At 42.1% G+C, this 72,089-nt stretch overlaps 1 long non-coding RNA gene across 1 annotated transcript; it reads right to left on the minus strand.

Annotated features, from left to right (window-relative positions):
• Window positions 1-22,294: 22,294 nt before the first annotated feature.
• On the minus strand, window positions 22,295-49,184 carry LOC115462971. The gene is made up of 3 exons (XR_003940979.1): window positions 49,105-49,184; window positions 45,897-46,025; window positions 22,295-22,405 (listed from the first exon to the last, which is right to left on the minus strand). It is a non-coding gene; the product is annotated as an uncharacterized LOC115462971 (long non-coding RNA).
• Between the last annotated feature and the right edge of the window lie 22,905 nt (window positions 49,185-72,089).

The raw sequence follows: 72,089 nt of genomic DNA on the forward strand, positions 1-72,089 counted from the left end.
TCCTGTTCCAGCCAAGCCTGTTTGAGAGTCCTGAATCCTGTTCTAGCCAAGCCTGTTCGAGAATCCTGAATCCTGTGCAAGAATCCTGAATCCTGTTCCAGCCAAGCTTGTTTGAGAACCCTGAATCCTGTTTGAGAAGCCTGAATCCTGTTCCTGCCTTGTGTATTGTCTTGCATCTGTTATTCTGTTGCCTAGCTCCTGCCCTGTCTTGCCTATCTAGTTGTGCTTTGTCTTGTCTTTCGGTCTAGTCCTGTCCAGATCCAGTTCTTGCCTTGTCCTTGTCTTGCTCTTTTCTGGACCCAGTTTTAATCTACTTCCGTGTGTTGCCTTGTCTTGCATTTCTGGGTCCCAGTTTTAATCCAGTTCCGAGTTTTGCCTTGTCCTCTCTGGGTTCCAGTTCTGGCCCCTTTGCCTTATTTTCCTTGCCTCGTCTGGATCCAGTCCTTGTTTAGTTCATTGTGTTTAGTTACTTTTGTCCTGCCTGTGTTGAGTCTGTTAGTTTATCTTAGTCCAGTCTGTTCTGATTCCTGCCTGTGCCAGCCCAGGTGATTTGTCTGCCAAAGCTCCGGCTTTGGTCCAAGGACTCACTAATCCTGATAGTTGTGACACAAATCTCCTGGACCGGATGGTATTCATCCCAGAGTGCTGATAGAATTGAAAAATGAACTTGCAGAATTATTGTTAGTAATATGTAATTTATCTTTAAAATCAAGCATGGTACCAGAAGATTGAGGGGTGGCCAATGTAATTCCGATTTTTACAAAAAAAGTTCCAGAGGAGATCCAGGAAATTATAGACCGGTAAGCCTGACAAGCAGATGGAAAGCAGTTGAACCCGGCCAAAATCGGCTTTCGATTGTACAGATTTGGCCGGGTTCAGGAGATCGCCGGCCATCTCCCGATTTGTGTCAGAAGATGGCTGGCGATCACTTTCGAAAATGAGCTGGCTAGTCTCTTTAATCTGAGAAACTGGCCCATAGGAATACCATCCTTCTGTGTCCTGGCATGAAAACTGCTATAGTGTAAAATGGTGTTGGTATCAGTAGGTTTACGGTGAATCTGGGTCTGAAATATCCCTTGATGTATTTCAATTCGAATGCCAAAGAAATTAATTTGGTCATATGCTATATTGGTGTCAAAGGAGATGTTCGGGTCACAAGAATTGAGATATTCAAAAAACTGCTGTAAAACTGCTATCTCACCCATCCAGATAAGAAGCACATCATCAATGAATCTCTTCCAAAGAAGTATGTGGGTGTTGAATACGGATGGATATACAAATAAACGTTCAAATTAGGTCATGAACAGGCCGGCCACGGTCGGAGCTACCGTGGCCCCCATGGCCACCCCAAATGTCTGAAGATAGTACCGGTCTTCAAATTGGAAGTAATTCATGAGGATCACCTTCTGTGCCATTTGATTCGGCAACAAGACCTTCTCACTTGAGTTATCCGTCAGTTGTAACTGCATGTCAATCAATTATAGCGCTTCCTGTTGGGGTATCATGGTGTACAGGGAACGCACATCCATAGTAGCCAGATTGATGGAACCCTCAATCGTTGGTAGATCCTGTAGAAGTGTGATTAAGTGCGTCAAATCCCTGATATATGAAGGAATGGCAAGTACCAATGGTTGTAAATGGAAATCCAGGTACTGTGATAGTGGTTCATTTAGAGCTCCGTTACTGGCCACTATCGGTCTACCAGGGGGGTCAAGCAATGTTTTATGAATCTTCGGTACAAAATGGATTTGGGGTATTTTGGGGTGTGCCATATACAGATATTGAAATTCCCTAGTAGAAATGATCCCCACTGTATTCGCTGATTGTAAAATATGTTTAATATCCCTTTGGTATTGTGTGTTGGGGTCCTGATCCAGAACAGTGTAGAAATTATAATCTCCCAATTGTTGGAATGCTTCCTCCATATATTTAGTTTTGTCCTGAATCACCATACCATCCTCTGTGTCTGCTTTGTGTATTATAATGGTGATATCTTGTAATTGCTTGAGCGCTCGTTTCAGATTGAAGTCCTTCAGCTTGGGCTATCATTTGTCCCATTTTTCAACTATGATTTAGTTATTTATTACATTTGTATCCCACATTTTCCCGCATAGCAGTGGGCTCAATGTGGCTTACAGGTTCCGGAGATGAGTTCTCTGTCAATTTTTGTATAGATTTTTCAGGAAGCTAAAATTAAGAGTGCATTTTGGAGATGACACACAGGAAATGCACTCCATAGATTACACTCCTTCATTCTCTAGCAAATATCATATACCGTCTACATGGATGCCACCGGGTCCTCCGGATGCAGTGGTGTAAACTTTTCAGAAATTGGTTTTACAAGATGTGAAAATGGAACGACGTCGAAAATACTCTTTCAACGACTTAACAAACCCCCCAAAATTAGCACTCAAGCAATTACAACAAGATACCACAATTATAATACACAAATTTGGAATGATATGCTACTTAGGAATTAGCCTCTCTGTGGAGATATGACATCAGCTGTCACTCCAAATGCGGCACAAAGTCATTCATTGTAAAGCACTGTGGCTTTTAGTTTCAGCATTCATTAGCTGAGGTTGTTTTGCTTGGAGGCAATATGTGGTCTTTCATTACTTAAATTATTATATATATTCTAGCTTGGATACATTTGGGCAAGTCTAAAGAATTTCCAGGATCTATTGGTTATGATGAAGATGCAGTGTTTTAATCAAATTTGTAGCATCCAGAAGCGATTCTATGAGAAACGAACCTACAGTGATTGTTTCCAAGAACAAGTACTGGTCAGCTTATAGTGCTAGTAGGGTAATACTATTACATTGTGTTTATATATTATTTATTTTATTTATTTATTTATTAGGATTTATTTACCACCTTTTTGAAGGAATTCACTCAAGGCGGTGATTAGAAAATCATTTAAGAAATGTATTGCTCTTGATTGAAATTTTTCAGAGCATATAGTCCTTGCATTCATTAATATCTGTGTGCTTTTTTTATTCTGGATAGTGCACCAGGCTGGTGTAATGTCAACAGTGTAGGCCAATGTCTGGACTCCTTTACCCTATTTTAGTAAGAATCTATGTCATACTTGTCCTTAATCAGTTTTATAACTAAATACAAAACAGGAAGCATCTCAGTGCTTGTGAACAGTTTAGGTAAGCATAAAAAGCTGGCAATCATGATTTTTTTTTACACGTTCTCACAAAGCTCCTGTCTCAGAGGATATTTAACTACATTTGCATTGACTTGGGAACTTAAATGTGCCAGTCTTGTTGAGAAGTCCTTGTTAAAATGGCTCTCCCAATTGTCAGATTGTGCTTGCAGTTCCTGGGACTAGAGGGTAATCTCCTGTGGGTTTAGCTCTGACAATCCCCAGTGGGCCTCATTGGTTCACATTCACACAACCAATCTTTAGTTTTTTGTTTCGGTTTTGGCTTCAACCAAAACCAGGCAAATCAGTTCTGGCTGCAGTTTTGGTTTTAGGTGAACATGTTTAGACAATTTCGGTAACAGTTTTGGTTTTGGCCGAAACGGAAAAACCCCTCATTTTGGGCAGCTTCTACCTCTATGGCCCTCTCAAGGAGCATCACTATCTGTACCCTCATCCAAAGAAATTGCAAGATGTGATACCCACCAGCAAGCATTCTCAGGAGTTGCCCTCACACTGTAGAACTTACTTCCAGAGGGGTTACATCTAACTCGAGACTACCTGTACTTTAGAAAGCAAGTGAAAGCCTGGCTCGTCTCCAATACATGTGGTGACTGACCATACACTCACTCCGCCTCTAGACTAGCTTGCTGCACACCCTGTAAGTTAGACTAGTTCCTCATATCTTGTTTAACTGTACTTAGAACTTGCCTTGAGTTTAGCCACCCATCTGTTTATCCCAATTGACTTTGTACTACTCATCTTGTTTCTCTCTATACATCTGCACTTAGTCCCTCAGCTACATAATAAGATGTCTCGTATTGTAGGAACAGCATTAGCATCATATCTATGTTATTCAAAATGTTCTAATGTGTGCTTATTAGGTGTTCCATTGCTAGTGTGCTGACATCATGTTGTATCTATGTTATTTGAATATTTTTCCATTATATTATCATATTGTTTGCATTGTATTGACATTTATTATATTTCTGTTATTTTATTGTTCTGCAGTGCTGTTAAATGTGTATATTACTGACACTGTTTCATCTTAGTCCTATTACGAGGTTTCAATTCAGCTATTTCCAAGTTTACCATATCGATTGTATTTATGCTTATATTTGGTCATTTTACAACTTTTAACAAAATTATAAGTTTTACGTTAAACTACCTGTTGTACTTTGCCTTAGGTGAATCTGGTAAATAAATCGCAATAAATAAATAAAATAAAATAAATATAGACTGCTGGGCTCTAGTCTGGCTACCCAGATTTACCAGTACAATTGTTAGCAGTTCAGTGAGGCCAGCCTGTGACCAGCCGGGTCAAAGGTACTTGCAAGGTTCCAAGTCAAACTTGGCCTACCCTACTGTGGTGGTTGCAGTTCATATATAGATGGTGGAGGCATATGCAGCGGAGTGTCACTGCTTCCTTCTGGGCCACTTTAACCTGGCTGTGCCCCAGGCTTTTATGCTTCCTGGATCATGCTCTCCTGGCTTCATCCCTCCCATGTCACTTCCTCTTGAGTGGGACTATGGGTATTAAGGTGGCTCTGACACTGTGAGGGAGTATCCTTTAGGGGAAGTGGCTTAACACAACCCATCTTTAGTAAAAGGCAATGAAACTAAGAGGGAGATATTCAGCCCAATGGCAAACGTGTAACTTTGTATGGATAAGTTATCTGTATAAACATAGCAGGGGCGTATCTGCGTGGGGCCACGGGGGCCTGGGCCCCCGCAGATTTCGCCCTGGACCCCCCCTGCCGCTGTCACCTACCTTTGCTGGCAGGGGACCCCAACCCCCGCCAGCCGAGGTCCGCTTCCTCCTGCCGCTGCCTTTAAAAATATTCCTTCGGCTGGCGGGGGATCCCAACCCCCTTAACCCCCGCCAGACGAGCCGAGGTCTTTTAAAGTTCTTTTTCATCCTCCGGAGTCCGTGCTGTTCAAAGCTGCTCCTTTCGGAGTCTGACATCGCTGCACATTGTACGTGCACTGCAACTCCGAAAGGAGCAGCTTTGAACAGCACGGACTCCGGAGGATGAAAAAGAACTTTAAAAGACCTCGGCTCGGCTGGCGGGGATCGGGGTCCCCCGCCAGCAAAGGTAGATGACGGCGGCGGCGGCGGGGGGGGAGGGGGCGACGTCAACGGCGGGGGGGGGCTATAATGTGCCCCCTCACTCTGGCCTTGGCCCCCCTACCGCCACATTTCAGATACGCCTCTGAATTATGTCATAGACATATACATTTATCAGTCCCATAAAGTCAGACAGCTAAATATATACAAATAACTTTATATGGTTACCTATCCATGTAAAGTTATACCTGCTATTTGTGCATTCAGACAAATGGATTATGGTTGAATTTTGCTACTCTCCATATAACTTGATGCCTGGCTCCTAGAATGCCCCTGACCCTTCCCCTCCCCCAAATACACTTACATTCTGCCCTCTTATGTTAACTTATGTGGCCAGAGATTATTTATTCCTCAGCCTTGCCATTTTTTTTAAACCCACTGATGTGAACACTTAAGTGTTTTTTTAATATCACCCTAACACTGCAGAGAATGACATGGAGATGGGGACCCGCAGTAACTGCGGGGATGGGGACAAGGACAGAGTCTACGGGAACAAAGCCTGTGGGGTTGGGGTGGGAACAGAGCCCCTCGGGACTGGGCAGGGATGGGGACAGAGCCCGTGGGGAAAGGGACAAACTCTGTTCCCATGTCGTTTTCAACTTTGAAGCCTGTTAATAAACTGGACTGTTGTTTATATCTGAGTGATGCAGATAATGATATTTTGATTTTTTTGAAAAACAAGCAAACATGCTGGCCACAGCTAGCAAAATTTGCATGAGGGATCCTGTTCATTCCTGCTACCAACACATCTTCTAAGAATACATTTTCTATTGCAGGAAGGATTGTGGAAGACGGGAGAGCTAGACTGAATCCTGAGATTGTGGATGACTTATTCATCCACAGATTTAAAAATCGTAACAGTGCTTCATAGGGCATATTTCTCCCCTGCTAGGACATATAGAACGGGTTGTATTTTGTACCCCTGGACATTTTAACAGGGTAGATTAGGATTCCTTGGAGTAGTAGAAGTCAGCTATTGTTGGGGTTGGAAGGGTAGAGGGTGGTGGTGGGAGGACTATTATAATTGCTTGTTGCTGTTATTATTGTTTTCTATTTGTGATTTATAAACAACAGTTGCACAGCATATTGTTCCTTTATATAATTTAATAAAAAAGTGTTTGAGGCTTCAGCAGATGAGGACAGAGCCCACGGGGATGGGGCTTGGACGGGACAGGGACGGAGACAGGGCCTACAGGTAGAAAAAGCGACGGTCAAAGCTAAAAGGATGCTTGGGTGCATAAAGAGAGGCATCACCAGCAGGAAAAAGGAGGTGATAGAGCTGTTGTATAAGTCTCTGGTGAGGCCCCATTTGGAGTACTGCGTGCAGTTCTGGAGACCGCACCTATGGAAAGATATAAACAGGATGGAGTCGGTCCAGAGGGCGGCTACGAAATTAGTAAGCGGTCTTGAATGCAAAAATTATAGGGACAGGCTTATGAACCTCAACATGTATACGCTGGAAGAGAGGAGGGAGAGAGGAGACATGATAGAAACATTTAAATATCTCAAGGGCATTTATGTATAGGAAGAGAGTCTTTTTCAAATGAAGGAGAGCTCTGGAATGAGGGGGCATATGACAAAGTTAAGAGGGAATAGACTTAGGAGTAACCTAAGGAAGTATTATTTCACAGAATGGGTGGTGGAGGCATGGAATGGCCTCCCGGTGGAGGTTGTGGAGTCCAGGACTGTTCCAGAATTTAAAAAGGCATGGGATAAACATGTTGGATCGCTTAGGAACAGGAAGAATTAGGGGTTACAGAGGATGGGCAGACTGGATGTGTCATATGGCCATTATCTGCCATCATGTTTCTATGACAGGGACAGAGACAGAACCTGCGGGGATGGGGTGAGGATGGAGACAGAACCCACGTGGACGGGGATAAAGTTTGTCCCTGTGTCATTCTCTACTGCAAATTCATCTGTAAGACCTTCCAAGCTGCAGGCTAGCACTGAGCAGGTTCAGCACAGAAGAAAGCCACTCTAGCACAATTACTGAAGGCTATATCCTCTCTTCAATAGAAACCGAGCTGAAGATCGATTATAATTCTTTTGAGCAATGACTGTGTATTGGTGCAGACTGGTAGGATTTGCAACAGTGCAAGCCAAAATGAGTCAATACAACAGGGGCGTAGCTACGGGTGGGCCTGGGTGGGCCCAGGCCCACCCAATCTCGGCCCAGGCCCGCCCAGTCTTTTGCGACCCTCACCAAGTTCCATGACGACGACGACTTATTTTGTTGTCCGCAGCGGCGAGCGGCCGTAAAAGCTTCCTGCCCTCTCAGCGTCCCGCCCACCCAAAAGGAAATGACATCAGAGGAAGGCGGGACGGCACAGAGAGAGGGCAGGAAGCGAAGGACGGAGTCGAGACTGGCTCGCTGCTTTTACGCTGGCACTTCGGGAGTGGAGTGGAAGAGAGCCAGCCAGCCCGCCCATGTAGTCCATTGTAAGGAAAGAAGCGATTTAGTTTCCACTCCTCCGCGCAGCCGTCGCCGTTCACTCAAAACACAGGGCAAGCAAACCTGTGAGCTGCTGCATTCACGTTCTCGTTCTTTTGAGGAGGGGGGGGGCGGGGGAGACGCCGGATAGAATGGGGAAGGGAATTGAAATAAACAGGATGGGCAGGGGAGAGAGGAGAATTGCCGGACAACAAGGATTGATGGAGGGGGCAGGGGAGAAAGGAAATTTGCTGGAGATGGATGGAGGAGAAGGCAGGGGAGAATGGAAAGTTGCTGGACATGTATGGATGGAGAGGAGGGCAGGGGAGAGAATAGAAATTGCTGGACATGGCGCGGAGGGCAGGGAAAGGAGGAAAATTGCTGGACATGGATGGATGGAGGAAAGGGGAGAGAGGAAATTTGCTGAGTATGGATGGATGGAGGAGAGGGCAGGGGAGAATGGAGAGTTGCTGGACATGTATGGATGGAGGGCAGGGGAGAGAATAGAAATTGCTGGACATGGAGCGGAGGGCAGGGGAAGGAGGAAAATTGCTGGACATGGATGGATGGAGGGAGGGGAGAGAGGAAATTTGCTGGGTATGGATGGATGGAGGAGAGGGCAGGGGAGAATGGAGAGTTGCTGGACATGTATGGATGGAGAGGAGGGCAGGGGAGAGAACAGAAATTGCTGGACATGGCGCGGAGGGCAGGGGAAGGAGGAAAATTGCTGGACATGGATGGATGGAGGGAGGGGAAAGGGGAGAGAGGAAATTTGCTGGGTATGGATGGATGAAGGAGAGGGCAGGGGAGAATGGAGAGTTGATGGATGGATGGAGGGAGGGGAGAGAAGTCAGGGAGGAGATGCGCATGGATGGAGGGGAGAGAAGAGAGGAGGAATGCTGGACATGGATGGAGTGGAGGGCAGGGAAGAGAAGGAAAAATGTTGGACAAGGATGGAGGGGAGGGAAGACAGAGGAAGTAGAAGCACATGGATGGAGGGAAGTAAGGAGAAATGCTGGATATGGATGGAGGGAAAACTGCTGAGTTTAAGGGCTGGTTTGGAACACGTTGAGGGCAGATACTGAAACTCGAGGAAGGATAGGGACAGGGCTACAGATGGTAGACAGGACACATAAGGACACAGGAGGATGGTGGACATGGTGAGAGAAAAAATATCAGATGGAAAGAAGACACTGCATAAAACAGAAGACACTGGGACCAAAGCGAATAGATCAGACAACAAAGGTAGAAAAAATATTTTATTCAGAATTTATTAATTGGAATATGTCAGCTTTTGGAAATGTGAATCTGTGATATTTTGCATGTAAGTTTCAATTTTTCTGGTATTGCTGCATGCTGAGTCTGACTTCTTGAGTTAACTTTCCAGTTCAGTATTTTGCCTTCATAATTTTTGTTTTCTAGTTCCTTGTGTCATGTCTGTTGTCATGTGTTTTTCATGTGTGATCAAGGTGCAGTATTCTGCTAGCGTGTAGTATTTGCAACACTTTTGGTTTTGCTTTTTTTTTTTCACGAGGTATTATATTAGTGTTTTAGAGCCTAGTGTAATTACAGTTCTGCCTTTTCAAGCATAAGGTTGTAGCTCGTCCTGTCCTTGGAATTAGTGCTGTTATGGTTTAGTAAGGATATGAGTGTGTTTTTGCACAAGTTTGTGTATAGCATTTTGCAGTGGAGAGATTGTGGGATAATGTAATTATATTTAAAAATATCAATTTTTCCATTAAGTATGTATGTGGTTATACTGATGCAGGGCAACTGTTGGGCATCAAGTGAATTCTAAGGCATTATTTTGTAGGATCCCAAGAGACACTGCTCAAACTTATATAGACAGTGCATGCCCACCCATATTAGCTCTGGGCCCACCCAAAATCTCAGGTCTGGCTACGCCACTGCAATACAAGTAATAAAAGATGTGTGTATGTGAAGGATATGTTTGGAATAGCTCAGGTGAATGAGTACCAAGAAGGTACAGGCAGTCTGAGCATCCAGCATTGTACAGAACCTGCTCTGTTGCCAGGGCTAGGTTAATCATTACGCAGACTAGGAGGTTTGCCTTCTCAGGGAGACAAAAAAGAGCAGCTGCAGTCAAAACAGAACAACAGGTCTGGAGACTCCAGACTAGACAGCCACACAAATTCAAAGAACTATCAGTGTGTGTCTTCCCCTACAGGGATCTCTCTGTCTGTCTAGATCTGGATAGATGTATCTGTCTATTTGTATATGAAACAGGGTTTAATATGTTAAAAGTATGGTGCCCAATTATATATATTTTGCAGGAATATTCTAGAAGGAGTGCTGTTCAGGTAGCTGTGACTGTTGAGCTTAATTATCAAAATCTCAGAGCGGAGGCCTAAAGTCCCAAAAACTAATTGTAGGAGAGAGTGCAGTGCTGAAGATTAAGATGTCTAATCCTTTCGCTGGTCCTGTTTGATGCAATGCCTGAAGCTGAACTGGCATAACAGTGAGACACTGGCTTGGAGCATACTACATAAAGGCAGTGCATTTTTTCTAGCAAAAAAGGTGTTGGTACTCAAATGCTAGGCCACCCTTCAGGGGTGAGGTGATCACTGAGGGACCCACCCCACAATAGCCAGGTCCCCTGCAACCATTCACAGACTCTATGACAAGACAGAAATGGTCTGTAGAGCCTGAGCTCTTGAATTAAAACTTGGGGTCCATGGGTCAAAATTTTAGTAGACAATGGAAAAGGTGCCGGTACTCAGTACCCCCAAGTACCCCTTCAATAAAGCCCTGCATAAAGGGCACTAAAATGTCCTCCTGCTGCTGTCACCACTTCAGAATTCCCTCATGACAGCCCTCCCCCCCTCTGCAGCCCAGTGTCTCCTGCCCATGTGTCCAGAATCTCTCTCTCCTATTCTCTCTGCCCCCAGTCTTGCATCTCCTCCTCTAACCCCCTTCCCGGTGTACTTTAAAACATCTTTCTCTCTAGAGATCACCATACAACCTGCAACAGTCCCTCTGCTGACTCCTGCCCATGTGAAAACAGGAAGTTATGTCAGAGAAGGCGGGATATGGCAAAGGGAAGACTTTGGTGCTGGCTGCAGGCTACATATGTAAATTGCTGCCGCTGCTGCCAGCCTCCGGGGGTGGTTGGGGGGAGGGGGGGAGTTTGAGAGAGAGTGAGAGGTGCCAGCCCCTAATCCTAACCCTAATAGGTGCTCTGTTATAATTACCCTCTGTGCACCTACTGTATGAATTCCTCCTCTCTCCCCACACACAGCTTTATAAGAAACATTTTCTGCATGGAAAGCATGCTTTATATGTGGAAAATACTTAGTCAAATTACCCCCAAGAAAACCAAGATTACAGGGAAAAAAGAGCTAGCAGCTTGTGGGTTACAAAAATAATCATTTTGAGGCTCTGATACCTAAAAAATTATAATCCAGACCAGTCAGTTCAGTGAAATATGGCATGTTTATTTGCCACCCAGATTCCTTCTGAAGCTTTCTATTTTGGTAAGTGTGTAACTAAAGGGGAAGCACAACCTATATTCTCTGCTTGAAATATAGAACTTGCTGAAGTTCCAGTTGAGCAATAAATTAAAGTGGTATTTTCTCACAAGAAAATTGCTGCAAGATGAATTGTGCAATCTGTATTTTATGTTTTAATAGGCTGAGAGTGCCCTAGTTTTCTCTAATCATAGAGAGTAAAGTCTGTCAGGGCACAGTTGAAAGATTAGTCCAACTAAACTTCCTAGTCTGTGGGGTTTAAAAAATTGAAATAGGAGCCAAAGAGCAGAGACATGAATTATAGCACAGTGACAGTGTAAACATGTTATCACGTGTAGGATCCTGATGAACCTGTCTTAATGCTGCTCTGCCCAACCCAAACCAAGTTTTTGAGATACCCCACTCAAGACATTTACAAGAAGCTCAAAATGGGTACCTACATGTGATCTCTTTATAGGGTCTTCCTACAGTGGAAGGAGCATAGCTTTGAGCACTGTTGAGACCAAACATGACATAGTCCTATTGATTGACAGGAGTCAGCCGGGGGGGGGGGGGGGTCAGTCTTCCATATAAGGGCAAAGGTTGGCCCCTAGTGATAGTACCATGAGACTACCACAAGGTGTCATTGATGTCATTTTGTACCTGGAGCCAGGCAGGTCAGGAATGGGATGGGGCACTCAAGCTCCATACCTCTACACCACCAGGGATTATCCCTGGTTAAGTCCCAGGAATACTCAGAGGGGTCAGGAGTTGGGGGGGGGGGGGTTGGATTAGTATGAGAGGAAAGGCTTTGTGAAGGGTACAGGGCTTCAGGTGTGAGCATACAGATGGGAGGGGCCTTTTGAAGTGGGTTGGACTGGGGAGTTGGCAGGAGGATCAGATTGGATAAGGGGAGTTTTGTGAGGAGGGGATCAGATCAGGGGAGGTTCTGAAATAGGGATTGGATCAGATTGGGGAGGGTTGAAAGGGGGATCAGATGAGGGGGGGCACAAAGGATCAGCTGGCGCAGCAGCCTCATTTTGTGCACTGTGGAAACCATACAACCAGAATGCTGATAACATGACTGCATTTAACATCACCTCTTGTGGTGCTAAGTGCAAATACGTTATCAACAGTCAGGATAGCTAGCGCATGATACTGACCCGCAGTGCGGAGGTTTTTACTGCACTGGTGTTTTAAATATGTATTAGCTATTAACAGAGATTCATGCTAATATCTAACATGCATTGAAATCTGTGTTGGTTGCTGAACGCAACTTCGTATAAGGGCCCTTTTGTTCTTTGATTTTTTTTTTAATTCTTGCTTGTCAGTGCTATAATCTTCAGTAAACACAAGAAAAATATATAGTGTACACAATAGCCAATAACAAATCTTGTAAGATTGTTAAGCTTACTCCTTTTATCACTGCATTTTAAGCATTATGCAGTGTGCCTATCCCATTCTCATTGCTCTGGGCTACTGTACTAGAACAAGTTACAGAGGACATTGTTAGAGAATTGCTCAAAACATGTTTCTCTGAATATTCCTATTGGTCATCAGATTACACCATCATACTGATCTGTTAACTTGACCTTCAAAGGACTCAACTCCTCCAAATTTTAGTGCTTGGAAACTGTGCAACAGAACATTCTTCCTAATTCTGAAAAATAAGTTAGTGGAAAACCAGCAAAAGAGTAGCTCACTTGAAATTAATGCCCATTCCTTCGAATCCTAGGATATAGCTCTCAAATTAACATACTTGGTTATCATAATCCTCAGCACCTGAGTTATTATCTTGCAGGAACACATCTATAAAAAAGAATGTCTTCCATTTCCTCTTGGATTACAATAGCCTGTATGGCAGTAACATCTCAGGAGTCTGCAGTCTTGGAGAAGGGTTGGCTTCTGAATTCACTCCAAATATGTCCAGGACAGCCGCTGTGGCTTAAATGATACCCAGGCACAAAGATCATTATATGAAATATACCCTACTGCCAAGGTAGCCTCCAGTTACAGACAGGCAGGCAAATAGAAGCAGCCCACTTTTCTTCTGAAGGTTGATGGCTTGGTCACTCAGGTATCTACAAATTTGCTTTTGTTTTATGGCAGGCACTCAAAAGCTACAGACAATGACCCTAATAACTTGTGTTAGTAATTTCACAAGCATGAATGAGAATTAACGTTCATTAAGGAGGTAATTCTATAGAGGGCGCCAAAGGTTAGGTGCCAAGATGCAGCATGCTAAGCTCTAATTCTATATCAGCATCTGGGTGGCCAGATTCCATTATGGAATACTAGTGTAAGTTGGCCTTTACACGTCAACATTTAGGTGCACCCACTTATACCATGTCGATGTATCTACAGGATTTTTTTAAATATCTGAGATGAGTTATCTCATGAATGCATGCTATAGGTCTATCTTATTTTATTATAGTGCTCCTTTCCATGCCATTTTTGTATTGGATCTTGTAAACCACCATGATCACATACGTCCAGGCAATATAGTAATTTTTAATAAATGATAAATTTGGCCCTTTAGCACATAAATGCAAGCAGTAGCATAGCCAGAAAATTTTTACAGGGAGTGCATCCCCCCCCCCCTGTGCCACCCTCCGTTTCACCGCTTCCCCACTCCCATTGCTCCCCCAACCCCACAACCACTTCCACCCCCACCTTAAAATCCTCTCGGTGTCTTCACCCAGCAGCAGCGGTGGCAGTCAACAGCCCTCAGGAGCAGGACAGTTCAGGGAGGAAGTTCCTAAGCAGGCTGCAGGCAGCCTATGAGTGCCACTGCCACTGTCAGGTAAAGATGCTGAGAGGATTTTAAGAGGGGGCTGGGTCTGACGGGTTTGTATGCCACAACTCACCTACTCTTAATACGCCACTGAATGCAAGTATTCTGTAAATTAAATGCATAAATGTGGGACTTGCCCAAGCCCCACCACTTGAATGTCTCATGCTTTTATGTGCTAAGCAAGTTGCATGCTTAGGTTATAGAATACCACTAATCTCATCTGAATATCTCTCTGGTTCACGTGGAGGGGCATAATCGAACAGGGGTGGCCATCTATAAGGGTGGCCATCTCTAATGACGGCCCCGTTAAGCGGCGAACCCAACAGTATTATCGAAAAAAGATGGCCGGCCATCTTTCGTTTCGATAATAGTCAGGGCCGGCCAAATCTCAACATTTGGCCCGCCCTTAGAGATCGCCGGAGTTAGAGATGGCCACCATTGGTTTTCGCCGATAATGGAAACTAATGGCGGCTGTCTCAAAACCGGCCAAATCCAAGGCATTTGGTCTTGGGAGGAGCCAGCATTTGTAGTGCACTGGTCCCCCTCACATGTCAGGACACCAACCGGGCACCCTAGGGGGCACTGCAGTGGACTTCAGAAATTGCTCCCAGGTACATAGCTCCCTTACTTTGTGTGCTGAGCCCCCCCAAACCCACTACCCACAACTGTACAACACTACCATAGCCCTTACGGGTGAAGGGGGGCACCTACATGTGGGTACAGTGGGTTTGTGGTGGGTTTTGGAGGCTCCCATTTACCACCACAAGTGTAACAGGTAGGGGGGGATGGGCCTGGGTCCACCTGCCTGAAGTGCACTGTAGTACCCACTAAAAACTGCTCCAGGGATCTGCATAGTGCTGTGATGGAGCTGGATATGACATTTGAGGCTGGCATAGAGGCTGGCAAAAAATGCTTGTAATTTGTTTTTTTTGGGTGGAAGGGGGTTGGTGACCACTGGGGGAGTAAAGGGAGGTCATCCCCGATTCTCTCCGGTGGTCATCTGGTCAGTTCAGACACCTTTTCAAGGCTTGGTCGTGAACAAAAAAGGACCAAATAAAGTTGACCAAATGCTCGTCAGAGCTGGCATTCTTTTTTCCATTATCAGCCGAGGCTGGCCATCTCTTAACCACGCCCCCGTCCCGCCTTCGGTACACTGCCAACATGCCCCCTTGAACTTTGGCCGGCCCTGCGACGGAAAGCAGTTGAAGCCGGTCAAAATCGGCTTTCAATTATACCGATTTGTGTCGGAAGATGGCCGCCCTTCTCATTCGAAAATAAGCAGGATAGGTACCAGCAATCGCTATTCAGGAGCTCAGCAGCAACTTGTTGCACATAGAGAACTCACTCTATGATTTGCTGACATCATCAACAGTCCGCTTTAATTTTTCATCTTTAAATTTATCATTTTTTATCAAAACCTTTAACGAAAATCCCTGCTGATAAGATTTTGGACTTTGCCATTATAGTGTATGGTTTATTAAAATTTGATAAACTCCCCAGCCTAAATGGATCACGGTGGTTTACAATAAAATATAAATACAATAGAAAACATAAATAGAAAAGAATCACAATGAAAAAGACCTACCGTATTTTTCGGACTATAAGACGCACTTTTTTCCCGAGACCGTCAGGCAGCATACAGGAGGACGGAGGAGGACGGAGAGCAGCGCACTGGGCAGGAAAGAGGGGGCTCTTTCCTGCCCCGACGTCACTAGACCACCAGGGAACATCGCTGACGTGAGTAGGGGAGGGCGATCCCAAACTCGGACAAGACGCACCGGAGCACCTAGGTTTTAGAGGAGGGAAAAAGGAAAAAAATTTTTTTTCCTATTTCCCTCCTCTAAAACCTAGGTGCGTCTTATGGTCCGGTGCGTCTTATAGTCCGAAAAATACGGTAGCTTATCCACACTGAAAAATCATTCATCCTCTTTAAAAGGAAAAAAAATGACTTGCTTGTAATATATTCATATCATGTCTCACAGACTCATCAATATATATTTTTCTTATCTCTGTGATAAATAGCAACACTATTGTAAAAAAGAGTTTTCAGTAGTCTTGAACTTCTTAAAATTAATTTCCTGACAAATCAGTTTAGGAAGATTATTCCACAAAACAGGAGCAAACCAAAAGAAAGTGCTTGTGACATGTGCAATTGTAATAATCACACATATAAGTGATAGTATTCTATAATTTATGTGTGCAAATTGGCACTTAACTTTAGATGACCAGTTATATCGAATGAGCAGGTAAGTGCATAGTTAGTAGTTAGGCCTGATAGAGAATAATGGATACTGTGTTATTTAGCATATATAAAATCACATGTTTTAACACAAGTTGGTAAATGGGAGCCAATGTTTGTACACAGTCCAAGGTTCATTCACTCCTTCAGTATTTGAGTGATATATTAAATCTTCCAAATGATATCCAGTACTATGGTTGTATCGCTTTGTAACGTTCCTCCCAAATACCTTGTTGAATCTTTTCAGCAAGTAGAGCTGGCGTCAAACCCGACACAGTCACTGCGTTTCACAAAAGCGTCATCAGGGGTTTGTTGAACAAAAGTATGAAAGATTTGTTGAATAAAAGCATGAAAGATAGAAGTGGAAAGCTTCAAAGATCATGCAGAACAAGCTGTTTCAACACTAAACTAAATCTCCTGAGACATGAGGCCCACATCAGCCAAAGGCAGGCTCCAGAAAGTCTGTGGGATAATGGGAACCAGATGCAGCATATGTTCTGCTGTAGGATTTATGGTATGGTACAGCCTGCAAGCACGTGATATCAGGAGAAGATTATAAGGAGAGTGGAACAAAGAAATAAGTAAGCATTTTGAAATTTTCTTTGTCTGTATATATCATCCTGATTTCTTTGCTTTACATTGCTTTGTTTTGATCATTCATTCTGGCTTGTATATTGCTTATCAAGAAATGCTTCCTGCAATAGCCCATTGAGCTATTCAGAACAATTGTAAATAAACTGTTTATATTAAATATGAAATTCGTCTGGCGTTCTCTACAAAAGTGGCGGCATCCTTTTATACAAAAGTGGCGAGCCAGCCAGGAGTAGGCCGCACACGGAAAAGAGAAGGCGAGACGAAGGATAAATTAAGTGTTTGTTGTTAATGAAGTTTTTTACAGGATTTTGAGAGAGAGCAAGCGTTGTTTACGCCTGATTACTATGTACCACGGATTTGGGAGTGATCAAACTATTGAAGTGGACATACAGGTGACGACTCCTGGGCTTGCTAAAAAGAGAAATAAGAAGACGCGTGAGTAAGCTTACATTGTGGACGTATTAGTGGTATTTGTTTAGCTTTGTAGTTTTCTTTTTTGTATATTTTCTTTGTTTAAGTGCATTAGTATATTTTTGTAGATTGTGGCTTTATAGGAGAAATTGTAATAGTCAGAATAAAATGAAAGGGAAAGGGGCAGATAAGAAAGAAAAGCCTCCTGTATATGCTATGTATTTAGATTTAGATAGTTCAAAAAAATGCTCCCCTTTGCAGCATGTCATAGAATTATTCCCATTAGAAAAAAAACAGATTGAAAAAATACATGAGAAATGGGTCAAATATGAAGGAAAAGATTCTGTTTTGAGCTGGTCTCAGTATGGATCGTTTGATCGTCCAAAATTATTATCTCTCCTGAGATACTTACAAGAAAATAAAAATAAGCAGAAGAAAAGTTTAGAACAACATCTTACAATTTGGAATTTATTTTCTTTAGCAGCAGATCTGTTTCATGCTGATGTAGATAGGGTACAACAAGAGGCAGAAATGTACAAAAGAAATAATCCTCCTCCTTATGATTCTGGCTGTAATACAAGGAGAGAGACTTTATGCCCTGTAAGGGATACAGGATGGGAGAAGGAACAAAAGCGCCCTGTGCCATGCGCTGGGTATTCGGCTCTTGATGACCCCCCCAGTGATTCAGAAAGTGAAAAGGGAGGGGATAATGAATTAGATGGGAGAGAACAGGCAACAGCAGGAACTCAATTAACTATTGGGGATTTTAAAGCTCTGTGTGCAGCATCGGGCGTAGGAAATATTAAGGCTGCTCTTTCTGCAGCGCTATTGATTTGGTGTTTAACTTTTCAGTCCTGTAAAGTGAAGGAAGGCCATCTGGTTTTGATTTCTCGGTGTCTGGCTGTTGCTAAGCTAGGTTAGACAGGTCAGGAAGAACTGAAATTTGTTTTGTTCCTTTTTAAAAGATTGTTTTAGATTAGATTTAAATAAGTTTGATTTTGTCTTATAAGGTGATCTCTGTTTATTTTAAAAATATGTGTTATTCTGTTTCTAGTTCTCTATGTGGAATGTCTTTGCAATTTAACTTTGTTTGACTCTTTTTTAAGTGAGATTCCTGCAGTGTTAAGAGATCATCTGGCTTGAATTAGTCACAGTCCTAGCTAGTTCTGTGTGTAGGGCTAATAGGGGAAAGAGGTGATTTAAAATCTTTAATAACATCTGAACAATATGATTTGTCAGCAATTTGGTCACTATGCTTCAGAATGTTATCAGAATGCAGGAATGCCCCAAGTACAAATGCAGACGCAGCAAGGATTAATGCCACAAGTAGTAGGGATACCTGCGAGTGCCCCGCAGACTGCAATACAGCAGCCAGCGACGCAATCACAGGGACCAGGAGCTGCAGTACAGAGACAGGGTACTGTAAATGCCTTTCCAACTTGGCAGAATACTCCAGACCAATGCTATTGACTGGAAGCAAACCCGTGTCAGGAAGAGGGAATGATTTTCAGATTAGACACAAGGGAACCCTTTATTACATTGACAATTGGCAAATATGGAACTCCTGTGAGATTTTTGATAGATACAGGGGCGAGTACCTCTGTGTTGTGTGCAAAACCACAGGGAGTTAAGCTTTCAAATCAGTATAGAACAACAGTGGGATTTACGGGGATAGAACAAAGAAAAAGGCTAACAGAACCGACTCTGGTGCGATTGGAATGCCAACCGCACGGTTCAAGGGAGGCTGTGGTACCCTTCTTAGTGGCACCTGATTGCCCAGTAAATTTGTATTGTAGAGACTTATTGTCTCAATTAGGATTGTGTTTAGATTTTGGAAATAAAGAACTACCAAGTTTGCTCACCATGGTTCAACAGTTGAATAATGAAAATAAAGTAAGGGTTATGGAAGAATTACCACAACATATTTGGAGTACAATTGATTCACCATATGGACTAGCTGTAAATGCAAAACCCCATAAGATAGAATTAATAGAAGGGGCAAAGGGGCCGAAGCAAGACCCTTACCCCATACGACCTAAATTAGTATCCAAAACCCTGGAACACATTGGTAAATTATTGAAATGTGGTATTATTGAACCTTCAGTATCCCCGTATAATACCCCATTGTTTCCGGTCCCGAAAGGGGAAAACAATGTAAGGATAGTACATGATTTAAGAGAGCTAAATGAGATTACAAGAAATCAATTTCCGATTTGTGCAAATCCTGCTACTCTTTTGCATACCCAGAATATACAGTGGTGGAAATAAGTATTTGATCCCTTGCTGATTTTGTAAGTTTGCCCACTGACAAAGACATGAGCAGCCCATAATTGAAGGGTAGGTTATTGGTAACAGTGAGAGATAGCACATCACAAATTAAATCCGGAAAATCACATTGTGGAAAGTATATGAATTTATTTGCATTCTGCAGAGGGAAATAAGTATTTGATCCCCCACCAACCAGTAAGAGATCTGGCCCCTACAGACCAGGTAGATGCTCCAAATCAACTCGTTACCTGCATGACAGACAGCTGTCGGCAATGGTCACCTGTATGAAAGACACCTGTCTACAGACTCAGTGAATCAGTCAGACTCTAACCTCTACAAAATGGCCAAGAGCAAGGAGCTGTCTAAGGATGTCAGGGACAAGATCATACACCTGCACAAGGCTGGAATGGGCTACAAAACCATCAGTAAGACGCTGGGCGAGAAGGAGACAACTGTTGGTGCCATAGTAAGAAAATGGAAGAAGTACAAAATGACTGTCAATCGACAAAGATCTGGGGCTCCATGCAAAATCTCACCTCGTGGGGTATCCTTGATCATGAGGAAGGTTAGAAATCAGCCTACAACTACAAGGGGGGAACTTGTCAATGATCTCAAGGCAGCTGGGACCACTGTCACCACGAAAACCATTGGTAACACATTACGACATAACGGATTGCAATCCTGCAGTGCCCGCAAGGTCCCCCTGCTCCGGAAGGCACATGTGACGGCCCGTCTGAAGTTTGCCAGTGAACACCTGGATGATGCCGAGAGTGATTGGGAGAAGGTGCTGTGGTCAGATGAGACAAAAATTGAGCTCTTTGGCATGAACTCAACTCGCCGTGTTTGGAGGAAGAGAAATGCTGCCTATGACCCAAAGAACACCGTCCCCACTGTCAAGCATGGAGGTGGAAATGTTATGTTTTGGGGGTGTTTCTCTGCTAAGGGCACAGGACTACTTCACCGCATCAATGGGAGAATGGATGGGGCCATGTACCGTACAATTCTGAGTGACAACCTCCTTCCCTCCGCCAGGGCCTTAAAAATGGGTCGTGGCTGGGTCTTCCAGCACGACAATGACCCAAAACATACAGCCAAGGCAACAAAGGAGTGGCTCAGGAAGAAGCACATTAGGGTCATGGAGTGGCCTAGCCAGTCACCAGACCTTAATCCCATTGAAAACTTATGGAGGGAGCTGAAGCTGCGAGTTGCCAAGCGACAGCCCAGAACTCTTAATGATTTAGAGATGATCTGCAAAGAGGAGTGGACCAAAATTCCTCCTGACATGTGTGCAAACCTCATCATCAACTACAGAAGACGTCTGACCGCTGTGCTTGCCAACAAGAGTTTTGCCACCAAGTATTAGGTCTTGTTTGCCAGAGGGATTAAATACTTATTTCCCTCTGCAGAATGCAAATAAATTCATATACTTTCCACAATGTGATTTTCCGGATTTAATTTGTGATGTGCTATCTCTCACTGTTACCAATAACCTACCCTTCAATTATGGGCTGCTCATGTCTTTGTCAGTGGGCAAACTTACAAAATCAGCAAGGGATCAAATACTTATTTCCACCACTGTATATTCATCAGGGATATCCTGAAAATCTGAACCATTTCCAAGGACTGTGAGATGCATCCATTCTTTCTGACTATGTATGGTAAAAGATCTTGACTGTAAACTGTGGAATACTTCATGACTTGGTCAGCAGGAACTCATAAGAACATTAAAAAAAATCAAGTTATACCAAGGTCCATCAAGCCCAGCATTATGTCTCCAACAGTAGCCAGTCTGGGTCATAAGTGGCTGGCAGATTCTAAAAAGCAGATCTATTTTTCATAGCTCATTTCCAAGGGTGAGCAGTGGCTCTCCCAAGCAGGGCTGTACTGAGGGTAAAAGTAATTAAGGGGCCCTTTTACAAAGGCACATAAGGGACTATCCTGCTTAGTAAAAGGGCTCTTTAGCAAACTGTTTATTGCAGTGGTTCCCAAACCTTGTCCTGGAGGCACCCCTGCCAGTCTGATTTTCGTGATATCCACAATGAATATTCATGAGAGAGATTTGCATACCAAGGAAGCAGTGCATGCAAATCTCTCTCATGAATATTCATTGTGGATATCCAGAAAACCTGACTGGCAGGGGTGCCTCCAGGACCAGGTTTGGGAACCACTGGTTTATTGGATCAGTGGAAGAATTTTCTACAAATATTGTACATGAGCTTTTGAAATGAAATAGGGCCCCCTTTCATATCTTGTATCAGCGACATTATTCATTCTGAAGACACCTATCTGGTCTCAGTAGCTCAAGTACACTGTTTTTCAGGTAATACTTACATGTATCCAATAAGATATCACAGCCTGCAAAAAATCCATTTCACTTCAGCAGTGGTGGAGATACTAGGTTACTATGCTACACATTCCAATCAATAGAATGAAAATAAAACACTCTTCTCTACATTTGTCGTCTGAGTAGAGTTGGTATTTGGCTCTCTTTTACCACTGCTGTGCCTCCTTGAGGCCCTCTTTTCTTATCTCCAGGCAAGAGGCAACATCTTTGGTGGTGGAGAGGAATGACAGGAGGTCATTAGGATTTGGGATCAAGCAATTTATCCCTGCTTTGTCCATGTTGTAGTCTCACCTTCTCCCCTCTTGTTCCCTGTGTGCTGCTACCTGGGGGAGGGGGGGGAGGTCACTAGAGCAGGAAGCAGAGGAATAGTCTCTGCTGCATGACACTCGAGGCACTGTGCCCATGCCTAGTGATGTCTCTGCTTTTTGCAAACAGTTCTGGTCTTTCTTCTGCACTTTCTCCTCTTTCCATGACTAACATTCCATCTGTCAGGACGCTTGTTCTTCCTTTTCATCCATAGCTTGATAACCTTGTTGTTTGGGTTTACACACAGCTTTCTGTGTTTTGTATGAAGCCTAATGAAACACAAAAATATTCTGATTACAATGAAAGCCAAAGAGAAAAGCACTACAACATAGAGCCCTCTGTTCCGAACATTATCCCCTGGATTCTATACATGGCGTCCAAATTTGGGTGCACGGCCGAGATGCTCATGCATCTTAATTGCTTAACGAGGCATTATCAATAATTAGGTGATAACAACCAATTATTGATGTTAATTGCCACCAGTTAGTTGCACGTGCAACGGACTGTGCACTAATCTAAAACGCAGGGCATCCAAATCCCATAGTGTGCAACCCAAAAGGAGGCGTGGCCATGGAAGAGACAAGGAGACGAGTCATGGGCATGTCATGGGCATGGGCACTCAAGTTGGGCGCTGGGATTTACAACAAGCTTCAGAAGGCATAATTCTAACACCCAGAGTTGGGCACAGGATCTGTCGCTAAGCACTATTCTAGAAAGGGTACATGCCCTTTATAGAACAGCGCTTACCCCTGAATTCTATATAGCGCGCCTAGATATCCATGCCAAAATCCAAGCATATTCTGTAACAATGCACGCAACTAAATTGGCTTAACAAGTCAATCAGCATTAACAGCACTTAACAAGCAATAATGAGCACTAATTGGCAATAATTAGAATTTATTCATACATCCTAATCGTATTCTGTAATGCACTGTGCCTAAATTTTAATGCGTGCAGGCAAAAAGAGGCATGATTATAGGCAAGGAAATGGGTGTTTCGTGGGCATTTCAAAATTTACGCACATTGTTATAGAATATGGCCCTCTGCGTCTAAATCTACTCGCCGGTATTTACACCATGTTTTTGTTGGTGTAAGTGGAGGCACGTAGCTTTAGACACTATGATATCAACTACGTGTATTCTATATACTACACCTAAATCTTAGTGCTTCTTATAGAATACGCTTAGGCAGAAATGTTTTCCACGCGGATTTTCTAGGTGCCATATACAGATCTGGCCCTTAATGCCAATCTTTTCCGGTGCCCATTTTTGAGCACAATTTATAGAATCCCCCCTATGCTTGTAGGCAGTAAATAGGAGAAATGGGAGGACACCTCTGAAAGAAGCAATAGGCCATTAGACTTGTTATAATTTGGTCTTCTTTTATTCTGCTGAAACTAATAAGAAAGATCAAATAAACTAATCCAAATCTCAAATGCTAAATATTTAACTTTTTAATATCACTTAAGATTTGATTCACAAAAGGCTTTTCTCCCTTGGTGAGCATTTTAGAGGGGGTTGGGGGTATGATTGAAATATTTAAATATTGAGCAGTAACTAGAAGTTCTTGGGCTTGATGGACCTTTGGTCTGTCCCAGTATGGCAATACTTATGTACTTCAAGGACAAAAGCTCATGATGTGAAGTTGGGAAGGAGACTGAGGAAATAAGTGGAAATACTTCTTGACTGAAAGGGTGGTGGAATAGGTTACCAATACAAGTTCCAGAGACCAATGCTGTGACAAATGTAAGCATTCTTGCAATAGAGAGGGAAATGGTAAGAACAAGTTTAAGAGGAGGAGTGGCCTAGTGGTTAGAGCACCAGTCTTGGCATCCAGAGGTGCGTGGTTCAAATTCCACCACTGCTCCTTGTGATTTGGGGCAAGTTAATTAACCCTCCCTTACCTCAAGTACAAGCTTAGATTGTGAGCCCTCCAGGGACAGGGGAAAATACCCACTGTACCTGAATATAACTCACCTTGAGCTACCACTGAAAAAGGTATGAGCAAAATCCAAATAAATAAAACATTGGGTGGGGAGGCCTGGATCTTGTTTTAATTATGAGAACATTTATGTTTATCTATCCATAATGGTAAAGATCTAACCTGCATAAAGAGGCAGTTCCCTCTGAAACACCAGTAATACGATTTCATTGTGCTTCCAAATCAGCACCATGGCTATCTGTGCAGCATGGAGATTACAACCCTAAACAATAGAGGTTTGATTGAATTGGGCCTCCAAGAAAGCACTGAGGTAACCTGCACTAAGCAGCTGGTACTTATTTATTTAGAAAATCTTTCATACAACTTCTGTTCAGAAGTTGATCCAAACGGTGGTTAATTCAATAAAACCAAAGTTTTGAAAAAAATAGTCAAAATGCAATCATAAAATTGAAATAAAATAGCATAGCTAAAAGAAGCAAAATAAAAGAAAAATACTCTTTCCATCCACAGGTAAGGGCAAATTATTTACACATGATCATAAATACAATAACTCTAAGGTAGAGAAAGCAAGGATTTTAGTTTCTTCCTAATAATTAAGGTGTTTATTTCTTGTCACAGCTTAGTGAGTAGCCCCATTCCAAAGAATAACTGAAAAAACTCTGGCTCTCCGAAATTCTCTCCAAATTAGTTCTCTGGAGGGAACCACTAGCAGACATCCATGACTAGATCTTAAAGTTCTAGCTGGAGTACACCATTTCAGTTTCTGAATTAAATAAGTTGGCCTGTCGAATCCAAAGATGACATTTGTATAGGACATATATGCGGGACGCTCTGACTTACCCATCGATTTTTAACTTGCGGAGTAGTAAACTTTGCTCTAATGGGCAAACAGAAGAGAAAGGTTTGGGGTGCCCCCTACCACCTCCACCAGGACCCCCACTTTGATAGGCAACACTGGATGTATTTCAGGTGACTGCTTTGTCTACCCCACTCCCCTCTTCTGTTGAGCTGGCGATTGGAGCTGCCAGCGGCAGTGTGAATGACGCATCGCTTAGACCCATCGAATATGCAGCTCCCCTTCCACCCGGAAACAGAGACACTGAGGTGGAACAATGAGTGGTAGATTTTCCTGAGGGGTTTTATTCATTGTTGCAGTTGGGGGGGGGGGGGGTCCACTATCAGTGATTTTATCTCCTCAGGATGGAGCTATCCCGAAGCAGGAAAGTGTCCAAGTTGATAGGGGAGCATCAGAGAGGTACTGTAAAATCTCCTGCTTCCATGATTGGGGTGCAAGGATTGAACCTGCGGCAGTGGCGTAGCCAGACTGCCAATTTTGGATGGGCCTGAACCCAAAGTGGGTGGGCACAAAATTTTCTCTCTACCCCCCTCCCCCAGCAAAATTTAGTCACGCTAATCAGATGCATTTGTCACACAGGGTAAAGTGCTGCTTTTCAGTGCATCAGATTTCAGAAAATTTATTTAATAGCCTAACACCCTTTTCAATGAGCTTTCAGACGCCAAAACCTCCTGCCTAAGGTCAGTATAATGCTGTTACGGTATCCTCTCCTGACCTAAGGAAGGAAGTATTGGTCTCTGAAACTTCATTAACACAGGTACCATATTACTTTATCCTAAATTAAAAATAAAATTATTTTCTTTACCTTTCTTGTATGGCCATTTACTTTTTCTCATTGTGTCGCTCCCAGTCTCTAGATTCTGCTTTCCTTCGTTTTCGCTTAACTCTTCTGCCACGGTTTCCTGGCCATTTGTCATTTTTCTCTCCTTTTTCTTTGCTTTCTTCAATATTTTTCTGCCTCTCTCTCTCTCTGTCCTGATTTAATTCATTCTTACTATCCATTCTTTAATTTCCTTCACCTACTTATGGCTTTTCATCTTTTTCTCACCCTTGTTCTCCCCATGCCCCTTCCTCTTATTCTCCAGTCTTTCACTACTCCCCTTTTCCATCCAGCAGCTCTCCTCTTTCTCTCCCCATCCTTCCAGTCTCCCCTCTCTCTCCCCATCCTTCCAGTAGTCTCCCCTCTTTCTTTCTGCATCCTTCCATCCAGTGTCACCTCTTTCTTTCTGCATCCTTCCGTCCAGTGTCACCTCTTTCTCCCTACCCTTCCATCCAGCGTCTTCCCTCTTTCTCTCCCCATCCTTCCATCCATCTACCCTCTCTCCTGATCGTTCCATCTAATGTCTCTCTCTCCCTCCTTCTAACCAGTGTCTCTCTATCTCTCTACCCTTTTCCGTTCAGTGTCCCTTCTCTCTCCACATCCTTCCAGTCTCTCCCCTTTCTCTCTGCATCCTTTCATCCATCTCCCCTTTCTCTCCCCATCCTTCCATCCAGTGTCTCTCTTCCCATCCTTCCATCTGTTTTCCCTCTCTCACCCCATCCTTCCATCTGTTTTCCCTCTCTCACCCCATCCTTCCATCTGTTTTCCCTCTTTTTCCCCATCCTTCCATGTTTTCCCTCTTTTCTCTTTTCCTCGAGGCCCGCCCTGCATGCCAGCGCCAGCCCCAGCTCCCATTGCCGGCCACTGCTGCTTTTCCTGTTGAGCAGCAGGGCCGGCGATACAAAAGCTAACGCCAAGGACGAAAAATGTTTAAAAAAAAAAAAAGCGCGGCACCAGCAGGCACTGTCTAGGCAGCCTTGAGGCATTGGCTGCTGGCTCGCAGGCTCCTCCCGTCTCTTACGTTACTGCCCCTGCGTCGCTCCAGGGGCAGTGACGTAGGAGACGGGAGGAGCCTGCGAGCCAGCAGCCAATGCCTCAAGGCTGCCTAGACAGTGCCTGCCGGTGCCGTGCTTTTTTTTTTTTTTTTTTAACATTTTTCGTCCTTAGCGTTAGCTTTTGTAGCGCCGGCCCTGCTGCTCAACAGGAAAAGCAGCAGTGGCCGGCAATGGGAGCTGGGGCTGGCCCTGGGCGGGCCTGGGCTGAAATTGGGTGGGCCTGGGCCCAGCCAGGCCCACCCGTAGCTACGCCCCTGACCTGCAGTGATCTTAGAGTCTCTTTAGGATGATGTTCATGAAATCAATTCTTCTTTGCTGAGGTTTTCAACTAGAATTTCTGATGCTTATTTATTTATTGCATTTGTATCCCACATTTTCCCACCGTATGGCAGGTTCAATGTGGCTTACATATTGCTAAAAAGGCAGTTAAAACATGTAGATTTGTAGAAGTCTAGTACATAATACAGAAGTACAATAAATGCTTAGGTTGATATATTCTTATTAATTAGACCCAATTAATAGTGTGGGGAATCCTCTCAATCAATCCATATGTAATCCCTAACACATATATTTTGTATCCAGTATTATATCATTCCAAGTAGTGATATCTTATACATGTTAATCCAACATTTAATTTGTTATTTTTTACATGTTTTAATATATTTATCTTTTCGGGGGTCTTCAGATATCAAATTCATTTCCACCATATAGAGGATTTTTCCCCCAAATTCTTAATGGTGTGTTTCAATTCTTCATTGACCAACCCGATTTTTATGATTTTATTCTTATAAATATTATCTTATACTATCTAGTACTTAATATTACTTAGCTTCAGTTTCAGTTAATAGACAATGAAGCAGCAAATTTTCTTTCCATTCAAACCTCCGCCGACTTGGCCAGGTTTCGTTTGTACTTCGTCAGGGAAGAGGTTTGCTACGATAAAAAAATCATTAAAAATGTTCATTATTATTCCTCCAAACTTGCACATATCACCACAATCTTATTTAACTCAATCCTAATTATCATAATTTCTTTACCATTGTATATTCACTTCCGTGTCCCAAAGAAAATGGCTGCAGCGTTCTCTAACGCTACTACAGTTTAAATAGACCTCAGCTGATTCTACCACCTCGGCTCTGATAGGTTCTTTTACATCTATTGCCCACCAATCAGAGACCACCAATCCAACTCGGAATTCAATCCATGTGGCTGCAAAGAATGCAATTGAAAAATCATTTTCTGTTCTTTATAGTTCAAAAGAAATCCAGTGTCACCACCCTCCCATCCCAACTGAATATGATCTATAATTCTCCATTTAATATCATTTATCTGATGATTACTATCTATCCAGTGTTGAACAATTGGAGCCGATGTAATTTTATTGTTGATTCGAGATTTATGTTCATTTAGTCTAATTTTAATGGGACGGCTAGACCTCCCAATATAGATCATTTGACATGGACAAACAATGGCATACACCACATTCTTAGAGTTGCAGTTCGTGTAGGAGCGAGATATTAAAGGGCGTGTTGTACCCGGAGGTATCCATGTTAACCCTTCAATTGTCGATTCACACCATTGACAGGTTTCACATTTGTAGTGACCTAGTTGTTCATCAGAATTCACCATGTATTCAAGTTTTTTATATGTCAACATTTCTCCTATTGTTTTGCCTCTTTTAAATGCACCTATTGGATGGTCCCTAAAACAGGCGTGGACCTGTATAATTTTCCAGTTATTATGTATACTTTCAGTTATCTCCATACTGACTTATATCAAAAACCTATGACACGAAACACTTTGTTACATTTTACCAGCTTCCACCCGTATCATTTGAAAAAAAGTTTACCAGTGAGTCAGATGTTGAGAATAAGGAGAATATGTTCAGAAGATCGGATGTTTGAGATGCAAGCATCTAAAATGGCTGCTCGCTTTCAAAAGAGAGGTTACCCTAAAGCAATTATTAAAGCAGCATACTTGAGAGCTAAATATTCTCACCGTGATTTATTGCTACAATATAAAAATTTATTGGAAGAGGATAAATTAGTGATGGTTATTCCCTACTCTATTTTAAGCTCTCGTATTACTGAAAGTATACATAATAACTGGAAAATTATACAGGTCCACGCCTGTTTTAGGGACCATCCAATAGGTGCATTTAAAAGAGGCAAAACAATAGGAGAAATGTTGACATATAAAAAACTTGAATACATGGTGAATTCTGATGAACAACTAGGTCACTACAAATGTGAAACCTGTCAATGGTGTGAATCGACAATTGAAGGGTTAACATGGATACCTCCGGGTACAACACGCCCTTTAATATCTCGCTCCTACACGAACTGCAACTCTAAGAATGTGGTGTATGCCATTGTTTGTCCATGTCAAATGATCTATATTGGGAGGTCTAGCCGTCCCATTAAAATTAGACTAAATGAACATAAATCTCGAATCAACAATAAAATTACATCGGCTCCAATTGTTCAACACTGGATAGATAGTAATCATCAGATAAATGATATTAAATGGAGAATTATAGATCATATTCAGTTGGGATGGGAGGGTGGTGACACTGGATTTCTTTTGAACTATAAAGAACAGAAAATGATTTTTCAATTGCATTCTTTGCAGCCACATGGATTGAATTCCGAGTTGGATTGGTGGTCTCTGATTGGTGGGCAATAGATGTAAAAGAACCTATCAGAGCCGAGGTGGTAGAATCAGCTGAGGTCTATTTAAACTGTAGTAGCGTTAGAGAACGCTGCAGCCATTTTCTTTGGGACACGGAAGTGAATATACAATGGTAAAGAAATTATGATAATTAGGATTGAGTTAAATAAGATTGTGGTGATATGTGCAAGTTTGGAGGAATAATAATGAACATTTTTAATGATTTTTTTATCGTAGCAAACCTCTTCCCTGACGAAGTACAAACGAAACCTGGCCAAGTCGGCGGAGGTTTGAATGGAAAGAAAATTTGCTGCTTCATTGTCTATTAACTGAAACTGAAGCTAAGTAATATTAAGTACTAGATAGTATAAGATAATATTTATAAGAATAAAATCATAAAAATCGGGTTGGTCAATGAAGAATTGAAACACACCATTAAGAATTTGGGGGAAAAATCCTCTATATGGTGGAAATGAATTTGATATCTGAAGACCCCCGAAAAGATAAATATATTAAAACATGTAAAAAATAACAAATTAAATGTTGGATTAACATGTATAAGATATCACTACTTGGAATGATATAATACTGGATACAAAATATATGTGTTAGGGATTACATATGGATAGGTTGATATATTAGCATATTGTGAGAGAGGTTAATATTATTGTTTTCCATTTCTGAACTTTTTGTGATGTATGGTGGTGTGGGATTAGGCAGATCCAGGAGGGAAAGTCTTCTTGAAAATATGTGTTTTCAGGTTTTTTTCTGAATTGTAGGTAGTTTTCTGCGAGTTTCAGGTCTTTGGGTAGTGAGTTCCGAAGTTGTGTGCCTATAAAGGAGAGATTGGTGGCATGTGAAGATTTGTATTTTATACCTTTGCAATTGGGGTAGTGAAGGGTTAGGTAGGTTCTTGCTGTTCTCGTCAGGTTTCTTAATGGTAGATTGATAAGTTCCGTCATGTAATCTGGTGCGAGTCCGTAGATGATTCTATGGACTATTGTGCATATTTTGAATGTTATGCGAGCATTAACAGGAAACCAATGTAAGCTTCTTAGGAGGGGTTTCATGCTTTTGAATCGTGAAACCCCTCTTAAGACTGAAACCCCAAAGACTGACACTTCCTGTATAGCTTTACCAAATATACTACGTATCATAAATTAACCCCACCCTAATTACAACCCCATCATAGTACACCTGTTCATACCCATTTCAACAAATCAAGATGACTTTTATTCTCTGTAGTAATTGTGGTGCTTTAGTTTCAAGACCAAGCATCTGGAGACTTAAAGCTTGTCCTATCTGTCTTCAGCTTGCTAGTTTAAAACAGGAGCTCAGCAAAGTAAAGCAGGAATTGAATGCACTTAAAGCAACTTCTAGGACTGCACAAAATCATACTGCACAGAATCATACCAAATTCTCACCACTGCCTCAAAGGATAATACCACCTAAGAATAGATGGTTCACAGTAGGCTCAGGCAGGCTTCATTATGTGACACAGAAGCATCTGCCCTCACAAGTTTTGCCCCTACAGAATTCTTTTGCTCCACTACAGCACTGTGATGTTCCTGAAAATAAAACTGAGGCGGAAGAAAAAGAAAAAGCAAGGAAGGTGGAACAAAAAGATATGAAGGTACCCAAAGAGAAAAGACACCCCCAAATCACTAAAACTGAAACACATACTAGGAAATGTAGATGGAAAGCGATGACCACAAATGCTTGCAGTCTAAGCAATAAAGTTCATGACCTTCATGCCCTGATGTTGGAGGCAGACTTGGACATAGTTGCAATCACAGAGACATGGCTCAATGGTTCCCATGAATGGGATGCAAACATACCAGGCTATAATCTTTTTAGGAAGGATAGAGAGGGGCGTAAAGGTGGAGGAGTAGCTCTGTATGTGAGAAATGATATCACAGCGACTGAAATGACAGGGAACTGGGGAAAGGAAGAAGCGATATGGATCACCTTAAAAAGAGAGGATAGAACCTCTTTCCACGTGGGTGTTGTCTACAGACCCCCAGGAGGAAAAACAAACAGTGGATCCAACAAAAAGTCCTCTCACAATGAGTGTCTTCCTGAACAAGGTCTTTATTCACAATGGCACGAATGACCCGACACGTGACGTGTTTCGGCCGTAAGGCCTGCGTCAGGGGTCTATAAAATAATGTACATAAAAACACAAATATAATTGAAAGTAATTAAAACACACAATAAAAACTCCAAATGACATTTTGAACATATCAAACCATAAAAGACTCAAAATGGCATATTTAAACATATTTAAACCATTAGGACAACTTAATAAAAAACAATTAAAATTACAAATATATATATCTCAAATGATGAAAAAAATGAAAAAAATGGATGACTAAAAATTGTTATGGACATAAATAATATGAATATAGATCAATATCAAAAAATTAATTAATTAAAAATTAAAAATTATAAATTATTATTACATAGAGACGAATGAGGACAGGACATATAATAAGGTACACTAAAAAGTATAATTCCAAAATAAGGAACATACCAAGTGTTGTCTGAAGTCAAATAGCCTTGTAGATTAGATGAAAAAGATGAAAAACCAACACTGGAAATACTAAAAAATGTATAAAGTAAGAAATAAATAAATACATACTGCCCATACATTTATATGTATCAAACACTTAAATAATAAGAGAGACAGAAGGACTAAGACACTAAAGATGAACAGGGATCTCCAAGTTGATTTGCATCTAAATATAAAAGTATAAAACACATATGTTAATGGTGTACAAACTTACTCTTGTTGAATGCCAACGATGTGAAAAAAATGAAAATAAAAATAATAATAAATACTTAAGCCAGCTAGTATCATAGCCTTGAAAAGACCGGATAAACAAGATGGATTCAAAAAGGTAAGAAAAAATTGTCAGATCGAAAAAAAATATATATATACAGTGGGGGAAATAAGTATTTGATCCCTTGCTGATTTTGTAAGTTTGCCCACTGACAAAGACATGAGCAGCCCATAATTGAAGGGTAGATTATTGGTAACAGTGAGAGATAGCACATCACAAATTAAATCCGGAAAATCACATTGTGGAAAGTATATGAATTTATTTGCATTCTGCAGAGGGAAATAAGTATTTAATCCCTCTGGCAAACAAGACCTAATACTTGGTGGCAAAACCCTTGTTGGCAAGCACAGCGGTCAGACGTCTTCTGTAGTTGATGATGAGGTTTGCACACATGTCAGGAGGAATTTTGGTCCACTCCTCTTTGCAGATCATCTCTAAATCATTAAGAGTTCTGGGCTGTCGCTTGGCAACTCGCAGCTTCAGCTCCCTCCATAAGTTTTCAATGGGATTAAGGTCTGGTGACTGGCTAGGCCACTCCATGACCCTAATGTGCTTCTTCCTGAGCCACTCCTTTGTTGCCTTGGCTGTATGTTTTGGGTCATTGTCGTGCTGGAAGACCCAGCCACGACCCATTTTTAAGGCCCTGGCGGAGGGAAGGAGGTTGTCACTCAGAATTGTATGGTACATGGCCCCATCCATTCTCCCATTGATGCGGTGAAGTAGTCCTGTGCCCTTAGCAGAGAAACACCCCCAAAACATAACATTTCCACCTCCATGCTTGACAGTGGGGACGGTGTTCTTTGGGTCATAGGCAGCATTTCTCTTCCTCCAAACACGGCGAGTTGAGTTCATGCCAAAGAGCTCAATTTTTGTCTCATCTGACCACAGCACCTTCTCCCAATCACTCTCGGCATCATCCAGGTGTTCACTGGCAAACTTCAGACGGGCCGTCACATGTGCCTTCCGGAGCAGGGGGACCTTGCGGGCACTGCAGGATTGCAATCCGTTATGTCGTAATGTGTTACCAATGGTTTTCGTGGTGACAGTGGTCCCAGCTGCCTTGAGATCATTGACAAGTTCCCCCCTTGTAGTTGTAGGCTGATTTCTAACCTTCCTCATGATCAAGGATACCCCACGAGGTGAGATTTTGCGTGGAGCCCCAGATCTTTGTCGATTGACAGTCATTTTGTACTTCTTCCATTTTCTTACTATGGCACCAACAGTTGTCTCCTTCTCGCCCAGCGTCTTACTGATGGTTTTGTAGCCCATTCCAGCCTTGTGCAGGTGTATGATCTTGTCCCTGACATCCTTAGACAGCTCCTTGCTCTTGGCCATTTCGTAGAGGTTAGAGTCTGACTGATTCACTGAGTCTGTGGACAGGTGTCTTTCATACAGGTGACCATTGCCGACAGCTGTCTGTCATGCAGGTAACGAGTTGATTTGGAGCATCTACCTGGTCTGTAGGGGCCAGATCTCTTACTGGTTGGTGGGGGATCAAATACTTATTTCCCTCTGCAGAATGCAAATAAATTCATATACTTTCCACAATGTGATTTTCCGGATTTAATTTGTGATGTGCTATCTCTCACTGTTACCAATAACCTACCCTTCAATTATGGGCTGCTCATGTCTTTGTCAGTGGGCAAACTTACAAAATCAGCAAGGGATCAAATACTTATTTCCCCCACTGTAGATCAAAAACATAATAATAATAAGATCAAAAAGGGTAGATCAGAAAAAATGCCCATATGATACTGACGATAAAAAACTGGCAGCTAATGGCCCTTAAACAACTGAAAAAACTGAAAAACTAAAGATGCGTCTACATACTGTATAAATCTAGTGCACAATCTCCATAGATGACATGCATGTAAACTATATAAGCACAACTAATTGCCCAACCGGTATGGTCGCAACAAAAATGTATATATAAAAGTTCAGAAAAGGCAGGCTAACCGTCTGAAACGTAGCACTGTCCCGGAGACGCGAAGGGAAACAAAATGGCGAACATGCCTTCTAAAAACAAAAGCAAGGTACTATGCCGTCAGTGATAGTAGCGTGCCACATCGTGAATTAGATAGAACACAGAACAAGGTCGGAAATGTGTGAAAAAGGGAAGAAAATAATATGCACGCTGCTGAGAAAAAACAAATTAAAAAGATGAAAACGGCAGACCTCGTGACTGTAAAAACTATGAAATAATCTACTTTTAGAAAGGCAAATCAAAATCACTGGGGAATGGAGAAACGCACATGTATATATACATGTGCGTTTCTCCATTCCCCAGCGATTTTGATTAGATAGTTCTGTGTTCTATCTAATTCACGATGTGGCACGCTACTATCACTGACGGCATAGTACCTTGCTTTTGTTTTTAGAAGGCATGTTCGCCATTTTGTTTCCCTTCGCGTCTCCGGGACAGTGCTACGTTTCAGACGGTTAGCCTGCCTTTTCTGAACTTTTATATATACATTTTTGTTGCGACCATACCGGTTGGGCAATTAGTTGTGCTTATATAGTTTACATGCATGTCATCTATGGAGATTGTGCACTAGATTTATACAGTATGTAGACGCATCTTTAGTTTTTCAGTTTTTTCAGTTGTTTAAGGGCCATTAGCTGCCAGTTTTTTATCGTCAATATCATATGGGCATTTTTTCTGATCTACCCTTTTTGATCTTATTATTATTATGTTTTTGATCTATATATATATATTTTTTCGATCTGACAATTTTTTCTTACCTTTTTGAATCCATCTTGTTTATCCGGTCTTTTCAAGGCTATGATACTAGCTGGCTTAAGTATTTATTATTATTTTTATTTTTTTCACATCGTTGGCATTCAACAAGAGTAAGTTTGTACACCATTAACATATGTGTTTTATACTTTTATATTTAGATGCAAATCAACTTGGAGATCCCTGTTCATCTTTAGTGTCTTAGTCCTTCTGTCTCTCTTATTATTTAAGTGTTTGATACATATAAATGTATGGGCAGTATGTATTTATTTATTTCTTACTTTATACATTTTTTAGTATTTCCAGTGTTGGTTTTTCATCTTTTTCATCTAATCTACAAGGCTATTTGACTTCAGACAACACTTGGTATGTTCCTTATTTTCGAATTATACTTTTTAGTGTACCTTATTATATGTCCTGTCCTCATTCGTCTCTATGTAATAATAATTTATAATTTTTAATTTTTAATTAATTAATTTTTTGATATTGATCTATATTCATATTATTTATGTCCATAACAATTTTTAGTCATCCATTTTTTTCATTTTTTCATCATTTGAGATATATATATTTGTAATTTTAATTGTTTTTTATTAAGTTGTCCTAATGGTTTAAATATGTTTAAAAATGCCATTTTGAGTCTTTTATGGTTTGATATGTTCAAAATGTCATTTGGAGTTTTTATTGTGTGTTTTAATTACTTTCAATTATATTTGTGTTTTTATGTACATTATTTTATAGACCCCTGACGCAGGCCTTACGGCCGAAACACGTCACGTGTCGGGTCATTCGTGCAATTGTGAATAAAGACCTTGTTCAGGAAGACACTCATTGTGAGAGGACTTTTTGTTGGATCCACTGTTTGTTTTTCCTTACTGGTTTTCCTGTGGAGAGCTCACCTTCTGTGGGTGTTTGTCTACAGACCCCCGACACAATTGGAGGAACTAGATAAAGCTCTGATCGCTGATATTCAAAAGTTGGGGAAGAAAAGAGAGGTGCTGTTGTTGGGGGGATTTCAATCTGCCGGATGTAGATTGGAAGGTTCCGTCTGCGGAATCGGAAAGAAGTAGAGAGATCGTGGATGCTTTTCAAAGTGCTTTGCTCAGACAAATGGTGACGGAACCCACGAGGGAGGGAGCGACGCTAGATCTGGTACTCACAAATGGGGATAATGTGTCAAATGTCCGAGTGGGTGCCCACCTGGGCAGCAGTGACCATCAAACGGTTTGGTTTGATATGACGGCTGAAGAGGAGGGTGGCCACTCAAAACTCAAAGTCCTGGATTTCAAGCATGCTGACTTTAGTAAAATGGGGGAAATACCTGAGGAAGGAGCTGATGGGATGGGAGGAAATACAAGAAGTGGAAGGACAGTGGTCCAGGCTGAAAGAAGCTATAAATAGGGCCACGAACCTTTATGTAAGGAAAGTAAATAAAAGCAAGAGAAAAAGGAAACCGATATGGTTCTCCAAGCATGTGGCTGAGAAAATAAAAGCTAAAGAGTTGGCATTCCAGTAATACAAAAAAACTAAAGAAAAGGAACACGAGGAGGAATACCGGATGAAACTGAAAGAAGCCAAGAGAGAGATACGTCTGGCGAAAGCGCAAACGGAAGAACAAATGGCTAGAAATGTAAGGAGGGGTGGCAAAATTTTCTTCAGGTATATTAGTGAAAGGAGAATGTCTAAAAAGGGAATTGTGAGACTAAAAGATACTGCGAACCGCTATGTGGATAATGATGAAGAAAAAGCAAATTTGCTAAACAGATAATTCTGTTCTGTTTTCACAGAAGAAAATCCTGGAGAAGGACCGCGATGGACTGGAAAAATTACTAATGAGGTTGAAGTGGATAGAGCACCGTTCACGGAAGAGAGTGTGTATGAACAACTTGAAAAGCTAAAGGTGGACAAAGCCATGGGACTGGATGGGATCCACCCTAGGATATTGAGGGAGCTCAGAGAGGTTCCGGCGGGTCCTCTTAAAGATTTGTTTAATATATCCTTGCAGACGGGAGAGGTTCCGAGGGATTGGAGAACGGCGGATGTGGTCCCTCTTCACAAAAGTGGTGATAGGGAAGAAGCTGGAAACTACAGGCCGGTAAGCCTCACTTCGGTTATTGGAAAAGTAATGGAAGCGATGCTGAAAGAAAGTATAGTGAATTTCCTGGAACCCAATAAGTTGCAAGATCCGAGACAACATGGTTTTACCAAAGGAAAATCGTGCCAAACGAATCTCATTGAATTCTTTGATTGGGTGACAGGAGAATTGAATCAGGGACGAGCTATGGACGTAATCTACTTAGATTTCAGCAAAGCTTTTGACACGGTTCCCCACAGGAGGCTCTTAAATAAACTGGATGAGCTGAAGATAGGACCTGAAGTGGTGAACTGGATTAGGAACTGGTTGACGGACAGACGCCAGAGGGTGGTGGTGAATGGAATTCTCTCGGAGGAGCGAAAGGTGAGTAGTGGAGTGCCTCAAGCATCGGTGCTGGGGCTGATTCTGTTCAATATATTTGTGAGTGACATTGCCGAAGAGTTAGAAGGTAAAGTTTGCCTATTTGCGGATGATACTAAGATCTGTAACAGAGTGGACACCCCGGAGGGAGTGGAAAACATGAAAAAGGACCTACGGAAGCTAGAAGAATATCTAAGGTTTGGCAATTAAAATTCAATGCGAAGAAATGCAAAGTGATGCACTTAGGGAGTAGAAATCCACTGGAGACGTATGTGTTAGGCGGGGAGAGTCTGATAGGTACGGATGGGGAGAGGGATCTTGGGGTGATAGCATCTGAGGATTTGAAGGCGACGAAACAGTGTGACAAGGCGGTGGCCCTAGCTAGAAGGTTGTTAGGCTGTATAGAGAGAGGTGTGACCAGCAGAAGAAAGGGGGTGTTGATGCCTCTGTATAAGTCGTTGGTGAGGCCCCACCTGGAGTATTGTGTTCAGTTCTGGAGGCCGTATCTTGTTAAGGATGTAAAAAGAATTGAAGCAGTGCAAAGAAAAGCTACGAGAATGGTATGGGATTTGCGTTACAAGACGTATGAGGAGAGACTTGTGGACCTGAACATGTATACCCTGGAGGAAAGGAGAAACAGGGGTGATATGATACAGACGTTCAAATATTTGAAAGGTATTAATCTGCAAACTAACCTTTTCCGGAGATGCGAAGGCAGTAGAACGAGAGGACATGAAATGAGATTGAAGGGGGGCAGACTCAAGAAAAATGTCAGGAAGTATTTTTTCACGGAGAGAGTAGTGGATGCTTGGAATGCCCTTCCGCGGGAGGTGGTGGAAACGAAAACGGTAACGGAATTCAAACATGTGTGGGATAAACATAAAGGAATCCTGCTCAGAAGGAATGGATCCTAAGGAGCTTAGACGAGATTGGGTGGCAAAGCCGGTGGCGGGAGACGGAGATGGTGCTGGGCAGACTTATACGGTCTGTGCCAGAGCCGGTGGTGGGAGGCAGGACTGGTGGTTTGGAGGCGGGGATAGTGCTGGGCAGACTTATACGGTCTGTGCCAGAACCGGTGGTGGGAGGCGGGGATAGTGCTGGGCAGACTTATACGGTCTGTGCCTGGAAAAGGACAGGTACAAATCAAGGTAAGGTATACACAAAAAGTAGCACATGTGAGTTTATCTTGTTGGGCAGACTGGATGGACTGTGCAGGTCTTTTTCTGCCGTCATCTACTATGTTACTATGTTACTATGAAGCGTGTTTTTCCGAAGATGAGTCTGGCAGCCGTGCTTTGTACTGTCTGTAGTTTTCTTTTGATTTGATCTTTGCAGCCTACGTAAATACTGTTGCAGTAGTCTACATGGGTTAGCACCATGGTTTGAATCATGTTGCAGAATGAATCCCTGGGAAAGTAAGGTTTTATACGTTTGAGCTTCCACATAGTGTGTAACATTTTCTTGGTCGTGTTCTTAGCTTGGTTTTCTAGCGTTAGGATGCAGTCAATTGTTATTGCTAAGATTTTCAAGTGGTCTGAGTTTGGGAGGAATGAACCCTGTGCGTTAATTGCTGAGGGGGGAACATTATTGTATTGGGATGCAAGAATGAGACATTGGGTTTTATCTCTATTGAGTTTTAACTTGAATGCCGATGCCCAGGATTCCATGATGGTCATGCTGTTTGTTTTTTCCTTGGTGATTTCTGTGGGGTTCTGTTTGAAGGGAATATAGATGGTGATGTCATCTGTGTAGAAAAATGGATTGAGGCCTTGTTTGGATATAGATTTAGCCAGTGGCGTCATGATTAGGTTGATTAATATAGGTGAGAGCGGTGATCCTTGTGGTACTCCACATTCCGCTTTCCAAGGTGGAGATATATCTGAGTTTGATTTGACTTGGTATGTTCTGGATGTCAGAAATCCCTTGATCCAGGAGAGTACTTTTCCTGTAATTCCTATCTTGTCGAGGATTCTCAGTAGTATGTGGTGGTCGACCATATCGAATGCACTTGATAGGTCAAATTGGAGTAGGATGATATTTTTACCCCTTGCTATTTCCTGCTTGAATCTGGTCAGGAGTGTGGTTAGTATTGTTTCTGTGCTGTGCTGAGGTCTGAAGCCAGATTGAGATTCGTGCAGTATTTTGTTAGTTGTTTGGCGACCATGCCTTCTGTCAATTTGTTTGTTAGGGGTATGGATGCTATTGGTTTATAATTCGAGGTGTCTTCTACTTTTTTGGGGGGTGTCTTTTGGGATGGGAGTTAGTAGGATATTTCCTCTGTCCTGTGGGAATAGGCCTATTTTGAATAGATAATTAAGGTGGTCTGTGAGTTCTGTGACATATTGATTCTGGGGGGGGGGGGGGTTCATTATATAGTTGGGGCAGGTGTCTAGTTGGCAATGGGTGGAGGAGAATTATCTGAGTGCGTGAGCTATTTCGGTGCTTAGATGAGTGAAGTTATTTCAAATACGGTCTGCCGGGTATTCCCTTGGGTTCGGATCTAGTTTGTTTATGAAGGTTTCTGGATTCATATTTTCCTGATGCAGATTCTTGTGTAGATTGGTAATTTTTTCTTCAAAGTATTTGGCAAGATTGTCTGCATGTGGGAGGTTTGCATTCGGTGTTAAGGGAAAGGGAGGGAAATGGGACATGATATACCGCCTTTCTGAGGTTTTTGCAACAACATTAAGTAGAGAGGTGTGGTAGCTGTGTTAGTCCACTTTTAAAGGTAATCAATAGAAATAAAACAAAATAAAACATGGAAAAGAAAATAAGATGATACCTTTTTTATTGGACATAACTTAATACATTTCTTGATTAGCTTTCGAAGGTTGCCCTGTCTTCATGCATATAGACTGTCACTGAAATGCTTTGATGTTTCACTCATATATACTGTCATCTACCAACATTTGCTTATTTCCAATCTGACGAAGAAGGGCAACCTTCAAAAGCTAATCAAGAAATGTATTAAGTTATGTCCAATAAAAAAGGTATCATCTTATTTTCTTTTCTATGTTTTATTTTTATTGATTACATGCAACTACATTCAAAGGGGTTTACATATATTCAGGTGCTTATTTTGTACCAGGGGCAATGGAGGGTTAAGTGACTTGCCCAGAGTCACAAGGAGCTGCAGTGGGAATTGAACTCAGTTCCCCAGGATCAAAGTCCACTGCACTAACCACTAGGCCAGTGGTGGCGAACCTATGGCACGCGTGCCAGAGAGGGCACGCAGAGCCCTCTCCCTTGGCACACGCGCCTGTCGCTGGTCCGCCCATGCTCCCTCCCTCCGAATAGTTCGCCGCTTCCCGCCCTCCCTCCAACCCAACAAGTATCAGGCCGCCCGCCCGTCCTCCCTCCCTCCCAGCACCAGGAACCCCCCTCCTCCTGTGAAATTTTAAAAGCCTGCCGTTCCTCGGGGTTAAAGCAGCGCCTATGAGGGGGCGGGACCAGAGCTTGAGAAACCGAAGGGAAGGTCGAAGGCGCGCCGAGCGAAGAACACGCGCTTCTTCGCCTATGAGGGGGCGGGACCAGAGCTTGAGAAACCGAAGGGAAGGCCGAAGGCGCGCCGAGCGAAGAACACGCGCTTCTTCGCTGCCGGCGCTGCACGCTGCTTTAACCCCGAGGAACGGCAGGCTTTTAAAATTTCACAGGAGGAGGGGGGTTCCCGGTGCTGGGAGGGAGGGAGGACGGGCGGGCGGCCTGATACTTGTTGGGTTGGAGGGAGGGCGGGAGGCAGGCCTGGTGCTGGGAGGGAGGCTTGGTGCTGCTGGGTGGGAGGGAGGCCTGATGTTGGGTGCTGGGTGGGAGGGCGGCAGGCCTGGTGCTGGGTGCTGGGAGGGAGGCCGGCAGGCCTGGTGCTGGGTGGCCTGATGTTGGGTGCTGGGTGGGAGGGAGGCTGCCTGCCTGGTGCTGGGTGCTGGGAGGGAGGGCGGCCTGGTGCTGGGAGGGAGGGCGGCAGGCCTGGTGCTGGGAGGGAGGGAGGCCTGCTACTGGGTGCTTCTGCTAGGTGGGTGGGAGGCCTGATGTTGGGTGCTGGGTGGGAGGGAGGGAGCCTGCCTGCCTGCCTGGTGCTGGGAGGGAGGGAGGCTGCCTGCCTGGTGCTGGGAGGGAGGGATGGAGGGTGCCTGCCTGCTGGGTGCTGGGAGGGAGGGCAGCCTGGTGCTGGGAGGGAGGGCGGCAGGCCTGGTGCTGGGTGGGAGGGAGGCCTGCTACTGGGTGCTTCTGCTGGGTGGGTGGGAGGCCTGATGTTGGGTGCTGGGTGGCCTGATGTTGGGTGCTGGGAGGGAGGGCGGCCTGGTGCCGGGAGGGAGGGCAGCCTGGTGCTGGGAGGGAGGGCAGGGGGGAGAGGAGGGTGGCTGGACATGGGTGGCTGGAGGGAAGAGGAGGGTGGCTGGACATGGGTGGCTGGAGGGGAGAGGAGGGTTGCTGGACATGGATGGAGGGCAAGAAATGAAGAAGAAAGGAGGAAAGTAAAGAAATAAATGGAAAGGAAGACCTGGAAACGGAGTTAAGAGAACAGATAGCAGCAGAATCAGAGACTGGACCAATATGGATAGAAAAACAAAATCACCAGACAACGGTAGGAAAAAATCATTTTATTTTCATTTTAGTGTTTAGAATATGTCCAATTTGAGAATTTACATCTGCTGGCTTATTTTGCACTGGGTATACTGGAGCTGTAACAGCTTACAGAAATGATTTATAATGAAAAAAAATCATGTTATTTTTTCCTCCTATACTAGTATAATATTTTCAGTGATGTCTGTTTATATGCGCCATGGCTGGTGTAGGGGGTGTGGCTATCATAGGGGTGGAGTCATATGTGGTAACCCCGCCCATAATGAGTACCGGCACTTTGCGATAAATAATTCGATTTTGGGTTGCTGTTTGGGCACTCGGTCTCTGAAAGGTTCGCCATCACTGCACTAGGCTACTCCTTGTTTATTAGTTTGTGCAATTTCTTTGTGTCTTTGTAATCTGTGCCTATTTGTTCTCTGTAGAAGTTTCTTTTGGACTGTCTTATTTTATATTTGTATTTTGTTTGACTTTCTTTCCAGGCCTTTAGTGATTGTTCGTTTTTGTTTTTTTCCAGTTTCGTTCTAATTTTCTAGTTTGTGTTTTTAGAATTTTTAGTTCTTCATTAAACCAGAGTATTTTTATTGTGTTTTTGTGCTGATTTTGTATGTATGGGCGCTATTTTGTTAAGGATTTCATAGTATCGTTCATCCCAAACAGTGAAGAAGTCAGTTGAATCGTTTTTTGGTGCCTAGTTGTTATCATATATTTCTTGCCAAAATGTTTTGGGGTCTATTTTACATCTTGTTTTATATAAGGCCCATTGATGCGTTTGGGGAAGACCTTTCTACGTAGAAGTCAGTAAGAGCTTGTTTCATAAATAACCCCGCCACTTAGACCCTGAAGCAGTGGCACAAAATGCTGGCCATTGTCAGCTAGTGGTGAGGGGGAGAAGAAACCTGCTCCAGTACTAGAGATCACAACATGCTGGTAGCGTCCCACAATTGAAAGATAAGTTTTCTTTCAGTTTATATTAATAGTATTGAGTGTAGTCTGTGTCGTTTAAAATCTAGATGGATAGGGATCACAACAAAAAGTTCCACTGAGGTTTCACCTCCGACATATCAAAGACACAGCTGGGGAGCCAGATTTTGGCAAATATGCTGAGGCCTGTAGCAGAGACCTGGAGGTAGTCATTTCATCCGGCCTGCTTAAAGAACATGTGTTGGCCCTTTACAGAGTGTCACCTTTAACAGATCACTGGGAATTACAATACCGTTTTGTGTTTCGGATGCATATGCCGCCTCGACGGGCGTTCCATGTGGGGGTTTCCCCTGATGGGGCGTGCCCCAAGTGTCATTTTGTGGGAGCGACCTTGGGGCACATGTATTGGACTTGTCCGGTAGTGAAGAATTTCTGGATTGCTTTACTAAAACAGGTTTCAACCTTGTGGAGAACTAGATGGTCGTGTTCTCCGATGCTGTTGTTCGGGAAGCCCTGTCTGCAGGCTCCCCGGCCAAGAGGGCTTATTCTTTTTGTACAGCGAGCCATTCTGATTGCAAAAAAGACTATTTTAGTGGATTGGTTATCCCCAAGAGGCCCCTCACTCCAGAATTGGCGAATGCGGATGGTGCAACTATTACGCTTTGAGAGAATGATGATAAAAGATGGAAATCCGATGGAGTTGGATAAATTCTGCTTGAGATGGGGTCCATTTTTGGACTCTATGCCCCCAATAGCTAAGAGTACCCTCTTGAACATTTGACTGGTTCATGGAGCCCCGGACATTCATTCCCAGATTTGAATAACGAGACACAGGGAGGGGAGGGTGGGATTGAGTTGATAATGATGTGCCGCTTTGGGGGGTCCTGGGGGGACATCTGAGTCCAGTCCCCTAGGGACTACCACATCCGGAACTTTGCTTTTAGGCATTAAGTTTGGACACTCAAGGGAGGGAAGGGGGGGGGGGGAGAATACTAAAAATTGATGATGCTGTTTAGTGAAAGCATAACCGTGAAGTAACTATGTTATTGTTAGAATGCTACTTACCTGTTGGTGTGGACTACTTTTGTGTGTCATCAATAAAAAAATGATTGAATTTAAAATCTAGATGGATGCAATGAGAATGTTAACACCATTGCAATAAGAGTGATTTTGACAATTAGCTACCCATCTTTAGATCAAAGGTTTTTGTGGCCAATGATGAACAGAGGACTAAATTGAAGTCTGTTTTAGTTCTATTAGATCATGCTGATCTAGGAGCTCTGTGAGGCCATTTTTCCTTTTATAACAATATTCATATCGAGTGCATTTTCAGTTTGTGGAAGTTTTGAGTAATTGATCTTGCGATTGAGCACTTCTACATCCTATATTTTGTACATATTCTTTTAAGAATGGCCACACAGACATCCCTGTAGAGCCAAGGGACCCAGGTTCAAATTCCACTTTAACTCTTATTTTGTAATTGTGAGCCCTCCAGGAACAGAAAAATACCTACTGCATCTGAATGTACACCACTTCAATAGCCTTCAGGCTTGCAGGTGGCTTATATATTTAGGTACAGTAAGTAGGTATTGTTCTGTTTCTGGAGGACATACAATTTAAAAAAATAAAACCAAGTCAAAGTGGGATTTGAACTTGGGTCCCTTGGCTTACAGTCCACTGCACTAACCACTAGATTACTCCTAGATCTATGTGCTGCTCTGTTCAGAATGCCCATAATACCTGAAGCTGTCACAGCTTGGTATTCCTTTCCTATTTCACTTTCAGGGGAGAGGGAGGGGACAGCAACCACTCAGGGATTAAGGAGGTGTCATGTCTTCCCTTAATCCTTTCAGTGGCCAGCTGCTCCATCAGAACACCTTTTTGAACCCTAGGTGTGATTGAAACAGGTCTAACTAAGGATGGCCTTCTTTTAAAACTTGGAGTTTCTTCCCGTTTGGTTATTGCTGTTGGATGTCCTAATTATGGGCCCTCCCTAGTGCAGCCCAAAACACGCCCCCTTGCTATTTGGGCGTATGTTTATGATACTGTATTGTAAAATTACTTTCTTATGCATTATTCTTTGTTATGTATCCTATACTGTTTATTGTAAGTCACATTGAACTCAAACTTGTTTGGGATAATGTGGGATATAAATGTCACACATAAATAAATAAATAAATAAATACTGCATGTTGGATGTCCCTTTTCTGCCTTTGCAAAATCAGGATTTGGATGTTTCAAGCACATAGACATCCATTTGGGCATTTTGAGACATCCATAAACTTTGAAAATAAACTCCATAGTTAATTGTCTTTGGCACCAAATTTTGATGGCACCAGAGCATTGCTTCCACTGTATGTGTCAATCTAGACCTGGTGCTGCTGTCCAATTCAGCAATCCTGATCCTGATAACGAAATAGAGCACAGGGCCTGCCTAATCCCTGTGGCACCCTTCCTTCCTTGTCTCTAGCAGGGTTTCCATGGTAACCAGAAGACCAGCAAGAGAAAATGGCAGAACACCATAGGGCCTGGGCAGGCCCACTATGAGTTTGTTATAAGTGATGCTGATGCGGTCAAAGACAGCATCACTGAATTGGACTATGGGAGGTGAGAGAATGCCATGCCAGGATAGGATCTAAGCAAAGGTAATGAGGGGGGGGGGGGGGGGTTTGGCGGGGATAGTGGACAGCTTCCTTCCTTCTCTCCCCCAGTTGCCTATAGGTGCTTACAACGAAAATCTTTAGATCTATTGATGCAAATCGATAATATATGACCTATACTGGATTATTAAAAATTCTTTACTACGCAATTTCTGTGAGATTGTACGTAAACAATGAATGAAATTGTTACATCATGCCATATTTTCTCCTTGAATACTTACACTATAGCTGAGACACTACATATCCCATCAGCTTTCTGATTATGAAATGTCAGCGTTCTTTTTAAAACTCTTTTGGGGACATCCTTGGCTAGCTGAGTACAGCAGTTTTAAAGCCTGAATGAGGCAGGGCTAAAGAAAAGCAAAACATGGTTAAAAGATGCAAATGTGTTCGTAAGGATCAGGCTAGTAGAACTTTTCCAGACTGATGCTGTTACAGTTTTTCTAATCAATTTGAGCAAAGGATAAAGGGGAAATACAATTTTTTAAAAAATCTGTGTGGTCATATGTTTTCCTACTTTCTTTTAGCTTCTAGTGTACAGAGTATGCTTCCTTCTTAATGGTAGGAATTAAAGTTCTGAAAAAGGTGCGGACTTAGTAGGTAATTTGAAAAAATAAATGGATATTTACAGCAAGTATGTAGAGACCCCAATACTGTTTACATAAAAGCACATATAAAATATATGCCATATTGTCTGTGTCCAAAGACAAATGGCTCTAATTTCTATTTGTGACTTTTCTTCCATGAAAACATGCTGATATTAATTCATCTCACCATATGAACAGCTTGTAATTCTCATTAATATAGTCATGAGTCCTTTCCAATACCCAAGGGACTCTGTGAGGTTTTAGGATTAGTAATACTATTTTGTTTTTAATCTTAAGTACATTACTTGATATGATGTGACTTGATCCCTATTTGTATTTTTTCTTGTACTAATAATGGTTTCATGTGTTTCCACTTAAACCAGGGAAGCCCTGTATGAGATAAATTTACATGTGCTGGATCTCCAATGTATTCATTGTGGATATCCTGAAAACCTGTCTGTAAGGTCCTTGGGACAAAATTAGGAAGCCCTGGCTTAAAATCTACAAGATACTCATGGCAGGGAGCTATGCCCATATAGAGCTAGTGTAAATGCTCACAACTAGATTGCTAAAAAAAATGTATAAATTATAGTATTCTATAATTTATGGGTGTTCCTGTGTGCACTGCTGCCACCAGATTCTGCTCGTGGGTGTGCCCACTTCTAACTACATGCCATTCTATTTAGGTGTCATTTGATAGAATAGCATGCAGTTGGAATATTGACATTTAGGAGTCTGTTTACTTAGCCGCACTGGCAGTTGTCCCAACGCTAATGCTGGCAGATCTCATTGGGCTCTGTCGACATTTGTGCAGGGACAGCCGTTAGCACGGCTTAGTAATCAAGAGCATTCAGTGATGGCCTAAATAAAGATGCTGCTTGAGGCAGAGCTAAGATGCTGCCCCCCCCCCCCCCCGGCCAAGATTCATTTCCCCACTCCATGCTGAGATGCTGCCCCCCTTCCTACCTTCAGCCCGTTCGTGGCATTTACCTGTTTCGTCACATTCCAAACCCAGCAGCGGCAGCGATTCCCATACACTGCCCTGCCACCGGCACCCACCGGTTTCCTTTACTGCGGCTGCCTGAGCCTCTGATGAAACAGGAAGTTACATCAGAGAGGCGGCCACAGTAAAGGGAAGAGGTGGGTGCTGGTGGTAGGGCAGTGTATGGGAATCGCTGCCACTGCTGGGTTTGGCATGTGACAAAACAGGTGAATGCCGCGAATGGGGTAGAAGAAGGAAGGGGAGATGCCGCTCCCTGAAAAGAGGGGAGATTCAGCTCCCTGAAGAGTGCCACCCGAGGCCCCTGCCTCAGGTGGCCTAATGGTCGGGCCGCCCCTGGGAGCATTATTATCTTGGATTTTACTCCTACCTTTTTCAGTAGTAGCTCAAGGAGAGTTATATTCATATATACTAAGTATTTTCCTGTCAGACTCACAATAATTTTTTTTAATACCTGAGGCAATGGAGGGGTAAGTGACATGCCCAGGATCAGAAGGAGCAGCAGTAGGATTTGAACTGGACACTAGAGAATGACACGGGGACGGGGACCCGCAGTAACTGCGGGGATGGGGAAGAGGACAGAGCTTGCGAGGATGGGGCAGGGACAGATCCTACAGGGATGGGGATGGGGCAGGGACAGAGCCCACGAGGACGGGGAGGGTGAGTGATGCAGACAACAAACATGCTGGCCACAACTAGCAAAATTTGCATGGAGGATTCTGTACATCGTGCTACCAGCATATCTTCTAAGAAGACATGGAAGACAGGACTATAGAAGACAGGAGAGCTAGATTGAATCCTGAGATTGTTGATGACTTATTATTCATTAGCAGATTAAAAAATCATAACAGTGCTACATAGGGCATATTTCTCCCCTCTAGGGCATATAGAATGAGTTGCATTTTGTATCCCTGGACATTTTAACAGGGTGGATTAGTATTCCATGGGGTGGTAGTAATCAGCTATTGTTGGGATTGGAAGGGTAGTGGGTGGTGGTGAGGAGGGTTATTATAGCTGCTCGCTGTTATTATTGTTTTCTATTTGTAATTTATACACAATAGTTGCACAGCATATTGTTCCTTTTTATACTTTAATAAAAAGATTTAAATATAAAATCATAATTGTTTGAGGCTTCTGCAGATGAGGACAGAGCCCATGAGGATGGAGCGAGGACGGGGTCAGAACCTGCGGGGACGGTTACAGGGCCTGCGGGGATGGGGATGGGATGGAGACAGAACCTACAGGGACGGGGTGGGACAGGGACAAACTTTGTCCCCGTGTCATTCTCTACTGGACATCACTAGATGTCAAGCCCAATGCTCTAACCATTAGGCTACTCCTTCACTCCTTGTATGCGCTGGTAGTCTGATCATTTACATGTGTTCTTGGTGCCTAACTGTTGGCACCCTCCTTGTAAAACTTAGTGCTCATTGTGGTTTGTTAAGAGCTGTTATCAACACTGAATAGCTTGTTAAGCCAATTAAGTTACATGTGTTGTTATAGAATAAGCTTGGATTTCGGCATGGATCTCTAGGCGTACTACAAGAATCTGGGGGATAATGTCCTATTTATTGAACCCCATAGCCTGACGTATCTATCTTTTTCATGTTAAAATACGGCTAGTGCTATGTAAAAATAAAACATTTTGGAAAATATCAATTCTTTGTATTTTGCAGAAAGTTATAGAATATTCTCCTACACACATACATTTTTCTGTCTCTTTTCAGTGTCTTGCTTTCTATTTCCATATATGAGATTCCTACCCAATCCATGCATCATACACACAGCTAGTACTGTACATCCATTCTGAGACTGCAACAAACAAAAGGTTTTAAAACTCACCATGATATAATTGAATCAAATGTAGAAGTGTAGCTCCAATAAGAAAGACAGCTCCTTTTGATTCCATGTGCTCTCTGCAACAAAGTGATGCAATTTGTCTCTAATGTTTTCAGCTGAGAAATAACTAGGTTATGCGTGAGTATTGCTGGGTGTAAATACATTGGTAACACTCCACCCCTGAAGATGTTGAAATCTCAGATTTTCTTATTTCATTTAGAACAAGAGGCATAAAAAAGATTTCCATGTAATGCAATTTATGAATTTGACATACTGCGTATCTGGGGGATATAGTTTGGTTTTCAATTCTGGTTTCCTGTGACAGCCTAGAGGTAGATTCTGGGTTGCAAAATTATGCCACACAATATTTTTTAAATCCTGTAGTAATTCTGTGGCATATTTGCAGGACTGGGGAGGGCATGAGGGGGGCGGTGGTGGGGCTTTGGCCAGGGGGGGGCCTCAATGACCCTTACTGTTTGGTGGCCCCAACCACTGTCAGTCCGTCCCCGCTTTCAACAGTTAGGGAATTGAAGATAAGAAGAAATTGAGCATATTTCTTGAGGTAAAATATTCCAGGTCTTTACAGACTGATTAAAAAAATGAATTCTCATGAAAGGTCTTAAATTTTAAACCATTCGCAGAGGGAAAGTACAGGAAAAACTATCTGTATTACAACAAGAACCATTAGAACGTAGTAGTTGCATAGAGGTATATAAATTCTCAGGAGTGTCCTTCTAAAGTTTAAAAAACTAAACTGAAAAGTTTAAACAAAATGCCGGCTTTCGAGGTAAACAATGAAAGGTGTATTAACAGGGGAGACGTGGTCATATCTCTTCTTCCTAAAAATCAGTTGAGCAGCTGTATTCTGTATCAACTGAATTCTATTCCTCAATTTCAGTGAAATTACAGAATAAAGTGCATTACAATAATCCAGTTGCAAAATAACCAACAGTTAAACAATAATATACGAATGGACTAAATTAAGTTGTTTAAGTTTGAAAAAAGTTTTCTTCATCATTAATCTGGGACTCCATACTGAAAGAGGTGTCTAATATCAAATTGGAAGAAGTCCCCCAAATATTTGGAATACATTTTGGCCTATCATTCACATTCGGACCAAATCAAAGAAGTTTGGTTTTATCAGCATTAAGTGTAAGAAAATGAGATGATGACCAATGATCTATTACTTTTTTACTTCAGTTATTAATACTAGTAGAGGAAACATCTAAGTTCGAACTAACAGGGGCCAAAACAAAGTTGTCATCTGCATATGAAAAAAACACAATCCATAGAGGAAGCAAGGAAAACTACCATACAATCAAAAACAAAATTCCCTGCTCAACTTGCTGGCATACATGTGACCTAAACACAAACTCAAATATAGTGCAAAAAAAGGGCACAGATGAATAAAGCAAGAAAAGAAAATACGGGAAGTATAGCCCCAAAGCTAAACGCCCCCTCCAAGACAAAGGAGCCCTTTTACCAAAAAGTAGTAGGGCTACTGCCGAGGTTGCATGTGGTGAATTGGCCCTCTTGCCGGGCTCACCCAGGAGCCTGGCAGTAGTTCTGGGTCTGCCGTGTGCCATTTCTGGCACTAGAAAATAGTTTTTTTTCTAGCGCTGGTACGCGGGCAAGCTCCAGCAGTAGATGGCTGCATGCCAATTTTTTAAAGTAGCACATGGCCATTTATTGCCTCTGTGGAAAAACACCCTTTTCACCTGCTGTGGTAAAAGATGGCCTCAGCGTGCGGCAATCCCATACGCCGATACTACTGCAGGCCACCTTTTACTGTCACTTGGTAAAAGGGCCAAAAGTCTCAACAATAGGGACTACAGCAGATACTCTCACAGGCAAACTAACTGTCACAATCAAACACAATACATGTGGATAGAAAAGCCTGCAGCAAGGTGTTCCCCAGGGATCTCCACTCTTTCCCATTTTATTTAACATTTATCTTAATGGTCTGGTAAGTTTGCTTCGATCTCTAAAAGTTCCATATTTTTCTTATGCTGATGATATCATTCTCTTACTTCCTATGTACATAGACTTACTTACAGTATATACTGTATAAGTATACTCTATGTATATATGGATGTCTAAGAACCATCTTAAAATTAACCCTGCTACAACAAATGTTTTATGGGTGGGAAATTCTCGCCAGACAATTCTTCAAATCAACCCAAAACTAGCAGGGATGAAGTTTTGTTGAAATCAGATATTAAATTACTAGGAGTCATTCTTGATTCTAGATTATCTATGGATTTGTATATTACCGCTGTAGTTCAGAAATGGTTTTTTTTTAAGCTGAAATTGTTGAGGAGATTAAAGCAATACAGTGCAATCCGCTTAAGTGCAAGGGTCTGGGACCAAAGAAATACATGCAGTTAACCAGAGCGTGCACTTAACCGTCATGACCCAAAAAAGAAGCTTGACATCTGATAAACATATGTACAGTACTGTTTATTACATGTACCGTATACAGTCTCCATTAACTGACATTAGGCTTACTTGAAGTAATCAGTCATAGTCCTCTGTACACTCTTGTGTCTGTGTGTTCCATAGACTATGCCTGCCAGATGGTAAAAACTGTCATAGCCCTGATATCCAGTGGCCTCCAGATAGGTCCGCACGGTGTTGAGACTCTCCAGCGCTCTTGCAAAAGTGACATGAGGTTGTTGAATTTTGTCAGCATGTGCCTCGCTGCTGATTTCATCATCTGTTTCATCATCAGCTGTTGCCTGCGTGTAGGCGCATATCTTGACATCATTGCTGTCGTCAGCTGTTCGTAGATCGTAATCAACAGCTAGGTAGTGATGAAACTCCTCTTCAGTAACACCAGCTGGGATGTCAATAGCCTGTTCATCTGACGTGTTTGCATCAGCTGCATCTGTTTCATCCCTCTCCACATCCCTAACAAAGCTTGCCTGTTTGTAGCGGTTTACAATGGTTGCCTGTGTAACATGATCCCAGTCTTCTTTCTGCATATGTAGGGAATCCAACAGTGATAGATTACAAGCCAGTTCAACAGCACGTTTATTTATTTATCTATAACATTTGTATCCCACATTTTCCCACCTATTTGCAGGCTCAATGTGGGTTACATAGTTCCATAAGTGGTGTTTACCAGTTCTGGATAGGAGAAATACATAGTTGAGGTAGAGGGGACAGAGTGGATTAGGTTACAGGAGGAAAGTTCGTTTTATGATGAGAGCTGAAGGTATTAGGTTAAACTTCATTCATGACAAAATTAACTTGAACAATTAGGAACATTAAACTACAAATCAAGAAGATTTAGCAAAAACAGTTAAGACGTATAGAATACATGTTGTATAGATAAGCTTTGTTAATTGGCATTTAGGATGAGTTGTTGCTGTATGCTTTCTTAAATAAATAAGTTTTCAATGGTTTACAGAAGTTCACTATGTCGTGGGTTATTTTTATGGATTTTGGTAATTCATTCCAAATTTGTGTGCATATGTAGGAGAAGCTGGATGCATTTGTTAATTTATCCTTGCCAGTCTGGTCATCCATAATGCTCATCAGACGATGTAGCACAAGAGCCCGATAATGTTGTTTGAAATTGGCTATTATGCCCTGATCCATAGGTTGGATCAGAGAGGTAGTGTTTGGTGGCAGGAAGACCACCTTGACGTTAGACAGCCTGACATCATCACTGTGTGCAGCACAATTATCACAAAGCAACAAAATCTGATGCTTTTGTGCCCGCATTCTAGTGTCTAACTTCTTTAGCCACTGCTTCCAAATTTCCCCAGTCATCCATGAATTTGCATTAGCCTCATATGACACAGGAAGTCGCTTAATATTCTTGAAGCAACAGGGCTGTTTGCTCTTTCCAGTGATGAGGGGTTCCAACTTCTCACTCCCATCCATATTGCAGCAAAGGAGGATCGTCAGTCGGTCCTTCAACGTTTTACTTCCTGTAGTTTTGGCTTGTTTGAATGCAAGTGTTCCATCAGGAATCGCTCGCCAGTAGAGTCCATTTTCATCAGCATTGAAAATGTCATGAGGTGCAAACTCGTTCAAGATGGTAGGAAGAACTGAAACAACCCAATTTTCAGCAAACTACTGAAGACCCATCTCTTTAACAAGGCATATCAGAAAGATCAACCAATGTGAATATACACAACTCCTGCACATATATTCAGGACTGTCTTATTATATCTGCTTGCTATACTAATATCATGTTTTTCATTATCGTGTTGCATAAGACCCTTCTGTAACACTAAATGTCTATTTGCTAATACATTTCCACCATTCATGATGTATTGTAAGCCACATTGAGCCTGCAAAGAGGTGGGAAAATGTGGGATACAAATGCAATAAATAAATAAAACATATTATTTGAAAGATATAATTTGGGTAAAGTTTGATAGGGAAGTGAATTTAAGTGGTTTTATTGTAATTTTAATTTGATTGTAATACCTTGGTATGTCCAGCTTCATTTTGCCTATTATGGGTATGTTGCAATTCATAAAAACTAAAGTAAAGAGTTGGAGAAGAGAAGAGGCTTTTTGAACAGCTGGTGGAGGTTTCTGCCAGTGAATAGGGACTGAAAGAGAACTGGCATGGAATCGAGATGACAAGAGCAGGAGACTGATCCAGTAGTTCAGCTATGGGAACAGAGGGTGAAGGAGAAAAATACATAATAAACAGTACAAGCCTTATTTCTCTTATTTCTTCATTCTTCACAAAGCATGATTGTTCAAGTGCAATTGTGCTGTGTAATTACAGGAAGCTGTCACATCTGGAAAATGTACAATTATGTAGCTAGCATTTGAAAAAGAAGAATTAGGAGATGAACAGAAAAGCAAACAAGGTGACGTGGGGCGCAGGGACAGAAGAAAAGAAGATAAGCACATGGTGTAGCAAAATTAAACCCTATAGACTGAGAATGCAAATAGAAAAAAAACAAACCATGAATTTAAGGATGAAACAAAATGCAGCAGAACAGATCTTGAATAAAGTAGATGGATAAGTGGTTGGTGGCATCAATAAATGTGATGAGCAATGGGTGAAGGAAGTTGGCAGCATGGATGAGCAGTGCTGGAACCAGCCTTTTCTGCACCTGAGGCACATATTTAGAATTATGCCTCTCATCTCCCTTGGCTTACCAGTTGCTGCTCTGGCACAGAACTATCGTTTTTGGCAGGGAGGCATTTCTCTCTCTCTCTCTTGCTCCACATCCACCTTTCTCTCTCCATCCCCTGCATATTCTTCTTTCTTCCCCATTCCTTTTCCTGGATACCATTTTTTTCTCCTTCCTCACTGTTTGTCCTGCGCCCCCCTTTCTCTCCCCCCACCCATTTCTTGCTCTACATCCTTCTCTTTCTCACCCAAAACATTCCTTGCTCTGCATTCACCTATTTCTCCCCATTCTCTCCATATCCACAGCATCCCTTTTTTATTTTTAAATCTACCATCTAGCCCTTGGCCAACAGCTTCTGTATATATTAAAACTGACAAAATGGAGTCACAAATATAAAATGGACTCCAGAAGTGCAGCTGGAATAGCTGACACTGAAAATCTGACATTATAATAACCTTTATTAAGAATGTGCTGAGAGTCCTGAGAAAGAAGGGAGTAGAGTAACAGGATGTCTACAGCATGACCATGAGATGAAAGTAAGAACAGAGGTTGGCAAGACATGTGAAACAGGTGTCTGATAGTACTGCAGAAGGGAAAAAAAGGGGAGAGAAAGTTAGACGCCAGAAGGTTTGAGATAAACTAGTAACGAGCTAAATAAAATGCAAGGAATGTGTGATGATGCCAGAATTATGTACATATAAGAAAGGAGACAATTGTATTAGCAAGCAACTTCTTAACAGGCAACTTCATCTCTGTATTTGATGAGATTGTTCCTATACTTGCTTCCTATGTAATATTCTTGCATAGCTCTGTCATCCAAATGGCAGTTGAATAAAAAGAAAAAATTCTACAATTTTTGTTTCTCTAATTTTTGTTTCTCTGTATATACATTTATTGGGACTTATAACTTTATTGGGATATGTTGAAAGAATTCAACAATTGGTGCCCCGTGTGAGGAGTCAGCGGCAGGACTGCTGACAAGTTATCTGTTTTTGGTTGATTGATCAACGGTGCATCGGTCTTACGATACTGATCAGCTCGTGAGAGGTGCTCTGCAATCTTCTGATTCGTAGACGGGGACTGCTTGGTTTTTTGTGAGGAAAGCGGGACCCCCGATGCCTGTTTCGGTGATTGACTAACAACGCCCCAGTCTTGCGATACTGGCCAGCTCGTGAGAGGTTCGTTGCAATTACTTGATCCGAGGTATCTGCTTAGGTGGTGAGTATATTGACGTCATACTGCATACTTTTCTGTATTTTTTGACCCTGTTTGCTGTGATCCTTTTTCATTTCTTTCTTCTTTTTATTCTTTGTTACTATTTACAATATTATTGTATTTGTTGTAAAATGGCTTATATTAATATTGATATTGAGGTTCCTATCTCTTCTACAGCAGACGGTGCAAGCTTTGTATATGCAGCACCAGGATTTCGTTGCTGGGGATAATGTTGTTTATCTTTCTTGAATCTGATTGTTAAAAAGGGTATGACAATTCATGCTTTTCTTTAAGTCTTATGGGTATAGTATTACGGAGGTTAAATATAAAGCCTCCCTTCAGGAATGCAGCCTTGATTTTCCTCCAGCTGTTTTTGTCACGCTATGTTAACTTTCAACTTTGTGATTTACTGAAAGGTGCATGACGGCATTTTCTGAGGTTTAAAATAAATAAATAAATAGGAATTATTTAGCTAAGTTTTTGGATTATGGAGTTATTACAAATTTTATATACCTTGTATACCAGGATTTTGTGCTATCCCAGTGCCCTTCTAGGCAACTGCCTGGGTTGCCTCACTTTGTTTCTCTTTTATTACATTAGATTTAATATTTGTATTCTTATAGCTCCATGCTGCACTTGGGTTCAAAGCATGTTGCATCTGTTGTAATTTACTGTGAGATTTATGGTATTGTGTTCATTTACTGACTATAGTCCCTAAAGAATGTAAAGAAAACCACAGAAGGTATCCCACACCCCAAAAGCTAAAACATTGGATTTTAAAACTCAGATTTGTAACTTATGTCAAAGTTACCGAGAGAGCTTGCTTCCTCCCCGCTTCTGCACAGATACATTAAACAAACCCTGCATTCGGGAAAAAAAAAAAAAAAAAGAGGGTCCAGTTTGTGCTTTTCTTCAGGGACATATCAGCTACCTGTAGCCATGATTCATTTGCCTTTTATGCAAACCTTATGAGTCTCGTAGGCAGTGCAAATCACAGCTGCTTAATTGTATTGCACTAAATTTGTTTTCCTCCACTGCAGGGGAGGGATACAAATTCCTAAGTTATTCATGAGACTTGCAGACTATTTCTTGCCTATTCTCTGTACCTACCTCAGTAGGATTTGTACAATAAATGTCTAGTGAAATATCCCACGTGTATGTTCTGTACCCCAGGTAATTGAGATTTCAGAGAGATAAGTTTTAGGTTTCATGTGGATTTTCTTGTTTCAGTGTTCAGTTGTTTACTTATGATGTCACTCTTCTTTCTTTTATTGATGACTTGTTCCCTCTGCTGATCTTTGTGTGTATTACATGCACAAGTTGCTTTGGAAAAAAAAAAAAAGAGACAGTCCCTGCCCAAAGGAGCTTGCGGTCTAAACCAGGGCAGACAGACAAGACTCACAATTACAGACTTTTGTTTTAATAATGTGATTTATGCAAGGAACCGTTTGTCTACTAAACTACTTAATGTGTTTAACTCATCATGCTTGTGATAAATATATATCTGTGTTACTTTACCTTGGGCAATTGTGACTCCAGAGATATTGCCCCCTCCAGGGTAAAGGAATTTAGCTGAATGTTCAGATTAAGAAGTTGTTAATGTACCTTGAATGAGAATGCTTTGTGCTGCTATAGAACATTTCTAGGCACCTGCCTACTTTGCTGACATCATCCTTGTTCTAACTTTTCTCCATAAATCATATGTCTCATGATTTTAGCTGGACGCTTAAACCTGGTTGTCCAGAGAGGTGAGGTGTACCATGATAAAGATCTAAATGTAAGTTTTTTTTTTTTTTTTTTAAACTCATCTTTATTAACATAAAGTACAAAAGCCGGGCACAGATCATGGAAAAAGAAATATAACAAGTACAAAATTGACCCGTCTTATCTTATACAAGTTCCAAGATTTCAACATTTTCAACATTTTCTCCCCTCCCCCCCCCTCCCATTTCTACCCCACCCTCCCCCCTCTCCCTCGTCAGGAATTTAAGATTCTGCTGCGGGCTACTGGAGTCAATGTGTCCCAAAAGGGTGCCCAGGCTGTACAAAATAGGTTTCCCTTAGTCCCTGCCAAGTCTGCAATCCCGCTGCGTTCAAATGAGCACATATAGATCATGAATGAACGCCATTGGGCTATGGTGGGGGTGTCCGATGTCATCCATTGTTGTAAGATTGTTTTTTTCCCCATCAATACAGATCTATGTAAGAAGGCACGTAAGCCTGGCTTAGATTGTCCGTGTATAGTATAGACTCCAAATAATTGAGGAGGAGTATGTCGCCATCTCACCTGCCACATAGTCGAGATGTGTGACGCCAAGGCTATCCAGAATTGTTGAATGGCGGGGCAAGACCAGAACATGTGACTCAAATGGGCATTTTCCTTCCCACATCTGCGACAGCGGTCTGATTCACACAATGTGGCCCGGAATGCCCTCCTGGGAGAGATGTGTAGGCGAAAAACAAACTTGTACTGAATTTCCCACCAGCTAACATTTTCAGTCAATTTATAGGTTCCAGCCAAGATAGTCTTAATGGTCTCCGGGGTTATTTGTGTAGACAATTCCACTGTCCATTGCTGTGCCACCCGGTCGAAATCTGAAGAGTGCAGATGGTCTCTCAAATGTGCATGAAAGTACTTTAAGGGGATCCGTAGTCGTGCATCAAGACCAAACATTGAATTAAAACATTCATACACTTCCATGGATAAGTCTTTCTTGGGCAGAGAGTGCACGTAGTGTTGAAGTTGTAAAAATGCAAATGTATCAGTTCTGTGTAAATGAAACTCTCTGGTGATTTCAGGAAGCCTTTTTATCTCGCCCTTATCTGTTATCACCTGATGCAGAAAGGAGATTCCCTTGGCCTCCCATTCACGGAATGTTCTAGAGGTGTCTCCCACTGGGAATTCCGGATTACCCCGTAATGATAGTAAAGGAGAGATCGATTTGTTAAGACTAAAGAACTTACATAACCATCTCCAAGCCTGGCGTAGTGGACAGAGCACAGGGCCCGCCATTCCCAAACTCGAGGGTGGTCTCTGACCCTGGTGTAGCCAATTTGAAAAGTGTAGAGAACCCAACCAGCTAGTCTCTGTCGCTGCGAGGGAGAAGTGGTTAGTGGACCTAAACCAGTCGATATGTGGCGCATGTTACTTGCCACAGAGAACAAGCGAAGATCCAACAATCCCAGTCCCCCTTTAATTCTTGGAAGGATGGCTCTGTTTATGGTCATGCGCGCCCGTTTCCCTTGCCACAAAAATAAGTTTAACTTTGCCTTCAACCATTTTTCATCCCTAACGGACAAAAACATAGGTAGGGTTTGGAAAGCATATAGCCACACAGGGAAAAGGACCATGTTATAGAGTGCTACTCTACCCATCAATGAAACTGGGAGGTCCTGCCAGCCCTGGAGGGACCGGGCCACCCGCCTCTTCAGGTGTACCATATTTCGTGAGTATAGTGAGTGCAAGTCCATGGGGATCCTTACCCCCAAGTAAGTCACCTCTTCCTGTGCCCACTGTAAGGGGAAAGGGCCCTCCCAATTCAACTGAATCTCTGCTTTAGATGGGAGTGCTGTGGATTTCTGCAAATTCAAACTAAGACCTGAATATAATCCAAACTCGTCAATGGCAGCCAGGACTCTGGGGAGAGACCGCTGGGGATGGGTCAAAGTTAACAGAATATCGTCCGCAAAGGATAAGACCTTTACCCGTTGACCCGGTAGAGGCACCCCACATATATCTGGGTCTTTCTCTAAAGTACGTAGCAATGGTTCTACATATAGTAAAAATAATAGAGGAGAGAGGGGGCATCCCTGTCTGGTACCAGCTTTGATCTGCAGTGGAGGGGACCTTGTTTCGTTAATTAGAAGTCTGGCTTCAGGCTCTCTATACAGTACTTTAATTGCTTCTAGAAACCAGCCTCCTATTCCCACGTATGCTAGTACCTGGAATAAATAGTCCCACCGCACTCTGTCGAACGCCTTCTCGGCATCCAAGCTGACTAGCAACAGGTCAATGTCTGCGGCATGGCAATGCGCAATTGTCAAAAGTACTTTACGTACATTGAGCACTGAGTTTCTATCCCTCATAAATCCCACTTGATGTTCCCCAATCAGTGCATTCATACAGGGGGCTAACCGATCAGCTAAGATCCGGGCCAAGATTTTAAGGTCCCTAAATGTAAGTTTTAAATCACAGGGAATTACATTGTGAAGAAGATGGAAGCAAGTTCCCATTCATTGAAAGGTTACTGAGATGTTTGAAGCTTGTAAAAGATATACTGCCAATGTGCAAGTTGTGTGAATAGGGTGAATAACCACATGGCAGGAGTACATGATTATGTGCTACGAAAGTACACTTGTAAGTTAGATAGAAGGGTTGTGGAAGTGGATATATGTGGAAGTGTTTGAACAGGACTATACTGTTTGGGGATAGGCCAGAATAGCAATTCATTTTATTCTGTATTACCTATCAAAAGAAGCATGAAATTTGAGTATAGAATTAAGCTAATGGCATTTTGTTAAGGGTTTGACCAGATATTGAGTGAATTATTATCATTTATGCCCTGAGGCCTATATAGAGGCCCTGTTCTGATTTATTGGCATGTGACATTACATTTACCAGCTTCTGACATGAGTAAAGCAATGGAAGTCTCATTTTGGCATCCAAATATGCTTTCTTATGCCATGAGAATTGTACTAAACTGTTTAGCTTGTTCCAAAAATATAGTGCATCGAGGTCCAGTTATTTCTCCTGGATCAATCCCAATACCGACGGGACCTGGAGTAGAATGGCATGTGGATTTCACAGATATGGTAATACCGGTAAAAGGTAAAAGGTATCACTTTTTTGCAGAGAATATTGCCAGCACATGGTTGTCCTCAGAAACTTGTTACAGATAATGGTAGTCATTTTGTCAACGCTTTGGTCAAAGATATGACTGAATTGTGTGGGATACTGCACCGAAGGGTGGCAGTGTATAGGCCCACTTCCAATGGCCTAGTAGAACGATACAATGGTCTTTTAAAGACTAGATTACGTGTGCTCTTGCAAGCACTAGCAGGAAAGGAAAAGAAATATACATGGATGGATGTGTTACCATTGGCGATATTTCAATTAAGATCCCATCCTAGCACAAAGCTACAGATTTCACCCTTCCAGTTGCATACAGGACGAGACCCCAGAGGGGTACCTGTCGAAGAAATTAATAACGATAATGAAGGAGTGACTAACTATTGGAAACAAATAAATCCAATAATAAATTTGACCAGAGATATGGCAATAGCCAAATCTAAAGAAGTTCCTAACATGACTTTTTGTTCATCTTTTTCTGTAGGTCAGAAAGTTCTTCGGAAGAATTTCACACACAAAACCTGGAAAGATCCTATCTACGTAGGACCATTTGAGATCAAGGAATTAACTCATACAACAGCAAGATTATCAGACCATACCACTTGGGTACATTTATCTGATATACGTAAGGCTCATGATCTAGGACTACCTGAGGAAATAGAGACCACTATTGCACCTCCAGAGAGCAGAGAACATTGATTAACAACATTACCAGTGAAAAAGGATTATGAAGGCTTTTGTAATCTATTTGCTGGTAGGACTTACTTATGGACTCAATACATATGTTGAGAAAATTCAACATGCCTCAAAGACTCTTAATCTGACTAACTGTATTGTTTGCACTCCACTTGTCACTTCCGTACTTACTATTCCAGCACACATTCACCCTTACTCTATGATTAAGTTACAAGGTATTCATAACTGTTTTAGTAATGGTACCTGCTATTTGGGTCGGGGACATGAGCACAGGCAATATTGGACCAATGTTACTGCTCAACGCCTGCCTTCTTTGTTTGCTCATACTATACCTGCATTAAACTATTGGTGTCTGATAAACTCTAGTTCACTTCAGGGTAAGATGCCTAATGTTTTATGTAATTATACTTATGACATACAATCCCGAAATTGGACTGTGTTACAGGGATCCTATGTTATAAATCAGACTGCAACATCTACAGCCTGTCCTAACAAAATGTTCTGTAACCGGACACTGACAACCTCTTATGTGACTTCTACTAACCTTACTCTTACAATTTGACCTTTCTCTTTCATTATGTCAATTTAATGCCTCTTCTATACAAGCCATTACTGCTATGCCTACTGCGTGTTCTTCACTTAAGGCACTAAATAATCCTATTTTTCCTTTTTCTCAAACATATGCTTTATATCATAACCTAACTTCTCTACAGTCTTTACTGTTAGGGGATTATCTGTTATGTGATAATATCCTGTACACCTATCTTCCATCATGTTATAAGTTCTGCACTCTTGTTCAACTAAATTTATTTGATTTGATTATTCCATTAAATGACACATCACATAGTTTTAATAGTCAGAAACAACGTAAAAGAGATGTTTCTAGTACCTCCTTTAGTGCTTTAACAGGAGATGATCAAGCTTTACAATTAGCATTAGATTATATTAACAGTACCTATCCTATGACTAAGACACGTTTAGATGCTTTGTCAGCCACTGGATGGCTCCATTTGCAGGATCTGCTATTGCAGCTGAAATGGGTATGTCAATCAGACGCTTACAATCACTATTACATGTTGTAACACATGAATTAGATATAGCTATAACAGCACTTCAAGAGGAAATTGATGATACAGCAAGATATGCAATGCACACACGCATGGCGGTTGACTTTATGTTAGCCCAATCTGGAGGAGTGTGCAGCATAGTGAATAATACATCGTGTTGTTCACTTATTAGAAATCAATCAATATTGTTAAAATGCAATGCAGCGCATTCTTTCACTGGCAAGAATTGAAGTGAGTGATTATAAGGGAATTTAGACACATCTTGGTGGGATTCAATAACCGGATGGTTGGATCCTGAGCCCATGGTTAAAGGGTCTTGTTTCAGTTGCAATGGTCTTCATAGTTGTAATACTGTTGTTGCTTTGTCTTATCCCATGCTGTATGAAACTATGTGGGAACATGATGACAAAGATAACAAATACTACTATGATAACACATAGGGAACATGTTAACATATATCCAGGACATGGACAGACAAAGGAAAGAATGGCATGTAATAAAATCTATTCAAAGATTAACCATGAATAACACTTGACAGAAACTGTATGCTAGCTATGACGGCCTCTAGAAAGGGAGTAATGAGAAATACTATATCCCCATAGAGCTCAAACATGCTAGACATACTATAGTGTTTGCCTAAATATGTGAACGCTGCATACAGCGTTCAAGGGAGGATTGTATATATTAAAACTGACAAAATGGAGTCACAAATATAAATGGACTCCAGAAGTGCGCTGGAATAGCTGACACTGAAAATCTGACATTATAATAACCTTTATTAAGAATGTGCTGAGAGTCCTGAGAAAGAAGGGAGTAGAGTAACAGGATGTCTACAGCATGACCATGGAGATGAAAGTAGAACAGAGGTTGGCAAGACATGTGAAACAGGTGTCTGATAGTACTGCAGAAGGGAAAAAAAGGGGAGAGAAAGTTAGACGCCAGAAGGTTGAGATAAACCTAGTAACGAGCTAACTAAAATGCAAGGAATGTGTGATGATGCCAGAATTATGTACATAAAGAAAGGAGACAATTGTATTAGCAAGCAACTTCTTAACAGGCAACTTCATCTCTGTATTTGATGAGATTGTTCCTATACTTGCTTCCTATGTAATATTCTTGCATAGCTCTGTCATCCAAATGGCAGTTGAATAAAAAGAAAAAATTCTACAATTTTTGTTTCTCTAATTTTTGTTTCTCTGTATATACATTTATTGGGACTTATAACTTTATTGGGATATGTTGAAAGAATTCAACACTTCCCCCTCCTCTCTCCCCCAGCCCCCTGCCCTGCAGCACCCCATTTGTTTTCCCTTCCTCCCACTTCTTGTTCTGTAGCCCCTCTTCTCACATACCATACTACTCACCTTTGTGTAACCCTGGGCTCACCATAACGTTACGGGCACTAGCTAGCTCTTCGGGTCAGTACCTGAACCAGGCCAAAAAACAAAAATGTTTAATTTCACTTGAGCTGGGCGCAGGCCAAGGTCAGGGGTGCAATAACTCTGGTAAGCCCTAGGGTTTTAAGTCACTCTTTATTATTTTTTCTTTAGCAGTCTGGGAGTTAAATGACTTCATTTGTACTCTAAAGAAACTCTCCACTGCAGCTTTTATAATAAAATGAAATAACTTTACTGGAACATTGCAATAGGCAGATATCCAAACTTTATACGTTGCCTTTGATAAACGGTTCTCTTTGTATCAAACAGTTCTATTTGCTGAAAGAGGTTTTTGTGCCAGTCTAAAACTCTTGGTGAAAAACCTCAACTATTCAGTTAATAATCTTTCTCTTATAAATCCTAGGGTATTTATATATTTACAGCACCACCAGTCTTCCAATACCCATCCTTTTTGGCAGACAAATCCAAGGCTGTGCTTTGCGCTCTTGCTGCGGCAAGCTGTCTTGCTGTGCTTGTACCCAGCTGCCGCACCTACTCAGGGCCTAGTTTCCCTGTCTGTCCTTCCTCCAGAGGTGCACTCCACAAGCTGCTGCCTCTAGCACTGAACAGGCTCTTCCTGTTCTGCTCCCTGGCTGGGTTAACCCTTTCTACCCATCCGGTGAACTCCTGAAACTCCAGTCAATGCTTTTGTTGCCAAAACCTCCTCTTTATTCAGCCTTAGGTTATCGGGCCTGACCAGGATACCCCCTCTTCTCATGGGTCCTGGCAGGGGTGAAGGCAACCAAAGACCATGTGCACTGCTCACTAATTCTATCACTTTTATCACCGTCCAACTCCACCCCAAATATAACACATTGTCAGTTACTCTCTACTGATCGTCCCTCTGGGCTGGGCTCTTCACCCTCCCACTCATGGTGTTCCCCCTCTCCCCAGTGAATCTGGAGAGTTCTACTGAAGAAATTTCCGAACGCAATTTACCAAGGGATTACATTTGGAACAAAAATTAAAATTCTGTTATCACTTCAACAATGGTCACATAGACTCCCCTTCACACAAAGTTACCCTCAACATTTCAGCAAACCTACCTTACCAAAACATTTCTAAATCCTAGGACCCATACAACAGCAACCATATGAAAAGGCAACATTGCAAATATTTCATCAGGCCTTAAAGTCTCAATATACCTTATACTTTCTATTGGGGAAAAAAAAAGAAAACTGTTCTCTGCCTACACAGAAACTACAAGCTAGAAAATTACTCTACCTCAGTCATACACGCAGAATATTAACTCTCACCAAATATAAAATAAGTAATCACAGATCAGAAATAGAAATATGATGAGAAAAACAACATTCTTTTCACTCTGTTGTCCACTCAATATTTCCCTCCTTTCCTATCTCCTGCAGACAGGAAGGGAGGGAGAAACAAGAGGAGATGGTCTGGATTAGAGAGCAGAATGACTATTCTTTGAGCTGCATATCTTTCCAGACTTATCACCTTCTCTGTCTTCCCATGCCTGTCCTTGAATTACATGAGAAGAGTAACTAGGTTAGGGAACAGATTGACTTTTATTTGATGTGGTCTCTACAGGAGCGTAGCATACCTGGAACGCACCCTGCACAACACACTCCGAAATGCTCCTGGTGCACCCCCTCTACCTCACCCACTTTTGACATGCTGTCAAGGGAAGCCAATGGAAGGGGCACAATTTTTATGCCGTGTGGCCACACTGGCCGCAAATAGCTAGCTATGGCCATGAGTCTGTGTTCTAAGTTTATCCTTTCTTTCCTATATACTACATACTGCCTGGAAAGTAACAAGCTGAAGTTAGAAGCAGATGGCGGGTTCTCTGCTGTTGGAGGTTGGGGCCCTGGACACTAGATTTATGGGGTAGAGAGCCCTGTGCACTCATGCAATGGATCCCTTGTTATGCATATGTAAAAACAGCTCTGATGATGACATTTCCTGTTACATATGACGATCAGGGCAGCTGATCTCCTCTCTCCCTTACCCTCCAATCTTAGCACTGTGGACAAATTATTCACCAAGGGCCCTTTTACAAAGCGGCGGTAAGCCCACCCCGGGCTTACCGTGTGCCAATCTGGAGCTACCACAGTCCCAACGCTGGCACCGGTGATAGTTCCAACCCCAGCGTGCATTTCTAGCGCTAGTGGAAATATTCAAAAACTATTTCCACAGGTGCTAACCTGGCAGCAATCGGGCAGCGCTGCGTGCTACCCAGTTACTGCTGTGCGCTACCCAGTTACTGCTGGGTTAGCGCGGGAGCCCTTACCGCCATCTCAATGGGTGTCAGTAAGTGCTCCCTCCCCCTCTTCTGCCTGACCGTCACAATTCCATCTGGTTAGTGCCAGGGAGGTGCAAGGGTAGAGTCAGGATGGAGTTGTCCAGAAACCAGCAATATTTAGTGATACCTGGATAACTATCAAGTTAACTTGGGACAGCAAAAGTGAATATCAGCAGTACCTGGAGAAATGCTGACCTCTGCTGGCTCAATATTGCCCCTTCAGAATTTCTGTGAGAAAAAGATAAAGAGGTTAGTGCTGTTCAGCATGATGGTGACTAGACAGCTGAGGGGAGATATGATAGAGTGGAATGGGTAAGAACAAATCAGTTGTTTACTCTGCAGAGTACAGAGACTAAGAGACCCATTATGAAGGTATTAAAGAGCACATTTGAAACAAATTGGACAAATATTTTTTCACACAACGCACAATTAAGCTCTGGAATTTGTTTGTGGAAAATGTGGTTAGTGTAGTTGGGTTTAAAAAAATGGTTCAAAAAGTTCTAGGAGGAAAAATCCATAAAATGTTATTAACAAGGTAGTCTTTTTGAAAACCACTAGTTATCCCTGGGGAAGACCGCTTGTACTGTATATATTTGAATATAAAGAGATTTTTGGGCCAAAAAAAAGGGCTCAAACGTTACATTATATTACAATTTATTCTTTGAGGGGCCCTTTTACAAAGGTGCATAAGGTCCTATGCAGCATGCATCAAAGTGGCATAACCACCTGGCTAACGTGCATCTGGCTATAATTCTGTGTTTGGTGCACACCGAAAACCAGCATAGAAAATAATTTTCTATTTTCTACCACGAGGGTGTTCTTGGTGGTAATCAGCAGTTGGCGCACACTGGATGGTTACCGCATGGGTAACACACGAGCCCTTACCACTAAGTCAATGGGTGGTATTAAGGGCTCAGGCTATAAATAGATGCACGCTAGTTTTCATTTTGCCGCACGTTCATTTCCCAGCCCCCCAAAACCCCTTTTTCCAGACACAGTGGAGAAATGGTTCAGTGCACGTCTAATACATGTGGCCCACAATACCTCAGGCCACTTTTTGGCGCACCTTTGTAAAAGGGCCCCATGGCCCGCAACCACCACCAACCTATGCGGATTTAAAAAAAAAAGAGAGCAACTCAAACAAATCCTGAGGAATTACATGTAATAACAATTGACAAGATAGAAATCTCTGAAAAATGTTTTTATAAGCTTTCTAAATTGGCCATAGATGAATACAATTCTTAGCCGAACTGGCAACTTATTCCAAACCCGAGCTGCCGGAAAAGAAAAGGTGGTAGAAAAAAATGACTTCAAGCATTCTTTAAACTTGGCTAGAGTAATAATGTAGCTTAGTGGTTAGTGCAGTGGACTTTGATCCTGGGGAACTGAGTTCAATTCCCACTGCAGCTCCTTGTGATTCTGGGCAAGTCACTTAACCCTCCATTGCCCCTGGTACAAAATAAGTACCTGAATATATGTAAACCACTTTGAATGAAGTTGCAAAAACCTCAGAAAGGTGGTATATGAAGTCCCATTTCCAATATAGGATTACTAGAAATTTTGGACCTATCACCCCCCCCCCCCCCCCACCTCCTTTTTTTTTTTTACAAGTCACGCAGCAATGCAGACATAGCCCATTCACTTGAACTTTCCATCTGTACAACTGTTCCCAATTTGTCATTCTTTTTTAAATAGATTTTTGAAAGTTCTCAAGTACCCTGAAAATGGATTACCACTTCTGCGAAAGATATATTTTCTACAGAGATCAGTAACCCAGAGGAACAGTTTTGGAGGCCCCTCTGGCGGTGGAACTTTCATCAGATAGTTTGAATACTTCTGCTGTATTGGAAAGATCTCAGAATGAAGTAAACTTTAAGGCTGCTTTGTTAGCATCTTTTGTCTTTTTACAAGATTGGGATGTTCTGCTTAGGCTTTATTTGAGACAAGTTTCCTTTGTTATTTTTTTTTTGAGACAGAGTTAGAATATTTCCTGACTTATCAACACAGGAGAGATAGAAAAAAGTTCTATTGACGAGACAGGAGATGTTTGTATTGGGTGCCAAATATCAATTTTGTTTTCTTTGTAAATATGTTATTTCTTTGAATAAATGTTACTTATGTTTTTGATCCTGCTCATCATTTTTTGCATAGGATCATAGGTTTAATGTATTCAGGGTAATTTAGAGTAAGATATTAGTTAACCAGCAATTGTAAAAAGAAAAATGGGGGAAGGTATGATTTTTGTGATCATGTCTCCCTTACATTATGGACTACAGCCTTTACATATATTTGTTTCTAATATCTTATTTTCTATTGTATTTTCACATATGGAGGGCATATTTCTGTACAAAGATTAGTTTTTTTGTGTTTGTATTTTTAACTTGCAAAAAAAAAAAAAGTAAAAAACCCCCAACCAAACAGAAAAAAAACACCAGCTAGTTCAAACATGATATGACTGATCAAGCAATGACAAGTTTTGTCCCACTCCTTCATCCTCGCGTCTCTTCTCCATATCTCTGCCACACATAATCTGTCATTCAAATTACTAGTTCTTGAATATGAAAACAGTATATCCACTTCCTGAAAAGCCAGATATACTGAAAGCTTTAAATGTCACTTCATAGATTTATCCAGTCTTGCAGTATATTTCGTAACAAAAGTATGTACATTGGATGATTATTCTTTCTTTCAATAAAACAAAATTTTTTTCTCTGAGTATAAAAAGCCCATTTAGCTGCTCATTAACCAGCTGATGTGAATAGCCTCGGGCCTGAAGTTTCGCAGTTAAGACAGGAACTCTTCTTTTATATTTTTCTGTTGTGCTACATATCCAATGATACCTAAGAAATAAATGGACTTTTGAAATTGGATTATTTTTCAGGAATAATTTTTATGGAGCTTTTCTTAAGACTCATGTTTACAGTGAACCGATTTGGGACCGTTTTGCACTGCAGTATCAGTACTCCTCTTAGGCCGAGATCTTTTTTTCTCCACTTTTTTCTTATATGTTTTTATGTAATAAGATTTTCCAGATCTCATATTGCTTATTAGTAGGAAATTGTGGTTTATTTTTCAGATTTATTCTGTCTCTTTGTAATTGAAATCACCCATTATTATACTGTTGCCCAATTTGCCAGCTTTCCTAATTTCTGTTAACATTTCTTCATGTTTGTTCTGTCCTGGCAAAGGGTAGTAAAGCCCGTCCAGTATACTCGTTTCCTTCATACATAGAATTTCTGTCTATAAGGATTCCACATTGCTATATATAACCTGCAGAATGTCTATGTTTAAATGTCTTAACACCAGTAACCAACAGATCAGGGGCCTCTTTTACAAAGCTACGGTACTGATTCAATTCCTATGGGCTTCCTCTTATTTGCAGCGCAGGAATAAGAGAACACTGAACTCAGAAATGTAACAATCATCAAAGTGTAGTAAACTTAACATAGGATAAAGCTGCAAATGGTATCATTCACTGGTTTACAATATTTTTTGTTGCATTTGTACCCCCCATTTTCCCACCTATTTGCAGGCTCAATGTGGCTTACAGTGGTGGAAATAAGTATTTGATCCCTTGCTGATTTTGTAAGTTTGCCCACTGACAAAGACATGAGCAGCCCATAATTGAAGGGTAGGTTATTGGTAACAGTGAGAGATAGCACATCACAAATTAAATCCGGAAAATCACATTGTGGAAAGTATATGAATTTATTTGCATTCTGCAGAGGGAAATAAGTATTTAATCCCTCTGGCAAACAAGACCTAATACTTGGTGGCAAAACCCTTGTTGGCAAGCACAGCGGTCAGACGTCTTCTGTAGTTGATGATGAGGTTTGCACACATGTCAGGAGGAATTTTGGTCCACTCCTCTTTGCAGATCATCTCTAAATCATTAAGAGTTCTGGGCTGTCGCTTGGCAACTCGCAGCTTCAGCTCCCTCCATAAGTTTTCAATGGGATTAAGGTCTGGTGACTGGCTAGGCCACTCCATGACCCTAATGTGCTTCTTCCTGAGCCACTCCTTTGTTGCCTTGGCTGTATGTTTTGGGTCATTGTCGTGCTGGAAGACCCAGCCACGACCCATTTTTAAGGCCCTGGCGGAGGGAAGGAGGTTGTCACTCAGAATTGTACGGTACATGGCCCCATCCATTCTCCCATTGATGCGGTGAAGTAGTCCTGTGCCCTTAGCAGAGAAACACCCCCAAAACATAACATTTCCACCTCCATGCTTGACAGTGGGGACGGTGTTCTTTGGGTCATAGGCAGCATTTCTCTTCCTCCAAACACGGCGAGTTGAGTTCATGCCAAAGAGCTCAATTTTTGTCTCATCTGACCACAGCACCTTCTCCCAATCACTCTCGGCATCATCCAGGTGTTCACTGGCAAACTTCAGACGGGCCGTCACATGTGCCTTCCGGAGCAGGGGGACCTTGCGGGCACTGCAGGATTGCAATCCGTTATGTCGTAATGTGTTACCAATGGTTTTCGTGGTGACAGTGGTCCCAGCTGCCTTGAGATCATTGACAAGTTCCCCCCTTGTAGTTGTAGGCTGATTTCTAACCTTCCTCATGATCAAGGATACCCCACGAGGTGAGATTTTGCGTGGAGCCCCAGATCTTTGTCGATTGACAGTCATTTTGTACTTCTTCCATTTTCTTACTATGGCACCAACAGTTGTCTCCTTCTCGCCCAGCGTCTTACTGATGGTTTTGTAGCCCATTCCAGCCTTGTGCAGGTGTATGATCTTGTCCCTGACATCCTTAGACAGCTCCTTGCTCTTGGCCATTTTGTAGAGGTTAGAGTCTGACTGATTCACTGAGTCTGTGGACAGGTGTCTTTCATACAGGTGACCATTGCCGACAGCTGTCTGTCATGCAGGTAACGAGTTGATTTGGAACATCTACCTGGTCTGTAGGGGCCAGATCTCTTACTGGTTGGTGGGGGATCAAATACTTATTTCCCTCTGCAGAATGCAAATAAATTCATATACTTTCCACAATGTGATTTTCCGGATTTAATTTGTGATGTGCTATCTCTCACTGTTACCAATAACCTACCCTTCAATTATGGGCTGCTCATGTCTTTGTCAGTGGGCAAACTTACAAAATCAGCAAGGGATCAAATACTTATTTCCACCACTGTACATAGTACCGTCAAAGGCGTTTGCCCAGTCGGTGGATAACAAAGTTGTATAGTGATCGTATGAGGTATAAGTGGAGGGTCGGAATGGATAAAGATTGCGTGATGTCCTATTCAATCATAGTCATACTGTGTTGACAGGTGAAGAGGGTTAGGTGGGGTCATTGGGGTAGGCCTTTTTGAAGACATAGGTTTTTAGTGATTTCCTGAAGTTCAAGTGGCCATGGATTGTTTTCACAGCTTTTGGGAGCCCATTCCATAGTTGTGCGCTTATGTAGAAGCCAGCTGCGTAAGTTGTTTTGTATTTCAGTCCTTTGCAATTTGGGTAGTGTAGGTTCAGGTAGGATCTTGACGATCTGACTTTGTTTCTTATTGGTATGGATATCCCCATCCCTCTCTCCTTGTTATACTATTTGTTTGACGCAACGTCTCTGTTTAACATATAGCATGACCCCCCTCCAATTTGATCCACTATCATTGCAATATAATTTGTATCCTGCTAGCAGTGTCTCATCGATTATCCTCATTCCACCAGGTCTCAGAGATTACCTCTTCATTTTGTGCTATATAGTCATAAGAACATAAGCACCGCCATACTGGGAAAAGACCAAGGGTCCATCAAGCCCAGCATCCTGTCTCTGACAGTGGCCAATCCAGGCCTCAAGAACCCGGCAAAAACCCAAACAAAACACATTTTAAATTAATAATGTTCAATGGACTTTTCCTTCAGTCTAACTCTCCCATCTTATTTTTTTAGGCTTCTAGTATATGTGGACAGACACTTCAAATTGTGTGTGTGTGGGGGGGAGGGGGGGGGTGTCCCTGCCTCTAAAAGCTTTGAATTGATGAGAATAATTTGCATCCTTTACTTTATTCTCCCCTTAAATACTCCTGGCTTTGTTTCACCATTGTTGAAACTTCTCTAGTGGGACTTCCTAAATGTCCTGTTTTAATAGTATCCTTCAAGGATACCTCACTCCAAACCATGGACCCCTTTTACCACGCTGTAGGAAAAGGGGGCCAGCGCTGGCATTGGCGTGTGTTTTATGTGTGCCAAGGCCCCCTTTTACCACAGCTGGTAAAAGGGAAGGTCTTGCTTTCCTGCAGGAAATGGCTGGACAGCAAGTAAAGCACCTGCCGTGCAGCCATTGTGTGTGTGTGTGTGTGGGGGGGGGGGGGGGGGCGGGGACACCCTTATTGTCACTCATTAAGGT

The sequence above is a fragment of the Microcaecilia unicolor genome, chromosome 2 (assembly GCF_901765095.1).
Source record: "Microcaecilia unicolor chromosome 2, aMicUni1.1, whole genome shotgun sequence".
NCBI classification, from domain to species: domain Eukaryota; kingdom Metazoa; phylum Chordata; class Amphibia; order Gymnophiona; family Siphonopidae; genus Microcaecilia; species Microcaecilia unicolor.